This window comes from Heterodontus francisci, chromosome 19 (assembly GCF_036365525.1).
Source record: "Heterodontus francisci isolate sHetFra1 chromosome 19, sHetFra1.hap1, whole genome shotgun sequence".
Lineage (NCBI taxonomy): Eukaryota > Metazoa > Chordata > Chondrichthyes > Heterodontiformes > Heterodontidae > Heterodontus > Heterodontus francisci.
Genome location: NC_090389.1, coordinates 87,914,533 through 87,986,621, shown reverse-complemented (window position 1 = coordinate 87,986,621; position 72,089 = coordinate 87,914,533). Strand labels below are relative to the sequence as shown.

At 42.5% G+C, this 72,089-nt stretch overlaps 2 protein-coding genes across 2 annotated transcripts; both read right to left on the bottom strand.

Moving 5' to 3' along the window:
* Nucleotides 1-23: 23 nt before the first annotated feature.
* On the bottom strand, nucleotides 24-2,103 carry h1-10 (H1.10 linker histone). The gene has a single exon (XM_068052170.1). It carries the CDS (start codon nucleotides 1,897-1,899, stop codon nucleotides 1,381-1,383), a length of 519 nt encoding a protein of 172 aa, XP_067908271.1. The 5' UTR covers nucleotides 1,900-2,103; the 3' UTR covers nucleotides 24-1,380.
* A 21,621-nt stretch (nucleotides 2,104-23,724) lies between these two features.
* Nucleotides 23,725-67,376, bottom strand: rab7a (RAB7a, member RAS oncogene family). Its single transcript, XM_068052168.1, has 6 exons — nucleotides 67,239-67,376; nucleotides 36,990-37,051; nucleotides 31,139-31,265; nucleotides 30,292-30,510; nucleotides 28,869-28,997; nucleotides 23,725-24,760 (listed from the first exon to the last, which is right to left on the bottom strand). The coding sequence occupies exons 2-6, from the start codon at nucleotides 37,040-37,042 to the stop codon at nucleotides 24,665-24,667; spliced, it is 624 nt and encodes a 207-aa protein (XP_067908269.1). The 5' UTR covers nucleotides 37,043-37,051; nucleotides 67,239-67,376; the 3' UTR covers nucleotides 23,725-24,664.
* Nucleotides 67,377-72,089: the final 4,713 nt, after the last annotated feature.

The following is a 72,089-nucleotide window of genomic DNA, read 5'->3' as shown; positions in this document are numbered from 1 at the left end:
GGAGAAAAAAAAACAGTCCAGTGTTCTTGACTTTTGAAAACATTTATTTTGTATACTACACGGTTGTAGGTTTAGTTACAGCGTTAAACATCTCCACAGTTCTGACATTATATAAACTGCTCAATACTTGGTTCAAGAAATGCGCTTGGGAACATGAAAATCTCAAAACAAAGGACCGCCGCTTTCCCCTTGGATCCCCCTTGGCAGTGTAATGTCCAATATAAATCGTTCTGAACCCGAAACAAGAAAGGCACATGGCGAGATCCATGCAGTGCGCGGGTCACACTGGGTTACAAAGTCAAGACAACCTGAACTGAGTCGGACCAGGCTAAAACCGTCCAGTGATTATCGCCTTGCATTTAGCAAAGAACAGGAAAGCACTTTGCAAACAGCTCAGATGGTTTTCAAAAATATGCAAGGAATGGGGAAGCAAATGCATTCTCAGCTTTGGTCCCTTTTTTGCATTTCAGGTACAAACTCCTTTTATTTCCTGGCCCTGTTGTAATTTGTCTCGAAAGGAAAACTCAAGGGGTTTAAAAACATTTAAACCCGTGCAGATAAGAATTTAAAGCAGGACTTTACAGATTGAAGAGGGCATTTCAGCCGCCAATCAGCGCCGAGATCACACTCTCGCCTCGAGTGTAACTAACTGTTTTGGTTACATAGTGATTGGCTGACAGCATTACCATGGCAACAGAGGATCAGCAAATCAGCGGGTTCCTCTAAAATTTAAAACAGCAATAAAACGATCGGGTGGACCAGAAACAGCTGCGGGAACAAAAAAAAAAATTTGAAAATACCAGCCGAATTTTTTTGTCCAAAAAAAAAAAAAAAATCGAACTTCGAATTATTTATTCCTATCGCGGTTTTTTGTTTTAAAAATGAATGGGTCAAAAATCTAATAACCCATTTGAAAAAAAAAACCAAATTGCATCCCCGTGATCCAAAGTCAAATTATTAGGGTCCGAATTGAAGATACAGTTCAGTTTCATTCCCTAAAAGTTTTCCAAAATAAATTGTCAAAAAAATTTCCACCTACAGGAAATTAACTTTCTGTACCAGGTTCTTTTTACCCGAAAGGTTTGGTTATCATGATTCGTATTAACTCAGTTGTAAGCTTAGTTAATGGAAATAAAACAACAAAACTTCCAAAAACTGTCAGAATCCCGGGGTTAAAATATCATTAAACTTTGCAACAAAAAAAAAACCACAAAGAAAATCTTCCCGCGTTCTCAATAAACTCGGCGGCACATGATGGGACCACAAACTACAAAAAAATAACCTCCCTAAGGAGGTGATATACAATGACTCGAAAAAAAATGTTAATATAAAAAGTCAGCTGCTTTTTTTTTTAAATGTTGCAACAACACAAAGTCGGTTCTAAGCCTTCTTGGATTTCTTGCTGCTCCCTTTTCCTTTCTTACTCTTGCCCGAGCGACTCTTTGGGTTCTTTCTGCTCTCTGCTTTCTTGCTGCTGCCGCTTTTCTTACTGGATTTCTTGGTTGATCTGCTGCTACTGGCTGAGGATTTCTTCTTCTTGGCTGCCTGTCCAGCTTCTCCTTTCTTGGTGACCTTGAAGGAGCCGTTTGCCCCCTTGCCCTTCACCTGGTTCAGTGTACCATTGAGGACCAGGGCTCGCAAAGCATAGCGCAGGTAGGTGCGACCCTGCCGCTCGTTGAACCAAGGCACCATCTTCGCCTGCTTGTAGATGGTGGTGAGGGAGGAACCATTGCGAGCTCCCAGCCTCTGTACAATCTCCAGCAGCAGCGCGCTGTATTTGCCCTGCTGGTTTTTGCCCTTACCGGATTTTTTCTTCTTGGAGCCTGCCTTGGGAGCGGGGCATTTCTCCCCCTCCTCTTCGGCGGGAGCAACAGGCAGGGTTTCCACCTCTGCAGACATGGCCGGATGTTATTGCAATTGCAAAACCAAAATTGTTGCACAAAGCAAAAAAAAAACAAAACGCTAATTGCAAAGAGAAATATCGATTGCAAAAAAAATCAAAGTGAAAATTGGACTGCAGCGGCCAGCACAGACTGCTGCTGCTGCTCCTCCGCTCTTATATTCTCACTGTTCGCTCTCTGGCTGCGGAATATTTTTGCGCAGCCGCTTATTTGGGTGCTCGGAGCGAACGTAAATGAAATCATCAACAGCCCAGGCCAGGAACTGCATTAACTTGTGCTTCTTGCATCGCCTTTCCGCCGGCTTCTCGCCCGAACCCGGGGCCGGATTGCACCGGGGGTCAGGCAGGCTTGCAGCCCAGGCTGTTTTCTGCCGGATGCACGGGGCGGGCAGCGGATCCGCAAACTGCAAAGGTAAAATATCCTGCAACTAACACCGGCTCCCCATGCACACCAGGCGCCTAGAGATGGGGGTCGCCCCTTTAAGCGGGCTTTTGGAACCCACCCGGGGGTTGCATCCTGATCAAAGCAGCAGCCGGGTGTAAAAGAGAGGGTGCACCGGCTGTCCGGCTCACATTTACCCTCTTTAGGTGCAAAACATTACAATAAATTGCATTTTAATTTGTTGCAACTAACACAGTGCGCGCCCCCACGCGGCCGCTCACGGAAAGGCGGCTCTGATTTTTGGGTGAGTTACAATTTCTGCATGAAATCAGCATCTAAAAAGATACAGATAATCTGCATGCAAATCTCCCTCTCTCTCTCTCTCGATCAATCTGCTTTAGAAATGATTCCTGATCATTTAAAAATATTTTCTCCACTTTATTTCAAGTTGTGTTCTGCCAACTCATTTCTGCCAATCTTTAAAATATCAAGTTCCCTGGAAATCCGAGTTGATCGACAATAATGCAATTTCGAGATGTCACAATCTGCTGCATTTTTTTTCATCATGGAGATTCTGCGGGGATTTGTTCTGTGAAACTGGCCTTTAAGCTGCGCTGAGAATGTGTCTGTTTTTCAGAAGTTATTTTGTAAGAGCGGGCGTGGGGTTTTAAAATGAAACAAGTTGGAGGTGAAATGTGTGGAGACTGATATTTAACTCGTTCCTCGCCGTCTCCTTTCGGGAAATTTTTTTTGATTTTTCAGTACAAAAAATACCTAAATTGCAATCCCTTAAATCACGGAGTTATTCCCCATTTGTGGTTAATTGATGCCGGTACCGATGGTAACAGAAAGATTTGCTCTTTCACTGTCATTACGAAGTGGCACTTTTCTCTTTTGCACTATCTCTCGGCCACTGAGTGCCGCTGTTTGTGGATATTTTTGACAGTTTTTTACAGACCACCGCCCCCACATCACCCAGTGCCAGGGCTGTGTCAAATATAGAATCACAGAATGAGGCCATTTGGCCTATTGTGCCTGTACTGGCTGTTTGAAAGAGCTATTCGATTAGTCATACGCTCTCTGCTCTTTGCCCATAGCCCTGCAAAATCTTCCTGCCCAGTATTAATCCAGTTCCCTTTTGAAAGTTACTATTGAATCTTTCAGGCAGCACGTTCCAGATCACAACAACTCACTGTGTCAAAAACCTCAGCGCTCCTTTTTTTGGCAATTGTCTTGTCCTCTGTTTATCGACACACCCACAGTGAAAAATCGTTCCTTTATTTACTCCACAAAACCCCACATAATTTTAAACACCTTGATTAAACCACCCCCACCCCACTTAACCTTCTCAGCTCAAACTAAAAAGACTGATGGTGCTTCACAGGTGTGTTATAAAGCAAGATTATAAGAACAGAGAAGATGGTAAAAGAGGGGGGGGTGTGGCATTGTTAATCAAGGAGAGTATTACAGCGACAGAAAGGACTTTTGAGGACTCGTCTACTGAGGTAGTATGGGCCGAAGTTAGAAACAGGAGAGGTGAGGTCACCCTGTTGGGAGTCTTTTATAGACCTCCAAATAGTTCCAGAGATGTAGAGGAAAGGATAGCGAAGATGATTCTCGACAGGGGCGACAGTAACAGGGTAGTTGTTGTGGGGGACTTTAACTTTCCAAATATCGACTGGAAATACTATAGTTCGAGTACTTTAGATGGGTCAGTTTTTGTCCAGTGTGTGCAGGAGGGTTTTCTGACACAGTATGTAGACAGGCCAACCAGGGGCGATGCCACATTGGATTTGGTACTGGGTAATGAACCCGGCCAGGTGTTAGATTTAGATGTAGGTGAGCACTTTGGTGATAGTGATCACAATTCGGTTAGGTTTACCTTAGCGATGGGCAGGGACAGGTATATACAGCAGGGCAAGAATTATAGCTGGGGGAAAGGAAATTATGATGCGATTAGGCAAGATTTAGGATGCGTAGGATGGGGAAGGAAACTGCAGGGGATGGGAACAATCGAAATGTGGAGCTTATTCAAAGAGCAGCTACTGCGTGTCCTTGATAAGTATGTACCTGTGAGGCAGGGAGGAAGTTGTCGAGCGAGGGAGCCGTGGTTTACTAAAGAAGTTGAAGCGCTTGTCAAGAGGAAGAAGAAGGCTTATGTTAGGATGAGACATGAAGGCTCAGTTAGGGCGCTTGAGAGTTACAAGCTAGCCAGGAAGGATCTAAAGGGAGAGCTAAGAAGAGCAAGGAGAGGACACGAGAAGTCATTGGCGGATAGGATCAGGGAAAACCCTAAGGCTTTCTATAGGTATATCAGGAATAAAAGAATGACTAGAGTTAGATTAGGGCCAATCAAGGATAGTAGTGGGAAGTTGTGTGTGGAATCAGAGGAGATAGGGGAAGCGTTAAATGAATATTTTTCGTCAGTATTTACAGTAGAGAAAGAAAATGTTGTCGAGGAGAATACTGAGATTCAGGCTACTAGGCTAGATGGGATTGAGGTTCACAAGGAGGAGGTGTTATCAATTTTGGAAAGTGTGAAAATAGATAAGTCCCCTGGGCCAGATGGGATTTATCCTAGGATTCTCTGGGAAGCTAGGGAGGAGATTGCAGAGCCTTTGTCCTTGATCTTTATGTCGTCATTGTCGACAGGAATAGTGCCGGAAGACTGGAGGATAGCAAATGTTGTCCCCTTGTTCAAGAAGGGGAGTAGAGACAGCCCTGGTAATTATAGACCTGTGAGCCTTACTTCGGTTGTGGGTAAAATGTTGGAAAAGGTTATAAGAGACAGGATGTATAATCATCTTGAAAAGAATAAGTACATTAGAGATAGTCAGCACGGTTTTGTGACGGGTAGGTCGTGCCTCACAAACCTTATTGAGTTTTTCAAGAAGGTGACCAAACAGGTGGATGAGGGTAAAGCAGTGGATGTGGTGTATATGGATTTCAGTAAGGTGTTTGATAAGGTTCCCCATAGTAGGCTATTGCAGAAAATACGGAAGTATGGGGTTGAAGGTGATTTAGAGCTTTGGATCAGAAATTGGCTAGCTGAAAGAAGACAGAGGGTGGTGGTTGATGGCAAATGTTCATCCTGGAGTTTAGTTACTAGTGGTGTACCGCAAGGATCTGTTTTGGGGCCACTGCTGTTTGTCATTTTTATAAATGACCTGGAAGAGGGTGTAGAAGGGTGGGTTAGTAAATTTGCGGATGACACTAAGGTCGGTGGAGTTGTGGATAGTGCCGAAGGATGTTGTAGGGTACAGAGGGACATAGATAGGCTGCAGAGCTGGGCTGAGAGATGGCAAATGGAGTTTAATGCGGAAAAGTGCGAGGTGATTCACTTTGGAAGGAGTAACAGGAATGCAGAGTACTGGGCTAATGGGAAGATTCTTGGTAGTGTAGATGAACAGAGAGATCTTGGTGTCCAGGTGCATAAATCCCTGAAAGTTGCCACCCAGGTTAATAGGGCTGTTAAGAAGGCATATGGTGTGTTAGCTTTTATTAGTAGGGGGATCGAGTTTCGGAGCCACGATGTCATGCTGCAGCTGTACAAAACTCTGGTGAGACCGCACCTGGAGTATTGCGAGCAGTTCTGGTCACCGCATTATAGGAAGGATGTGGAAGCTATGGAAAGGGTGCAGAGGAGATTTACTAGGATGTTGCCTGGTATGGAGGGAAGGTCTTACGAGGAAAGGCTGAGGGACTTGAGGTTGTTTTCATTGGAGAGAAGGAGGAGGAGGAGAGGTGACTTAATAGAGACATATAAGATAATCAGAGGGTTAGATAGGGTGGATAGTGAGAGTCTTTTTCCTCGGATGGTGATGGCAAACACGAGGTGACATAGCTTTAAGTTGAGGGGTGATAGATATAGGACAGATGTCAGAGGTAGTTTCTTTACTCAGAAAGTAGTAGGGGCGTGGAACGCCCTGCCTGCAACAGTAGTAGACTCGCCAACTTTAAGGGCATTTAAGTGGTCATTGGATAGACATATGGATGAAAATGGAATAGTGTAGGTCAGATGGTTTCACAGGTTGGCGCAACATCGAGGGCCGAAGGGCCTGTACTGCGCTGTAATGTTCTAAAAAAAATTCTAATTCTAATTATAAAGCAAAATTTGACGCCAAACCACGTAAGGCGATATTAGGGCAGATGACCAAAAGCTTGGTAAAGGAGGTGGGTTTTAGGAAGCATCTTACAGGAGCAAAGAGAGATAGAGAGGCAGGGAGATTTAGGGAGAGAATTCCAGAGCTTAGGGCCCAGGCAGCTGAAGGCACGGCCACCAATGGTGGAGCGATGGGAATCAGGGATGCTCAAGAGGCCAGAATTGGAGAAGCGCGGATATCTTGGAGGGTTGTGGGGCTGGACGAGATTACAGAGATAGGGAGGAACAAGGCCATGGAGGATGTTGCTAGGAATGGAGAATTTTAGCTATGAGGAAAGATTGGATAGGCTGGGTTTGTTTTCTTCAGACGAGAGGAGGCTGAGGGGAGATTTAGTTGGAGTGTATAAAATTATGAGAAGCCAAGATAGAGTGGATAGGAAGGACCTATTGCCCTTAGCAGAGAGGTCAATTAATTGGTAGGATTAGAGGAGAGTTGAAGAGGAATTTTTCATCCAGAGGGTGGTGGGGATCTGAAGCTCACTGCATGAAAGGGTGGTAGAGACAGAAACCCTCATTGCATTTAAAAAATACTTGGATGTGCACTTGAGCTGCTGTAATTTACAGGGACATGGAGCAAGAGCTGGAAATTGGGATTAGGCTGGATAGTGCTTTTTCAGCAAGCAGAGACACAATGGGCTGAATGGCCTCCTTCTGTGTGATAAATTTTCTGTTTCTAATTTCTCCTTATTTGGCTTTTATTCTTCAAATATAGATGAGTTGCTGGGGGTTTATTACTTCCCTGGAGTTTTTGACTACGTCTAGAAGGGCACAGCACAGTAATTACCCACCTCGAAGCTATTATCAGGTAAAATTGTAAGATGAGCGTTATTTGATCGTTTGATGCTTTCATTCCTTGATTACTGAATAGTGGTGGATGGTAAATATTCACGTCTGAAGTATGTTTACCCAGATTGTGTGCAAGGCTTTGATTCCTAATGTTAATACATGTGGCTCTGCACGTGTCCTCACAGCTGCAGCTGCAGTCAGTCAACGGTTTCTATTGGAAAACACATCTAAACTTTTTTTAAAAATTATTTCACGGGGTGTCCATGTTATTGGCATTTATTGACTCTGTCTGCACTTGTCTTGAGAAGATGGTGGAAGTGGGTTATTTCCTGGAACCACTGCAGTCCACGTGGTGAGAGGACTCGCACAGTGCTGCTAACACCTTTCAAGATTCAGGATATTCCAAAACGATTTGTAATCAATGAAGCCCTTTTAAAATGGAGATGCAGTTGTACTGAAGGACTTTAGCACAATTCAATTTAGCACCACACGGTGAACTCGCATGTAACCGAAGGCAGGCAATTCATTGCATCTTAGACTGACGATTAGGAGCAGGGGGAAGAATGGCCAACGACCAAAAGGTCTGGAAATTAGTAGCCAAAGACAAAAAAGTCTGACATTTTTTTTTGCCAAGAAATCACGTAATTATAGGACAGTTAATGGTCTGTAATGAATGCAAATGCTTCCAGGTCATTTCAAATGTGTAGAAACATTAATTTCCCCTTTGTTTAGCTTTGATTACCGTCAAGACAGTAGCCCAATGCATTTGTATAAACTCACCAAAATGACCTCAGCATTCCAACATTTCAACGTTGAATACAGTTTAATACATCAGGTAACTATGAAGGATGAAATAAATTTTAACATCAGTACATGACCTTGAAAACTTATTGGTAAATCTGTGCTCGTTTGTTCTTTGTTACCATGGCCTTTAATGGTGCCTTTGGCAACGTCCTGCTTCTTCTCTGGCTTCCTTCAAACCTCCCTCAGTCCACGTCTCAATGTCATCCATCCATCCATTTTTTCCTCTTCTGTTTTTTTCTCTCAATTTCTCCTTCAATTGTTGCCCAGACAAAGCTGTCAGGTCTTTGTTTCCAATGTCCACACTTGGCTATCTTTCTCTCTCTAACTGTACTTAGCGACCCTTTTGATTCCTGAATTACTCTTTGTCTAACCCACTCATTTGTCTTTCTGTCTATCCAGCTAATTCTGAACAACCTCTGCCATACCCACATTTCATGAACTGTTATCTTCCTCTCATCCTCTTTCTTCAGAGTCCAACACTCACATCCATAGAGTGCAACACTCCACGCTAGTGACTGTACCAGATGTTTTTTCAAGTTCATGCTGATGCTTTTGGACTTCCAACACTACTTACGTCACTGGTCAGACCTCTTGCCGTAGCTAATCTAACCTGGAATTCATTTTTGGATGTAACTTTGGTGTTTATCATTGGGCCAAGGTACTTGAAATGGTCCACTGCCTCTATCTCGGTGCATCTAGAGCCATAACATTGATCTTTGCCTCATTTATGTTCAGTCCAAAAAACTCACTGTGTCTTTTGACTAGGTCTGCCATAGTCTCTAGCTCTTCCTTTGTTCGGGCTATAAGTGTGGTGTCGTCTGCATACTTGAGATTCCATATGCTACAGCCTCCTATGATGCAGCCACATTTCTCCAGTAAATCTCTTCCTGCGCCAACCTCATTATCTACTCTCCCTTGGCATTAAACAGCATGGGTGACTGTCATGCAGGCCCCCACCTGCCAAGGATGAGGAACATTAATTTCGCCACATGGACATTAAATTTCAAATTGTTGCTGGGCCTATTACAAGGAATTGCCAGACCCCGAGCCGGAAAGACATTTTTGCATACTGGCACACAGTGTTGGAACAAAGGAACCAGTCCCTTCTCCCAATACACAGAACAGACGTGGTCAGACCAGTTTAGTCACATAACTAAACTGTCTGTTGCAGAATTTTGAACTGGGAGTTTTAAATTAGAGAAACAGTGTTTGAAGTCAGAAAGCTCCTGGATTGAGAACATCTCTGTCCTGTCTGCTCCTATCTCTTTCTCACCAGCTTTGGAATCTATTGAAGACACATGAACCACAAGAGAGAAAGGTCTCCTGCAGTGAACAAGGTTTAAGATGAATACTGGGCCCCAACGAAAAGCAAGAATTACCTACAAGCAAGAACCACCTACAAAAGGACTCTACAGTGAGCTTGAAACACAGTAATAAGAAACTCTTCAGATATTGCCTCAAACCTCTCCACTTTATTTTTCTTCTGCTCTTTTCTGTCCCTATCTGCATGTGTGTATCACGCATGCATGCTGGTGTGGGCACGTAGTGTATCCGTAGGCGTTAACCGAATTAGAGTTTAAGTTTTAATAAGTTTCACTTTTCTTCTTTAAACCTAAGAAAGTCTGTTTGTGCTCATTTCTTTGCCTTATAATTGGAAAGTGGTGAACAAGGATTCACCAAAGGGGAGCTAAAAACACAGTGTGTTTAAAATAAAACCCTGTTACAGTAAGACCAAGTGAAGGCTGAAAGGGAACCCGAGACATCTTCCTCATCTGGTCGTAACAGAAATTATGTGCCAGCTTCTGGAATTTTACCCACAGACAAACGAGAGAAATTGGAAGTGGGAAGTCATATTGTTCCCAAACAAAAAAGAGGAAGATTTCAGTCCAGGTTTTCTTGTGGTTGTGTGTGATTGAATACTAACATGTCTGCAACTGAAGCTAGTAGCTCCTCAAGCCAGGGTGAAGTAACTTGGGATAAGTTAAAAGCACTGTCTATGGAGGAGTTGAGGAAAATGGCTGAGCAGTGTGGAATCACTGTACGTGGCAAGGCTAGGAAGTCTGAACTCCTAAGGCTAGTGGCCAACCATTTTTCCCTTGAATCTGAAGAAGCAGAAACAGGCTTAGAAGCAGAATCCGACAGGGTACTGTTAGCAAAGATACAATTGGAATAGAGGAAACTTGAATTGAAAGACAGGGAAAGAGAAAGAGAGAGAGGCAGGAGAGGGAGAAAGAGAGAGCCTTCCAGAAGGAACGTGAAAAAAATGAAAGGAAGGAGAGAGAAAGAATATTCCGGAAAGAATGCGAAGAAAGAGAGTTGAAGTGGCTTGAGTTAACAAGGGGCGACAGAGTAACCCCAGTAAAAGCATGGCCAATATGGAGGAGCGTAATTCAGGGCTGGGTACAAAACTACTAAAACTCGCACAACTAATTCTAAAATTCAATGAGGAAGATGTAGAGGTATTTTTGTGTCCTTTGAGAAACTGGCAAGGCAGCTAAAATGGCCAGCTGAGACCTGGTCTCTTTTACTACAAAGCAAGCTAACTGGAAAAGCCCATGAGGTTTATTCGCTGTTGCCAGATGAGAGTTCATCAAATTATAAACTGACCAAAAAGTGTTATCCTCGGGGCATATGATTTAGTACCCGAAGCCTATCACCAAAAGTTTAGAACTCTCAAAAAGCAAGCTAATCAAACTTATCTGGAGTTTGAAAGAAGTAAGCAGCTGGCTTTTGAACAGTGGCTGAGGGCTCTTAAAATACAGCTCAGCTATGAGACTCTCAGGGAAGTTGTTCTGTTAGAGGAATTTAAAAACTCTCTCCCACTCTCAATAAAGACCCATGTAGAGGAGTAGAGGGTCCAGAGAGCCCGGCAAGCAGTCGTTCTGGCTGATAAGTTTGCTTTTATTTATAAGTTGGTTTCCTAATTACCATCACAAACCGAAAAGGACAAAGGGTGGGAAGGTGATAGAAGCCCAAGCAGTCCTGGGAGAGAAAGGAAAGCAGGAGACACAGGGGGCCCTCCTCTAGACAAAAAAGGTGCGATGAGCAGGAGCGAGACCCGGAGACCTGTGTACATTCCATTGTAATAAAGCAGGGCATTTAAAATCTGACTGCTGGAAACTAAAGGGAAAACCGGTAGGGTTAATCAGGGCACACCCGCTCCGTGAAGACGGGACCCTGATGGAAAACATAGAGCAAGCTGTGGCGTTAACTGCAGTAAGAGTGAGACCCAGGAAGCTTACTACGGCCAGTGCAGGAAAAGCTAATAGGATTCCTGAAGGCTATCAGGGTTTGTGTTTGAAAGGAAAGTAACCCCATACCTTTCGAGTGGGGCAAGCAAGCCCATAGTAATTCTCAGGGACACAGGGGCCACTAGATCCCTTTTACTGGGTAAAATGCCTGACCTTTCCCCCAGAGAGTGCAGTGAACACCAGAATGGTGGTGAATGGTATTGGAGGGCAGTGTATGCCTGCACCTGTACATCAGGTGCACCTGGAGTGCGACCTAGTTTTGGGATCGGGAACCGTACGGATTGTCCCTGGTTTGCCTGTGGACGGGGTTGACCTGCTCCTAGGTAATGATCTGCGGGGGTGAAGGTGGTAGCACCCCCAGTAGTGAAAGAAAGATCGCAGGAGGTCAGAGAGACAGGGCAGTGGCAGGAGACGGTCCCCGGCAGTTTCCCTGAATGTGTAGTGGATCAGGCCATGATCAAACCAGCTCCCCCAGAGGAGACTGCATTGGCACTGCAGGCAGATGACCAGGTCTGTCTGTCTGAGACTTTCTTTGGAAAGTTAGGAGACCCAGGGAATGAATTATATGGATTTTCCCTAGCTGAGGCTCAGCGAGCTGACCCAGTATTGTGAGAGTTAGCAGAGGCTGCCCAGTCTGAAAGTGAAGCGGAGGGAGTCCCTGATTGTTACTATTTAAAGAATGTGGTACTGATGAGAAAATGGAGTTCTCCTCACCAGTTAGTGGTGTCACTGACGTTCCGGAGAGAAATATTAAGAAGGGCCCACGAGACTACAGTGGCTGTACATGCCGATATACAAAAGACCAAAGTCCGCATAAGACAGCAGTTTGACTGGCCAAAACTCCACAAAGATGTGGTGGAGTACTGCAGGAGTTGCCACATGTGCCAGGTTGAGAGGAAACCCCCAACCTACAGTGAAACCTGCACCCCTAAGTCCTGTACCGGTGTTAGGAGGACCCTCCAGCAGAGGGCTGGTGAACTGTAAGGGACCCCCGCTGAGAACAAAAAGGGACAGGCTGGCACACGGCTAGCAAAAGTTTAGAAAGAGGAGGGGAAAAAGTGACAAGAGGACAGGTTAAAGGAACTCCGGGAGGAATCCCGGATGAAAATCCCAACTGTCCAGTCAGCCAACCCCGAAAAATGTGAAGAGTCGGACCCCACATCCTCCTATGTAAATGCAGACACGAGAAGCACCCCACCAGATTTGCGAACAGCATTTACTGGAACCTGCAGAGACAAAGAAAGATCTGTAGGGGGCAGAGAAACTGTGAGGGTGATGCCTCACCTAGTCGAAGTGCCCCAGGGGAGTTCAGCAAAGCGCGCACAAATACCTGCAGGCAGGAGTGTCCCAGAGAACAAAGGAGAGATTAACAAAGAATCCTCCCCCACAGTCAGACAAAAAGGGAACCACCCATCCCCTGGTCAAAAGCCGTTGCATGACTCAGCAAAGCACTAAATGAGAGTTCGGAATAGACCCGCCCACTACTGACTCCTGAAAAAAAATATTACCCCAGCAGGAACAAAGACCCTAGACAGCCATGGGAATGAGCAAACTGAAGAAAAACTTCCCCAAAGAACCACCTGGTAATTGGGATGCCAAAAAGGAGAAATTAAAACAACACTGGCACCCAGAAAAGACAATTTTAATAAACTTTAGGATTCATGAATGAATGGAAATTAATTAGGTAAATGCATAGTTTTCTGTATCTTATATATGTTGCTCTCAACCTTTTTAATGAAATGCGCTTTTTTCAAATCACATTTCATTCTTCTGGGTGTGGAGGTTCTCATACAGGCCCCAACCTGCCAAGGATGAGGAACATTAATTTCGCCACATGGACATTAAACATCAAATTGTTGCTGGGAAGAAAAGAGGGCCTATTACAAGGAATTGCCAGACCCATCGCCGGAAAGACCTTTTTGCATACTGGCAGACAGTGTTGGAACAAAGGAACCCTGCTCCCAATACACAGAACGGATGTGGTCAGACCAGTTTAGTCACATGACTAACTGGTTGTTGCAGAGTTTTGAACTGAAGATGCACTGCAGCAATGCACCAAGGCTCCTTAGACAGCACCTTCCAAACCCACGACCTCTACCAACTAGAAAGACAAGGGCAGCAGATGCATGGGAACACCACCACCTGCAAGTTCCCCTCCAAGTCACACACCATCCTGACTTGGAACTATATCACCATTCCTTCACTGTCGCTGGGTCAAAAACCTGGAATTTCCTTCCTAACAGCACTGAGGGTGTACCTACCCCACATGGACTGCAGCGGTTCAAGAAGGCAGCTCACCACCACCTTCTCAGGGGCAATGAGGCATGGGCAATAAATGTTGGCCTAGCCAGCGACGCCCACATCCCATGAATGAATAAAAAAAAGTTTTAAATTGGAGAAACAGTGTTTGAAGACAGAAAGCTCCTGGACTGGGAACATCTCTCTCCTGTCTGCTCTCATCTCGCTCTCACCAGCTTTGGAAACCATTGAAGACACAGGAACCCCAAGAGAGAAAAGTCTCCTACAGTGAACAAGGTTTAAGAAGAATACTGGGCCCCAACGAGAAGCGAGAATTACCTACAAGCAAGAACTACCTACAAAAGGACTCTACAGTGAGCTCGAAGCACAGTAACAAGAAACTCTTCAGATATTGCCTCAAATCTCTCCACTTTATTTTTCTTCTGCTCTTTTCTGTCCCTATCTGCATGTGTGTATCACGTATGCATGCTGGTGTGGGCACGTAGTGTATCCGTAGGCGTTAACGAATTAGAATTTAAGTTTAAGTTTTAATAAATTTCACTTTTCTTCTTTAAACCTAAGAAAACCTGTTTGTGCTCATTTCTTTGCCTTATAATTGGGAAGCAGTGAGCAAGGATTCACCAAGGGGGAACTAAAACACAGTGTGTTTAAAATTAAATCCTGTTACAGTAAGACCAAGTGAAGGCTGAGAGGGACCCCTAGACACCTTTCTCACCTGGTCATAACAGTGACAGAAGACACACCTGCCTGACTCCCTTCTCAAACCGGAATTGGTTTGTATGCTCGTCACCAATTCTGATGACTCATGAAGCATTTCTGTATAGCTCTTGCATTAGCTACACAAGATGTTTGGGAACACCAAAGTCTTTAAGTGTCTTCCATAGAGCATCATGCTGGACAGTGTCAAAAGCTTTGGTATAGTCTATGAACATGAGTCAAAGCTGGGCTTCCTGCTTGTTTTCACATCTCTCCATGGGATTTCTCAGCATAGTGTCAGTTGTAACATTTCTGGAAATAAAGCCAAACTGCTCCTCTGCCACTTCTCTGTTCACACAGCGGGGTGACTCTGCCTGATGACATCAAGTAGTACTTTAGCTGCATGACTGATGGATTTAGTGTACGATGTGTGGACAGTCCTGTGTGCCTGCTATCATGGGCATTGTGACCATCTCAGATAGAGTCCACTTGCAAGCCCATTCACCTGCTGTCCATATATAGAATCATAGAAAGTTTAAGGCACAGAAAGAGGCCACTTGGCCTATCGAATCTGTGCCAGCCAAAAAATGATCCACCCATTCTCATCCCACCTTCCAGCATTTGGTCTGGAGCCCTGCAGATTACAGCACTTGAGGTGCATATCCAGACTTCTTTTGAATGAGTTGAGGGTTTCTGCCTCAACTACCCTTTCAGGCAGTGAGTTCCAGACCCCCACCACCCTCCAGGTGCAAAAACCTTTCCTCATATCCCCTCTAATTTTTCTACCAACCACTTTAAATCTATGCCCCCTAGTCACTGACCTCTCTGCTAAGGTGAATAGACCCTTCACCTCCACTGTATCCAGGTCCCTCACAATTTTGTACATCTCAATCAAATCTCCCCTCAGCCTTCTCTGTTCCAAGGAGAACAACCCCATCCTATCCAATCTTTCCTCATAGCTGCATTTTTCCAGTCCTGGCAACATCCTCGTAAATCTCCTCTGTACCCTCTCTAGTGCAATTACATCCTTTCTGTAATGAGGTGACCAGAACTGCACACAGTACTCAAGTTGTGGCCTAACCAATGAGTTATACAGTTCCAGCATAACCTCCCTGCTCCTATATTCTATACCTCGGCAAATAAAGGAAAGGATTCTATATGCCTTCTTAACCACCTTATCGACCTGTCCTGCTACCTTCAGGGATCTGTGGACATTTACTCCCAGGTCCCTCACTTCCTCTACACTTCTCAGTATTTTCCCATTAATCGTGTATTCCTTTGTCTTGTTTGACCTCCCCAAAGGCATCACCTCACACTTCTCCGGGTTGAATTCCATTTGCCACTTTTTTGCCCACCTGACCAGTCCGTCAATATCTTCCTGCAGACTACAGCTATCCTCCTCGTTATCTACCACACAGCCAATCTTTGTGTCGTCTGCAAACTTCTTGATCATGCCCCCCACATTTACGTCCAAATCATCAATATATACCACAAAAAATAATTTATTTCATTGCATCTACCTCTGTTTCACGTCCTGGTTATTCGTGCTTCCACTAGTATCTGATCTTGTCCTTCTGCGTTTGCACTCGATGTTCTTTATAGCTTTTCTTATCTCATCATTCAGTACCTCAGGTTCTAGTTGAGAGTGAGGTGAGAGTGACTGCCCTTGACATCAAGGCAGCATTTGACCGAGTATGGCATCAAGGAGCCCGAGCAAAACTGGAGTCAATGGGAATCAGGGGGAAAACTCTCTGCTGGTTGGAGTCATATCTAGCACAAAGGAGGTTGTTGGAGGTCAATCATCTCAGTCCCAGAACATCACTGCAGGAGTTCCTCAAGGTAGTGTCCAAGGCCCAACCATCTTCAGCTGCTTCATCAATAAACTTCCCTCCATCATAAAGTCAGAAGTGGGGATGTTCGCTGATGATTGTACAACGTTCAGCACCATTCGCGACTCCTCAGGGATGCCGTTTCCAGATGCAGCAAGACTTGGACAATATCCAGGCTTGGGCTGATAACTGGCAAGTAACATTCGCACCACACAAGTGCCAGGCAATGACCGTCTCCTCTTGATGTTCAACGGCATTACCATCACTGAATACCCACTATCAACATCCTGGGGGTTACCATTGACCAAAAACTGAACTCGACCAGCCACATAAATACTGTGACTACAAGAGCAGGTCAGAGGCTGGGAATTTTGCAGCGAGTAACCCACCTCCTGACTCCCCAAAGTCTGTCCACCATCTACAAGGCACAAGTCAGGAATGTGAGGGAATATCCTCCACTTGCCTGGATGGGTGCAGCTCCAACAACACTCAAGAAGCTCAACACCATCCAGGACAAAGCAACCCACTTGATTGGCACCACATCCACAAACATTCACTCCCTCCACCACCGACGCACAGTGGCAGCAGTGTTGTACCATCTACAAGATGCACTGCAGCAATGCACCAAGGCTCCTTTGACAGCACTTTCCAAACCCATGACCTCTACCACCTAGAAGGACAAGGGCAGCAGATGCATGGGAACACCACCAGCTACAAGTTCACCTCCAAGCCTCACAGCATTCTGACTTGGAACTATATCGCCGTTCCTTCACTGTCGCTGGGTCAAAATCCTGGAACTCCCTTCCTAACAGCACTGTGGGTGTACCTACACCACATGGACTGCAGCGGTTCAAGAAGCCAGCTCACCACCACCTTCTCAAGGGCAATTAGGGATGGGCAATAAATGCTGTCCTAGCCAGCGACGCCCACATCCCCTGAACGAAGAAAAAGTTTTTCTTTTAACTTCCAATCTTTGTTGTTTATCTTTTCAGGTTCTTCTACAAACAGTTTTCTGTAGTAATTTTCCCATTTCAGTCTGATCTTGTCCTTATCATATAACAAGTCTCTGTTTTCGTTCTTGATACCTATTCCCAGGTTTACATATTTCTTTCAAGCTTTGATCTTGACTAGTGAATATACTTTCATGGAGTTTCCATCTTTGAAAGCTTCCTCAGCTCTTTTGCTCAGCCAGTTGTTTTTGGCTTTTGTACGGGTTTTATTCACAATTTGAGGTATTCTCTGCTTTGTACACAGATCTGCAAATCGACTGTTTGTTTTTCCCTTTAGCTGATGAATGCCGACTGCTTTAACAGAGCGTTTTGTGGACAGTTTCTGGTGTGTGATTTCTAGACTTTTCCTTTGTTCCTTTTTCTTTTCTCCCCTGATGTTTCTCCTCAGCAGACATCGTGTGGGCCACTTGCATACACTTCACCAGCTTGCCACTGACAGGATCACTCATCTTCCCTCTTCTTGCGAAGTAGTTCAAACTTGACTTATCCTCTGCTCTCAGTGCATATTTCAGTTTGCATGGCACAGTATGTGCAAACGTTCTTCCGGGTAGACTCTTAGTTAATATTAGCCATGGTGCTGAAAGAACCTTCAACCACAGGTCCATGGAAGCAGCTCATCAAAAATATGAGTCTGCAGAGAATGTTATACTACCTGTGTACTTCATTCCACCATAAGACTAAACCTTCCTTTTTGTTTGGAGGCAAATGTTTGTCTGAATGGAATTGTCTGACCTCCAGATTGAAGTTTTATTATTTATTTAGAGATACAGCACTGAAACAGGCCCTTCGGCCCACCGAGTCTGTGCCGACCAACAACCACCCATTTATACTAATCCTACATTAATCCCATATTCCCTACCACAGTGGCGCAGTGGTTAGCACCGCAGCCTCACAGCTCCAGGGACCCGGGTTCGATTCTGGGTACTGCCTGTGCGGAGTTTGCAAGTTCTCCCTGTGTCTGCGTGGGTTTCCTCCGAGTGCTCCGGTTTCCTCCCACATGCCAAAGACTTGCAGGTTGATAGGTAAATTGGCCATTATAAATTGCCCCTAGTATAGGTAGGTGGTAGGGAAATATAGGAACAGGTGGGGATATGATAGGAATATGGGATTACTGTAGGATTAGTATAAATGGGTGGTTGATGATCAGCACAGACTCGGTGGGCCGAAGGGCGTTTCAGTGCTGTATCTCTAAACATCCCCACCATTCTCCTACCACCTACCTACACTAGGGGCAATTTACAATGGCCAATTTACCTATCAACCTGCAAGTCTCTGGCTGTGGGAAGAAACAGGAGCACCCAGCGGAAACCCACGCGGTCACAGGGGAGAACTTGCAAACTCCGCACAGGCAGGACCCAGAACTGAACCCGGGTCGCTGGAGCTGTGAGGCTGCGAAGCTAACCACTGCGCCACTGTGAAGTTTTCCTTCAGTGTCCCCCTCCCACTCCTCCCCACATACACTGTACCCCCCCCCCCCACAACAGTACCCTCTGCCTCCCCCCCATCCAACTTTGGCAGCTTTGTGATTGCCCAGCTTATTAAAAAAAAAACGGTCAGTGAGCTGATTTTTATTTTTTTTTAAACGCCTGTCTTTTGAGGTCAGAAAGGGAGAAGCCAGTGGTGGATTTCCAAAACCCCAAATTTGTTAGTTCTTTGAAGATATAGCAAGCAGAGTGGATAAATGGGAACTGGTAGATGTAGCGTATTTGGATTTTCAGAGGGTGCCACATAAAAGGTTATTGCACAAAGAGCACAATGAAAGTGTGAAAATAGATAAGTCCCCTGGGCCAGATGGGATTTATCCTAGGATTCTCTGGGAAGCTAGGGAGGAGATTGCAGAGCCTTTGTCCTTGATCTTTATGTTGTCATTGTCGACAGGAATAGTACCGGAAGACTGGAGGATTGCAAATGTTGTCCCCTTGTTCAAGAAGGGGAGTAGAGACAGCCCTGGTAATTATAGACCTGTGAGCCTTACTTCGGTTGTGGGTAAAATGTTGGAAAAGGTTATAAGAGACAGGATTTATAATCATCTTGAAAAGAATAAGTACATTCGAGATAGTCAGCACGGTTTTGTGACGGGTAGGTCGTGCCTCACAAACCTTATTGAGTTTTTCGAGAAGGTGACCAAACAGGTGGATGAGGGTAAAGCAGTGGATGTGGTGTATATGGATTTCAGTAAGGCGTTTGATAAGGTTCCCCACGGTAGGCTATTGCAGAAAATACGCAAGTATGGGGTTGAAGGTGATTTAGAGCTTTGGATCAGAAATTGGCTAGCTGAAAGAAGACAGAGGGTGGTGGTTGATGGCAAATGTTCATCCTGGAGTTTAGTTACTAGTGGTGTACCGCAAGGATCTGTTTTAGGGCCACTGCTGTTTGTCATTTTTATAAATGACCTGGAAGAGGGTGTAGAAGGGTGGGTTAGTAAATTTGCAGATGACACTAAGGTCGGTGGAGTTGTGGATAGTGCCGAAGGATGTTGTCGGGTACAGAGAGACATAGATAGGCTGCAGAGCTGGGCTGAGAGATGGCAAATGGAGTTTAATGCGGAAAAGTGTGAGGTGATTCACTTTGGAAGGAGTAACAGGAATGCAGAGTACTGGGCTAATGGGAGGATTCTTGGTACTGTAGATGAACAGAGAGATCTTGGTGTCCAGGTGCATAAATCCCTGAAGGTTGCTAACCAGGTTAATAGGGCTGTTAAGAAGGCATATGGTGTGTTAGCTTTTATTAGTAGGGGGGTCGAGTTTCGGAGCCACGAGGTCATGCTGCAGCTGTACAAAACTCTGGTGAGACCGCACCTGGAGTATTGCGTGCAGTTCTGGTCACTGCATTATAGGAAGGATGTGGAAGCTATGGAAAGGGTGCAGAGGAGATTTACTAGGATGTTGCCTGGTATGGAGGGAAGGTCTTACGAGGAAAGGCTGAGGGACTTGAGGTTGTTTTCGTTGGAGAGAAGGAGGAGGAGAGGTGACTTAATAGAGACATATAAGATAATCAGAGAGTTAGATAGGGTGGATAGTGAGCGTCTTTTTCCTCGGATGGTGATGGCAAACACGAGGGGACATAGCTTCAAATTGAGGGGTGATAGATATCGGACAGATGTGAGAGGTAGTTTCTTTACTCAGAGAGTAGTAAGGGCGTGGAACGCCCTGCCTGCAGCAGTAGTAGATTCGCCAACTTTAAGGGCATTTAAGTGGACATTGGATAGACACATGGATGAAAATGGAATAGTGTAGGTCAGATGGTTTCACAGGGCGGCGCAACATCGAGGGCCGAAGGGCCTGTACTGCGCTGTAATGTTCTAAATTCTAAATAGCTCAGGGTATTGGGGGTAATGTGTTGGCATGGATTGAGGATTGGCTAACACACAGAAGGCAGAGAGTCAGGATCAATGGGTCTTTTTCAGGTTGGAAAACCCTAACTAGTGGGGTGCTACAAGGATCGGTCCTAGGGCCCCAGTTATTTACTATCTACATTGATGACTTAGAGGAAGGGACAGAGTGTAGTGTATTCAAATTTGCTGACGATACAAAAATAGGCTGGAAGGCATGTTGTGGACACAAAGAATCTGCAAAGGGGTATAGATATGTTAAGTGAGTGGGCAAAAATTAGGCAGATGGAGTTCAATGTGGGAAAGCGTGAGGTCATCCACTTTGGTAGGAAGAATAAAAAAGGCAGATTATAATTTAAATGGAGAAAGACTACAAAATACTGCAGTACAGAGGGATCTGGGTGTTCTTGTGCATGAAATACAAAAGGTTAGCATGCAGGTGCAGCAATTAGGAAGGCAAATGGAATTTTGGCCTTTATTGCTAAGGGGTTAAGAGTTTAAAAATAGGGAAGTCCTGTTAAAACTGTACTGGGTGTTGGTGAGGCCACATTTGGAGTACTGTGTACAGTTTTGGTCCCCGTATTTAAGGAAGGATATACTGGCATTAGAGGCAGTTCAGAAAAGGTTCACTTGGCTGATTCCTGGGATGAAAGGATTGTCTTATCAAGAACGGCTAAACAGGTTACACCTTTATTCATTGGAATTTAGAAGAACAAGGTGATATTATAGAAACATATAAGATTCTAAGGGGGCTTGACAGGGTAGATGTTGAGAAAATGTTTCCACTAGTGGGGGAATCTCAAACTAGGGGGACGTAGTTACAGAATAAGGGGGCACACATTTAAAACGGAGATGCGAAGGAATTTCTTCTGAGGTTGGTGAATCTCTGGAATTCTCTACCTCAGAGTTGTGGAGGCTAGGTCACTAACTGTATTTGAGGAGGAAGTAGATAGATTTTTGAAATCTCGGAGTCGAGGGTTATGTGGAGCAGGCCCGAAAGAAGAGTTAAGGCCCAGGACAGATCAGCCATGATCTTATTGAATGGCGGGGCAGGCTTGAGTGACTGAATGGCCTACTCCTGTTCCTTGTTCTTATGTTGGAAATCTGCTGTTTAGCAGAAATTTCTCATTCCTATTGGAAGATGCAGCCGAGGTGAACCAGTCATAAATATAATGGCAGAGCAGGTTTAGGGGCCAAATGTTCTACACCTGCTCCTGTTTATGTTAAGTGAATAGATAGCATGGGGCATTAGAAATAGTCAGCAAAAGGTGGAAAGTTGACTTAATTTGAGGGGGGGACTTGAGTCAATAACAGAGTGCAATCATCCAAAAAAGGCAATGTTATTGTGGAATAGATTATACAGTGCATTATAGAGGCCTTGCCTGGTAAATAGATTAGAGCCAATTAAGCACAAGCAAGACCACAGGGATTGAAAAGGCTGGAATTGTTCTACAAAAGCTTGTGGGACCCTGTGGACTTTTCTTTTAGAAAAAGGAGTTTAACCTAAACTTGTTGTTGTGACCAGGTGAGAAAGGGGTCTAGGTGTTCCCTTTCAGCCTTTGCCTGGTTTAACAGTAACAGGGCTTAATTTTAAAAAACCACCATGTTTTAGCTCCCCCTTGATGAAACCTTTCCAATTGTAAGGCAAAGAAATCAATTCAAACAGGTTTAATTTTTTTTTTTTTTAAAAAAGAGGGTTAATTTTAAACTCTAACCCAGTTACAAATATATGATGCAACTATGCTAGTGTGCATACATGCTAAACACACATGCAGATATAGGCAGAAAAGTAGAAGGAATAAAGGGGAAAATTTTGAGGCAATATCTGGTAGCTAGTCCTTGAAATTCAATGTGGAGTCTTTGGTTGCTGGTCAGTCCTGTTCATTGGGGCCCAGTTCACACTTCAACTTGTTTTGATGGAGTCTTTTCTCTCAAGGCTTACCTGTCTGCTGTGGGTTTGGTGGCTTGGGCAAAGAGGGAGGGGGGGGGGGGGGGGGGTGGGGGAAGAAAAGGAGAAGAGGGAAGAGCAAGAGTGAGGCTTCCTTGTTCCAGGTCAAACAGCCTTCAAAGTCTCTAAAAACCCAAGTTGTGCAGGTTAGTCATGTGACTAGATGGTTTGACCACCGGTTTGTGGATTCTGCCATCTTAGTCATCCTGGAAAGTGCTTCCTTACATCTTCAATGTCTGGTCAGAATTCATTGATTAATTGGAGTAGGGAATAGTCCCTTGTCTCCATAAGCAGTGTCATTGCATGCAATGTTTTCCAGCCAAGTGTCTGGTGATTTGAAAAAAAAAAAAAAAGTCCTTTCTTCACTCCAGAAGTTTAAAATCAATGTTCATAACAAAATTGATGTGCATCATTCTTGGCAGGGGGGGGGTTCTGCATGACAATGCTCCCTGACTATCTGCTCCAGACCAAAGTGAAATGATTGGCCACAGAACCGCTAACCAACAAGTCAAGTGATTGAGAAACAGATGTTTGGCCATTAACCTGTATTAGCTTTCTCGAGAAATGCTGCCTGACAAGTGTTGCCAGCAATTGCTGTTTAAGTTAGGTTTTCAGCATCTGCAGTATTTTTTTTTTTGGGAGCTGTATTGAAAGCACAAATTGTCCCAGTTCTGTTTTCTGGGCTCGAGAAGGCTAATTGGTGGTTTATAGTGTAGCAGAGCTTCCCTCTATTTTAACAGGAAAATGCTCCCATTTGTGTAGGAGACAATAAACCAAGTCCTAGGGGCCAGACTCAGTTATTTTGTTGGACTTAAGCATCTTGCTGTAGAAGCAACTTCTCGCTCAGGTAGAATCCTTGAGCACAAGGTTAACAAAGGTCATGAGCACAAACTCCCCACACACCTTCAGTGGAGAGACAGTCTGAGTAAATGGTCATTGTAGTAATGAACCTCACTATATTCATTGCTCAAATTACCTTTTTGTATAACCTGCAATGTCCTGGAACTTGCTTGATTTAAGGAATTCTCATCTTCCTGATTTTTAATCTATGGAAACATGGCTAATTTATTTCTCCCATGAGATTGGCCAGATGGGATTGGTTAATTGTATGCATGGCTGTATAATGTTCCCCATACCTTTACCAAGCTCAGAACAGGAAAGGTGTACAGAGGGTGACTAATGTGAACAGACAACAGGGTAGTAATGGGAAAGGAATTAAAGACTGGAGATAGGCAAAACTGTCAAATTGAGGGAAGAGTGCAGGAGTTTTTCTGGCTGAGCCAGATGGACAAAAAGTTTTTAGGCTCAAAACATGTGGGAAAAAAGGTGGTATGCAAAACTTGCACAAGAATGAAACCACAGCAAATATCACTCCTGTTCTATTTATTGGCAATATCCTCATGATTACAGAAATTTGTCCCACTTACTAGAATGAATCTTTTAGGAAGTACAGTGAAGTGTTGTAATCTTACGCAAAGAAGCAAGACTAGTAACTTTGGCAAGTTGTCACTAGTACCAGACATGCTATGGCAAGTCTGTTCAGAAGTAACATGTTACTAATCTACAGGCAAAACAAGTGGATTTCTAATTAACTTAATACTGATTTTTGCATACAGTACTTCAAGCATGTTAAGTAAATCAATTTAAGAACACTTATAAACTGAAAAATCCAGATGCAAAGATTAAGTAGTTTTGATAAACCTGGTTATAGAATATTAGACCAAACTTACTATAATTTACATTTGCCAGTAAAAGTATTGGCCTGGTCATGCACTCTCCCAAGTATAGTTGGTGGCCATTTAGCACTTCATTCCCCTTATTCCAAGACTGAATCAATTCAAAGTACAATTCGTGGGTTTAAAATGGGTATAACTCAGCTGGGAGGCACTGTACAATAGGGAGCAGATAAAAGGAACAGGATGAACAATCCACATAAAGATGGCTTTTTTCAGGTCATCTCCAAGAACCAGGTTCAGAAAAATGGGCTTCAAAGAGGATTGAGAGAACATTGGCCATTTCCAGTTCTCACCTTCAGACAGAACAGACCTTAAAAATCTATTATCCATTTTACAATACAATTGTAAAACATGGGTCTTCAGACAATAAACTTCAGTATACATTAGTTTTTCCTTCCAATGTTACTACCAGTTATACAACAGCTCTGCTAATTAGATGCAGCTCTTCCTTGTGCATACAGGCACTATGTAAGGTGCATGAAGGAATCTTTGCTTGTGGTCAGAGGAAGGGGAAGGACAGGATGAAGACTGGTATCAAAGGCCTGGGTTTGTGGAAACTCCCTCCCACACTCAGCAGCTGCAGCTTTCTGCTGAAGTCTTTGCCCGGTCATTCTTGTCTAGTTTGATTGGTTCTGGGAATTCGTTGTAGAGTTCCACTTCAGTTTCCTAGAAAATAGATGAGATTACGTCTTAGCCTACAAATTAAAGGTTACATAGAGTAGCCAGTTGGCAGAACTAGTACCTTACTATAAAAGCACATTTGGCCATCAGTGGTTAGCATGTGTATGAACCTTCACCATACCTGCTGGGAACAGAGCCAAATAGCTACACAGCTGAAATGGATTTTGGCAGCAGTGATGAAGGAAATTGATTCATCCAAGACAGCCAAAAAAAGGACTGATGTTTACAGCAGTGACAGCATTTGGCAGGATTTAATTCAGACCTGATGTTACTAGGAGCCCACCCAAAGAGGGAGGAACAGAGTAGGCCAATGGCATGGTATTAACTAGATTAGTGATTGTGTTGATAGGTGGAGCCACAATGAATAGAAGAGTCATTAACCATGGCAGACTTTTATCTCAGTCATAATCCAAATAGGTGGATGCCCAACAGATGAACATGTAGTTGGGTGGTGATGACTTAAGACTCACTAGAAATGAGAACACAGCTAGGGAGGTTAATGTTGGGAAATTGAGCAATTAGGAGCTGGACAGGCTTCATGAATTGACTTTGAGGGCTGAGTGGGAAAGATTTTAAAAAAGGGGAAGGCAGAGATTTGGGAGCAGATTTGAGGGGTAGTTGAGCACCTGGCCTGATGTTTGGAAGCAAGGTTGTCCACATGCTCACCTTTAGTTACTGAAGGAGGAAAAAGGACAGGATGCTATTTGCAAGTTAAGTAATCAAAAAACTGAGATTAACAGGTACACTGGAATTTTATTCAAATTAGATTGAAAGCTACTTGAAGTGCAGAGCTCACAGGGAAGGGAAGAGAACAGGCTGACCATTTGGAAACTGGTAGTTAGGGGAGTTGAGTCAGGAACGATCAAGATAGGAGATCAAACACTTAAATTTGAATTGATGACTGTCAATCTTATCCTGCCTCACCTTCCACCAACATCTGAACATAAACCTTCAATGTGCAAATTAAGGAAGAGGTGCTCGAGGGGAGGTCCAAACAGCAAAGGGACAGTGAATGTTTATATTTACACATGTGCAAAGGACAAGGGATAAAAATGAGAATTGGAAGCATTACTGAAGTAGAATGCCACAACTGAAATTTTATCCTCAGCCGGGGTATGAACTGAATATTCTTAACTAGCTTTAGACAAAAGGCAAAGGTTATAATCACTGTATGGTGAGATGCCAGCAGAGCATGGGGCTCAGCACTTATTAAACTAAGTAGGAAGAAAAGTACATCGACAATTCAAACAGCTTCATAGATGAAGACTGCCAGCAAAAACCTGCCTCCCTGAACAATGGCAGATACTGGGTGAGGTTTAAGATAATGCTGAATGTATTCCAAGTCAGTACAAGTTCAACAATGTAAAGAGTGCTAAATCAGATCTGCTTGATAAACTAGGGGGAAAGTGACTTGAAGGTTGATTCTTCAGGTTGTTAGAAGGGGAAAAAAAAAAAGTGGTGAAAGGGGATCTGAAAGAGGACCCAACCTACATTAAATAGAATAGCTGGTAGTTTATTCCACAAGTTGGTCTGCAAGTACAATAGGCTGGCTACACATTGATCAGGCATGGGGCAAAAAAATTCTATGGATAAAATTAGATCAAAAGCAGATTTAGACAGCCAAAAATACAGAAGCAAAATAAGGGACAAGCAGTCAAAGTAGTATTAACAATTTAAATACCAAAAATGATGAATACAGTGAACACTGGGTGAAGGAGTGCATGGGAAAGGCAACCACTGCTATGTCCAGACTGGCCAAGAGTGTGGGAAAATGGCACACTGACAAACACAAAGACTGTATCAAGCCTGTGTCCTCAGTACCTTGCTCTACAGCAACGAGGCCTGGACAATGTAAGTCAGCCAAGAGTGATGTCTCAACTCATTCCATCTTCGCTGCCTCCAGAGAATCCTTGGCATCAGGTGGCAAGACTATCTCAAATGCAGAAGTCTGAGGTGGCCAACATTAGCATATACACCGAGCCAGCTGTGCTGGAGATGGCTTGGCCACGTGAGCTGCATGGAAGATGGCAGGATCCCCAAGGATGCATTATACAACAAACTAGTCACTAGTAGCAGACCCACTGGCTGTCCATGTCCCTGCTTTAAAGACATCTGCAAATGTTACATTGACCACAAGTCATGGGAGTCAGTTGCCAGAGCTGGCAGATGGCCATAAAGACAGGGTTAAAGAGTGGTGAGTCAGAGACTTAGCAGCTGGCAGGAAAAAAAAGTGCAAGGAGGGAGCCAGTGTAACAGTCCCGACGACCAATTTTATCTGCAGCGCCTGCGGAAGAGTCACTCTAGAATTAGCCTTTATAGCCACTCCAGGCACTGCTTCACAAACCACTGACCTTTAGGCACTTACCCATTGTCTTGACACAAGGCCAAAGAAGGAAAAGTGGATTTAAAGCAACACGGCAGTCTACAGTCCAGAACAGATTAATGACACTACAGAAGCACAAAATCAAAAATTTTTGCAGACAGGAAATGTTCTGAGGCCTGAAAAGGTGACAAGTATCACCCTGGTTTTAAAAAAAAAAGAGAAATACCAGAGATAACAGACCAGTTATCCACTATTGTCTGCAGTTGGGGCTAAGTGAACTGAGAAGGTATAAGATAAAGCAGATAGTTGTACAGGGAAAGTAGTTTTGGGCTTGTTTAAAGCAAATTAGGAAAGTTTACTGAAGCAGAAGGCAAATGGAATTTAGTAAACATGGAATATTTAGACTATATAGTGCCATGAGAACAGCCCATAGTATGAAAAAAGTGGCATACATGGAGGGATTGGTAAATGATAATTTGATTACTTTAAGATTAGTCAATGTCCCCAGAATTTGGAAAGGATCTACAAAGTAGAGATAGAGTATCAAATGTCTACAGATGACAAATTGGACTAGGGCAGAGTGGAGAACAGAGTCCAAAAAGGGAAAGATATTTTTAAAAGATTAGAACAGGCCACCCAGATTTGGAGCAACTGTGGACATTGAATGAGTCCCCTTTTGCACAGAAAACATGATTCCAGGCAGTGGAGACTACAGCATGGAAGTACCAAAACCCAGAGGTAAGCAACAGGAGGCACTGCAGGTGGACAATGTGCCAAAGAGAATCTGTATAAGCCAATAGAAACCAGGTAGTGAGTGCCATACTATCCTTACTGGTTTAAAAAAAAGTGAAGCTGTGCAACCTCAGCAAGAAGGAAAATAGTCAAAGTCCTGCCCACTGGGGAGTAGTACTGAATGGTATATTCAAATATTGGACAGGAGGTGTTTTTTTTTTTTTTTAAAAAGCAACTTGGATAATTTATCATATGCAGCAAACCATTTGAGACAAGGGACACTGATGAGTTTGTTAGTAAAAAAAATCAAATTGTATTATAAAAAGGTATATAGTGATCTATTGAACTCCCATCTCATGAAAAGGAAAAAGGCAGGAGCATTTAAAAAATATGGCAAGGGGGAAAGAGTAGTTAGATAAAACAGAAGGATGTGATCAGAGATGGCTCACAGCCCAATTCCTTCCCTTTTCTGGAGTTTGTTGCATTCAGGGCAGACAGATGGATGAGTTCTATTCAAAGCCCTAAAGGAAACTGAATAGTTAAATGACTTGTAATTTAGCTCCAATTAGTCAAGCTCTCCCAGATGCTACTAGGGCAGATGGTATGAAAGTTTTTTAAAAAAGCAGGGAATCAGTAGTAAGGATGGAAGGAAAGGGGAGAATCTAACTTGCCATATATCTATTCCTTCAAAGATCCACACAAGCTAGTTACTACAGAGTAGACTTGAATTTCACAAGACCCAAAAATTGAACAAAGCAGAAAACAGCTGACCAATTGAAGGATTAAGTTCCTATGCTGTGTTTTTGGTGCCCCTCATGAATGAAACACAAGATAAGCTTGGACAGAGAGCACCAAATAAACTCAGTTCTCTAGGTTAGGATCACATCTCCATCTGCTTCCTTAAACCTGGAGGGAAAACTGCTTGTGTAAATATCACAACTCAATTATGGTGGTATTGAACAGGTTAGAACCACCTACTAGTTTCAAAAGTTGGAACAATGATTTATACAGAAATCAGTAGAGTGCAGCTGATTGTACCTGTTTAAGTGCATTCCGTGCAATTGTTTGAAAAGCCTGTTCCACATTTATTGCCTCCTTTGCACTGGTTTCAAAGTATGGGATATTATTTTTGCTCTGACACCATGCCTGTGCTCTTTTTGCAGTGACCTGGAGGGAGAAAGGAGACATTTTAATAAGTCAGTAGTACAAGAAATGCAAGTTTCTTTAGTGCCATTTGAGGTCAGGGGTTGTAGCCTCAGTCCCTCATTACTGAGATTTACTTTTATTTCTTTGGATTTAAGCTCATCTGTTACCCATATTTATTGATCATCCCTAGTTGCCCTAAAGGAGTACCGATGGAGATTATCCTAGAGTTGCTGCAGCCCTTGTGGTATTAGTGTTAGCTAGGAGATTCCAGCATTTGAACCCATGGCAATATATCCAGATCAGATAATGTGCAATTAAGAGAAAACTTGGAAATGATAGTGTTCAAATTGCTAACTTTGTTCTCAGGGGTACAGGTGATAAGATGCTGCAGCACATCCTGTAAATTGTATATACTGCAGCCAGTGGCAGGGCACCAAGTGAACATTTGTCCTGGAAGGCATCAAGCATTGCTGTACCTGCACTTATCCAGGCAAGTGGTGAGTGTTCTATTACACTGGAAACTTCAGCAGTGTAGATTGTAGAGGGGATCAGAGGGTCAGGTAAGTCAGAGCACCCAGCCTCTGCCCTGTTGTAACCACATGTGGTTGGTCCAGTTCAGCTTCTCAAATGGTAACCTCCCAGGATGTTAATGGGGACCTGTGGAGAGCCTGCCATTGACAATCAAAAAGGGAGATGGCTGGGTTCTCTTGTTCAAGATGTTAATTATCTGGCATGATACCAGTCACTGGTCAGCCCATCATTTTTCCAATTTGAGTACTGGTAGTGTAGTGTACTTGCTGTATTGATAGAGAATGTAAATTCAAATCCTACCATGGCTGTTTAAGAATTTTAATGGTTAAAAATCTGGTCATCAGTAGAAGGCACCATGAAGCCAGATTGGAAAAAACTCAACTGGTTCAACATTCTTAGGAATGAAAGCGGTCGTCCTTAACCAGTCTGGCCTATGATTCCAGTTCCACAGCAATATGGTTCATTAACTGCCCTCTGAAGCAGCAGAGGGATGGTGATAAATGCCAGCATCAAGATCCCAAAAGTGAACACTTGCAGACAGAAATGGGTAAAAGTGCAAAACTTTCCACTTCAAAAAGCATTCTCTCAGCAACAAGCAGAAATTCTGTACAGGTCACTATAGAAGGGAATGGTGTGGCGTAGTGTCCTGTTCAGATGGTGGCTAGCTGAGCAGCCTATTAGCTTAGACATGCTAAAGGCATCAAGATAACTATGGCAAGCTGAACCAACTTAGTTAGCAGTGTATTGTATACAACAGTCGTGTCAAAAAAGGGACTATGCATACTTGTCTGTTTTCCAAATCTATCTTGTTTCCAAGGACAACAAATGGGAAGTTTTCTGGATCTCGCGGACTAGCTTGAATGAGAAACTCATCCCTCCAGCTGTCGAGCGTTTTGAATGTGTTGGGCGCCGTTACATCAAAGACCAGCACACAGCAGTCAGCTCCTCTGTAGAACGCCACTCCCAATGACTGAAACCGCTCTTGTCCTGCTGTATCCCAGATCTGAAGACAAGCACCACAAGGTTTAAAAATCCCATCAAACTTTAAAGCCTTTAAAATGCTGAAGGAGCTGAGTAACACTGCATTTATACAACAGATTGCCTCGTCTAATAGACATTTCCAAGAGATAACCTAGGATAAATGGATTTAAACTTTCCATAAAGTTAATAATCTAAGTCTAACCGGAGGCATTACACATCTAAATGAGGGAAAGTGTGTTTTAAAAACATAGCTTCAACATATAGCCAAAGTTTTAAGCTGATTTCAAAAGCACAAAATTGATATTTAGCTTAAAATAGAATTCATGCAATATCTCCAGTTGAACCTCAGGATTGAAAGTTATCGGTATCAAATTTAAGCCAGTCACAAAACATCTAAACCTGAAGGCTTAAAAAACCCCTTTGGCCAAGAGCATCTTAAAGCACCTCAAAAAAAAAAGTTCAACACTAGCATTCAATATCCATCAGATTTGTAACCTGTTTAAGCCAAGTGTATTTTTTACAACTCTAGAAAGCGTATGTGCATAGAGTGTTTATTACCAGCTCCCCTTACCACATCCTCAAAAAAAGGAATGGATCAGGCACAATAAATTCTAGTTTGCACCATGGAGTAAATTTGGGTTTTGCATTACCTGCATGGTCACCAATCGATCATCCACCATCACTTCCTTTGTTAGAAAGTCTGCCCCTATTGTTGCCTTATATTGGTTACTGAACTTTTTGTTTACATACTGGTTCATCAATGAGGTTTTCCCTACCCTGAAAAAAGAAAGTTTGGTAAGTGAGGGGTGCTGTTGCAGTTTCACAAATACACAATGCCTCAAATTAGTGCAGAAGCTACTTGGAATAGGTACATATTATACAGCCCTTTCACCTCACACTGAGGTGAGGGCTCTGGCTACACGTTGGTCCACTGGCATTCAATTTACCAGGTTTGCACCAAGATACAAGTCAGGACCAGTATTACCCAGGTGCTACATGTAAATAGACTGATTCAATTAGAGGTATTGAATTCTCAATGTTTTCAATGTTAATTCTGGTTTTAGAGTTTGTGCAGTGGTAATGAGATAAGTAGTCAGGATGATAGATTGAATTAAGCTAGTAGCACACTGTTCAGGAAAGGATTGCATTACAAAATGTATTCCACAAGAAAATCAGACAAGCAAGTGTGGCCTGCAACTGAGCCACAACCAGAGATCAAATACTGGGCCTAATCAGGTTAACTGAAAACAGGTTGCATAGACTAGACCTATATTCCTCAGAGGCTGTAGTCTTTCCTTTGGACACCAGCTGACAAGGTAGAGGGGAGGTGCAGATGCTAGGCAAGTCTCCTAAAACCATGCTTAGGCTATGCAGCAAAATTCCCTTGAGTATGAGATTAAGGGTTAATCAAAGACCTTAGATTACAAGAACTGAAAGGTAGATAGAAACTAGTAGAGTTTAGAATAAAGGGGTGCAACCTTAAAATTAGAGGTAGGCCCTTCACAAGGAATGTCAGGAAGCACTTCACACAAAGGGTACTGGAAATCTGGAATTTTAAAGTTGAGGCTGGAGTCATTTGAAAATGTCAGAGTAATATGTTAGGCAAGGGTATTGAGGGATACGGAACAAAGACAGGGAAATGAATTTGATGCACAGATCAGCTAGGGTTTAATTGAATGGAATATGATTAGATTAGATTAGATTAGAGATACAGCACTGAAACAGGCCCTTCGGCCCACCGAGTCTGTGCCGAACATCAACCACCCATCTATACCAATCCTACACTAATCCCACACTCCTACCAAACATCCCCACCTGTCCCTACATTTCCCTACCACCTACCTATACTAGTGACAATTTATAATGGCCAATTTACCTATCAACCTGCAAGTCTTTTGGCTTGTGGGAGGAAACCGGAGCACCCGGAGAAAACCCACGCAGACACAGGGAGAACTTGCAAACTCCACACAGGCAGTACCCGGAATCGAACCCGGGACGCTGGAGCTGTGAGGCTGCGGTGCTAACCACTGCGCCACTGTGCCCCCCAATGCTTTTGAAAGCTAAAGAAAAAAAAAAGTGAGCAGGACTGCAGTAATTGGACTAGTGTGTAATGTTAGACATTAAAGTTGTTTGTGAAATGGATGTGAAACTAGCATACCAAGTCAGATAAATGAATGGTCTTCCCTTAAAACTAATATGGTCCAGGGCCTGAATTAACTTTGGCAAACGGAGCTAAAGGAGAGGAAAGAATAATGTAGGGAGACTGGTCCAGTCTTGGGTGAAATGCAGTCAAGTCAAATGGGGTGTTGACATTGCAAGTGGCAATTCTTCATGGACCCTAGACAGCTAGATACCAGAGGCTGCTGGTGCCTGTGGAACTGTACATTTGAATCAGCACCTGGAGAAAAAAAGAACTGGAGATAAAGGTGAAAATTGGAAGGAGATAGAAAATAAAGGCTGGCTACCCAGCTGATGACGTATCAGGGTCGGGTTGGACTTCTGGGTCAGGCACACCACCACCTCTGGTAAGTGACTCCAATGTTAATGTACTTTTTGGACAGGAAAGGTGTTATTTTAAGCTTGCGCAGATAAGCAAAGTGAAAAATGGAAGATAGGTTAACTAATGGTCAAGTTGGGCACAGGAAAAAAAACTCTGGCCAGTTCAGAGTCAGATGTGGTCCTGTTGGGCTTGGGTTTATTTTGCAGACCCAAGCCAGCCTTTAATAGAATATGTTTCAAACTTTTATAAATGGTGCTGCTCACAAGCGACTGCAGCATTTAACAAAATGGCAACGTGGATGTAGGTTAAAAAGGGGATGGGAAAGGGATGACAACCAAAGTTGCTTTCAAATTGTTTTTTTCCCCCAATGCTTTTGAAAGCTAAAGAAAAAAAAGTGAGCAGGACTGCAGTAATTGGACTAGTGTGTAATGTTAGACATTAAAGTTGTTTGTGAAATGGATGTGAAACTAGCATACCAAGTCAGATAAATGAATGGTCTTCCCTTAAAACTAAAATGGGGACAGTGTTTTGTAGTTCTGATTTCAGTGATCCTAAAACACATGTTTTGGTCTTTACACTTGTGGCTTTGCAGCAATCTTGAAGGTGATCAGAGGGCAGAGACAACTGGAGCAGAGGAAGTAGACAACTTAGTCCCAATGGTCATTCTTGCCCAAATCCCATGAGAACTACAAATACTACAATTTAAGCTGAACTGGTCACAGATGAATGTTTAGGTGGAGCCACAGTAATGGGTAGACTTACCCTCATCAACCCTGTGTTCTGCACTATAATCTTAAATCTTCAAGGTTTGAATAAGCCACCCAGAGCTCTTGTTTATGAAAACCCAATTGCCAGGGTTGCTATCCTTACAGTTGGCAGAAGTTCAAGATTTCAGTATCAAAAAATCAGACTGTAGAACTGGGGTGATGTGCAGTACAGAAGTAGAATACTGCTGAGTATTTCAGATATTAAACAGAGGTTCTCCTGTGCTTGTTCAAGTGGATATTAAATGGTCCCACAGTACTGCTCAAAAGAAAAGCAGCAAGTTGTCCTGGTATCGGGAATAATGTTAGTGGGGCATGTAAAAAGTAAACAAATCTAACAAGTCACTGAAGCAAGCACTATGGTGCTACAATCTTTTAACTCCAATTGGAAACTTCAGCTGGTTGATCAAACACCACTGTTGTGGTGGCATCAACTTCAGTTTTAATGTGGGATTTCATAGACTTGATTTTGCAATTCTGTCCATATTCTCTTCCACCTCAAATGAAAAGCCAACTGTGTATAGCAACCAACTGACATCACGTTCTACTGTGTATAGTGTATTAGTCTTGAAAACAAAATGGATCATTCTAAATGAAATTCATTGTCTTGTTTTCTTTCATGAACTTGCCACCTTAAGGTATGTTGCAACACAAGGCTGTTGCAAGAGATTATGCTGGAGTTTAGATCAGCATAGGACACTGGGGGCATGCAAGGGGAACAATCCATTTTGGCACTGATCAGACTCAATCCATTTTATTATGCACCACTTGTTTTGCTGGTTTGAAGGAATGATGTCAGATTTGTTTATGTGCAGGCTGTAGCTCCAGTCACAGCCATGAGTTAACAGATTATGGCAATGCCTTGCCTTCATAATCTGGTTTACACATCATAACAGAACAAAGATCAAGCCCATATCACTTGGTTTCTCCCAAAATGAAGAAAATGCCAGTTTCCTTACTGATGGGATAATTTTCCAGCAGCTATTACACAGGTCCCTTAAGCTGCAGCCAAACAAGTATTCCAGCAAATTTAAAATGTAATGAGCCCAGAGGGCTATACTAACATCCTGTATTATAGGTGATCAGAAGCTTCAATTCAGTGATCATACTAAACAACTCTACTCCATTAAACCCAACATCCTAGACTGAATTTCATACCAAACACTGCTCCAACCAATATTTCTCCTTCAACCACTAAAATCAGAAACAAAACAGATCATGGTGACTGACCAGTTTGTCTACAAAAAAAATTGCATTGCATTTGTTTCAAATGCATTTACAATGAACTTTGTGGCAGAAATTCAAGGGTTGCCAGGCCTCTGCCCCCACCTCCCCCAGTCAGCAGCAGGGAATCAGATAGCCATTAGTATTTCACCTTTTAGCTCCAGAAGCCACTTCAGTGGCTTTGTTTAACAGGGGGTGGGGGGGTGGAGAAAGGCAGCTAGACCAGGAAGGCTGGGACATTTAGTCTGTACAACCAAGTGGGATGCATACATTAACTCCAGGTAAACCATTTTTCCTGTCTAATCAAAACCAAAAAAAAACAAGTAACCTGATGGGGAAAATGTGCTGCCTGAAGGCCAGTGGCGACAGATTAAAAGCTTAAAAAAAAATGAAATTCCATAAATACTCAAACATTTGCAGGGCAATTTAGAAAGATCCTTTTTATAGTGCCTTTCATAAAGAAAAATACTTAATTGACTAAAGTGTTGCAGTGGAGAGAATATAAGTGAGCAGGGGTAGGCCATTCAGCCCTTTGCACCTGCTCTACCATTCAATAAGTTCATGGCTTAACTGATTACTCCACATTTCCACCTACCCCCAATAACCTTCCACCCCCTTATCAAGAATCTACTTACTTCTGCCTTAATATTCAAAGACTCTGCTTCCACTGCCTTTTGAGAGAGAATTCCAAAGACTCACTACACAATTTCTCATCTGTCTAAATGGGCAACTTTTTTTTTTTTTTTTAAAAAGTGACCTAGTTCTAGATTCTCCAAGGGGAAACATCCACCCTGTCAAGACCCCTCAGGATCTTGTATGTTTCAATCAAGTCACCTTACTCTTCCAGACCTCCACCACCCTCTGCACAAAGAGCTCAACTTGAGTTCTAGGATCAGGAGAGGGACTGACCAAGTGTTTGGTACCCAAAGTCCGTGCTGACCATTGACTAGATACAATATAGTACCCAGACTATACATCTCCCACAAAGCACCAACTTGAAGGATGACTTGTGATGGTGTTATGTAGCCTCATCCACTGGAAAATGCCAAAACCCAACCCTTCAAATAGATTTGAACCTGGGTTTTGAAAGGATAGATCCTTGACTTCAATCCTTCAAAAAGGCAGCTGGTGTAAAGGCAGAAGCCAGTCTAAGCATGCTCATCTGAAGATCAAGATTGGATAGTTAATATGTACTATTAGTATTAAATTCCTTAATGCTCCTATACTAAATTCATGTCAAACAACCCTTAAACTCATGCCTTTTATTTGACTCTACAAGCAAAGAACTTGCACAATTCAGTTAGGTGTACTGTATTTAAATTTTGATCTGATCCAACTCAACCAGTGATCAGATGTACCAATAGGTTAAGAGGTCTTAATTCTCTGCTGTGTTCAGGCTATGTTCCTTGTTCATGGACAGAAGTCAAGCTTACTCAAGTCATAAATTGACTAGAACTAGCTACATCACATTGGTACTTCAAATCTACCAAGAGAAGTCTTAATATGGAAAGCAATTAAGGACATTAATGGACATGGTAGGGTCTCGGCTTTAAGAATTTGAGCCTCCAATAATTACATTTACTTGGAGACCCAAACAGGCATTGCGTATTCAGGAAGCAGTCCTCCAAATACATTTTCCAATGGCCTCAGTTTATTTGTGGCCATTTCAAGTTTAAAGCAAAACAATAGATCAGCTCAAGAGCTAAATGTTGAGATTTACTTCCACAATCATGTAAATTTTTCCCTGGCTTAACACCCAAGTAAAAAGTGAAAAGCTAGGACAGAACTCTGCTGTGAATGGCTGACTTCATTCAACTGACAGGCAATGAGCAATAGAAACTTCATCTCTTCTTCCAAGATTTTCAGCTTGCATAGTGACAGTGAAACGAGAGAATTATAATTATTGGGCAGTGCCTCAATTACAGAAGTAAACAAGCCACCCACACCCAAAGCTGCAAAGCTGGTAATTTTTCTATTCATGTGGAAGTGACAATATAAAACTTCATGCCTTACCCTGAATCTCCCAAGATGATGACTTTCAGCAAAACTTTCTTCCTAGATGTCATCTTTTAAAGCTGGAAGAAAAAAATATTTACTTTAGACAAACATTTGTATACAGGGTTGCCACTGAGATGAGTCAAGCCATTCATTGCCCCATATTTCTCCACAACGGAATGATCTCATTGTTATGGCCTAGTTCATCAAGCCAGGTCAGTCAGCGTCACTATGGCAAGTTGCAAAGTTGACTTTAATAAATCTGTGGGCTGGTATCAGGCAAATACCATGAAAACTGAGTGTCAAAAAAAACCCCCAACATGTTTGATTACAAGAAAGGTCCCCCAGGGAAGGAAATGCAAACAGCTCAAAATTTAGACCAACCCTTGACTGAATTTCTCCAACATCCTTTTACTCTCACCTCCCATTAACTTCAACTGGTTGAAAACAAGTCACCCTGACCCTGGTAAAATGAATACTTCTGAAACCCAAGTAAAATTAGCTTCTATAAAGCAATGACTTGTCAGTGGATTCAAGAACTGTTTAAATGCACATTGCAGGCTGACTGTCACAGCAATCAAGCATACCAACATGGTTGAAAGTGCTGCTGCACACTTGCCTGCTCTGAAAGGCTACTGAGCAATACTTTAAAAAAAAAATTAAGGAATTCCCACCAGTACCTAAATGAACTTAGAAGGAAAGAATTCAGTTTAAAGGGGGTGGAGATAGGGCAAGCTGAAAGTCCATTTAAGATTGCTGAAAACTGATTCAGGAGTCTGACTGCCCATATTCAAATGCAAGACCAGGCTGGGTCACTTGTAATTTTCTGGAAAGTGAAATTCTAGTTTAAAAAAAAACTTACTGGTTGCAAAGAGTCAGTTGAAACAAGCATTGATTGCAGTGTTTCACACTCAAAAGCTCAATTACCCACTGTTTCAAAGACTTGCATTTATATAGTACCTCTCAACCACAGGCTGTCCCAAAGCACTTGACAGCCAAATTACACCATTGAAAAGTCAGTCATGACAGGCAGCCATTTAGTCTATGCCAGTTCTCTATAGAGCACCATTTCCCCAGCTCAATCCCTGCAAGTGCCAAATATTTAGTTTTGAAATCAGTTTCTGGTTCCAACATTGTAGACAGCAAATTCCAGTTACTGCAGGCAACACAGCAAGCTCCCACAAACAATGTAAATTATAGTAATGGTGCTGGAGGGATAAATATTAGCCAGGGCACCAGGGAGAACACCACTGCCCTTCAAATACTAAAGAACCCTTTACATTCACCAGACATGGCTTCATCTCAAATAGTGAGGCACTCCCCCAGTACTGCACTGGAATGTCAGCTTAGATAACTCAAGTCTCCAGTGAAACTTTAACCCAGAAGCTCCCAACTCAGTCGAGTGCTGCCAATTGAGCCACAGCTAACAACTGGCATCTAAATAGGGTCTCAAAACAGCCTTGATAAAGGACTCAGGGAATTAGTTGTGAATGCAATTTATCCCCAGGTTATAAAAAGCAGTATCCCTTCTACAAAAAGACAACCCTGGCTACTTTTCATGTAAAACACTGCATAAACTACAATACTTTAGGGGGAGCTTACTTCCATTCAAGCTTCTGCTGCCTGTGCTTTAGAATAGCACCTTAGGAGTACAAAACATCTGACAAGCTTACTACCTTGAAGCTAGATTAGAAAAATTACCTTTCAGTTTAATTTTTCTTTCCTTCAAATCTATGGTATATAGAGCAGTTGCACCCACATTATGTCATGATCCAGCTTTGCAAATTATGAAAGTGCTTCCATTTAATATTTTGTTTTTGGAGACTTGTTAAAACTGAAGATTCCATGGATTTTTTTTTTTAAAACCAAGTTCACTGAAAAGGACAAGATGTTGGTTACCAGCACAGGCAGTTTTCAAAAATGTGCTTTAAGTTCAAACAGAAACTTGGCGACCTGGGGAAGATGTTTACAGAGAAGCCACATGTCAAGGTTCAGGGAGGTCAGGAAGTTGACTGTTGGGGTGTGAACAGTTTTGAAGACAGTTGGTGTTTTGACTGCCAAGGAAATAGAAACTATCCAGCTCACCTTTCTCCACCTCTTTGAAGAAACCCTCCAAAGATCCAGTGTGGGAGCTAAAATCCTTGGTGCTGCATCTCAAACCAGATTAAATTCTCAATGCCACCTGAAAATAATTGCTTTAAGTGATCCTAGTGACATATACCCAGACACCAAACCAAAAGGGGCAACTGATTGCCTACCATATTTTTTCCTTCAAGAATTAGGAAGTATTTGGCCAAAGTGTTCTTTTGTAAGAGACCTCTGCAGAGAATTAGTTTGTGTACAGGGTATTTAAAAATGGAACTTTCATATTTCAGTGTTAATGCTTTGCTACTTGATAAGTCTTTTGATAAACTGAATGTTATTTAAAGAAACCTATTGGTGTATTTTATTCTGGGATAAACAGTAAAGATTGACTATTGGTAATTGGGTAAACATTTAATTTGTGACCTGTGGAGAAGTGAGACTAGGGAAAAAAAAAAAAGTACATTCCTCCTGCCTCAGTCAACATAATTGGGGGCTCTGCAGGATAACCCAAAAGCTGATTGTGCAATTACAAGTGGAGGAAAATTATTGAAAAAAGTTTCTTGCACATTAAATACTGGAGTGTCTTTCTGGGGAAGATGTATGAGTGATGAGAAACTTAACATAGTTTAGACTTATACCAATTTGTCAATTCCTTTAGAGTTGAAGCCAAGAGTTAAGAAAGCTGATATAATTGAGGTAATAGCACACCATTTGAAATTGGAAGGCAAACCAGATGGTAGTGCAGTCGAGTTACAATTCAGTTGGAATTGACAAAAAAAAAAAAAAAAAAAAAAAAACTTGACATAGGAAAGAGCAAAACAGAACATTTGAGAATTAGAAAGCTGGAACTCAGCCTGAAGAGTGGCCTTGGCTGCAAGGAAAGTTCTGGAAGAATCTGACTGCAGCCCAGGTCCAGTAGAGAGCAGTTTAAATTTGTAGAAGCCCACAAAGTTTGAAGATAGATGTCAAAGCATTTTTCATTTCCTTTGAAAAGATAGCTAGACAGATGAAGTGGTTGAAGGAAAGTCAGACACTACTTATGCAAAGCAGGTTGATAGACAGAGCTTAAAGCTTATGCTATGCTTCTGCAGATTGAGATGGCAAAAAGACTATTTTGCTGCTCAAGTGGGTTTCTGAAGCAGAGGTAGAAATTTTGGAACCTCTGCAGACAGCCTGGACAGAGGGTAAAGCAAATTAATTTGCTAGTTGGATGTGGACACTAAAGAGGTAGAGGCCACAAGAACTTTTAGGGAAAACTCAAATTTAAAAATTCCCTCCCTCCATTAGCAAGAATGTATCTAGAGAACCAGAAGGTTTCAGTCAGTGGAAAGTAATGAGCTTGTTTATAATCCCAAACCCAGTCACCCCCACAAACCCAAGGAGAATAGAAGGGGAGAAGGTGAAAGGAAGGCAAGTAGCTGGGAACACCCCAGGACCACCTCCTCAGGCCAGAAAGGAAGATGCTGAGGGTGGAAGTGAGATCTGCGAGCCTACGTGTTACCATTGCCACAAGGTGGGACACCTTAGTGCAGAATGCTGGAAGCTGCAGGGTAAACCCATGGGACTTATTGGGGTACACAAGGCTGATGCAGAGAAAGGAGTCTGACTGAGTATATGACAGATCAGGCTGTAGCTGACTGCAGCTGCAAGGTCAAGTACAAAAACTGCTGTGTGGGGGAAAAACATGATACCTGCAAGTTATAGGAATTCTCATCAAAAGGAAAGTATCTTTTTATCCAAGTGAAGCAGGTAAGCCTATAGGTTACACTTAATACAGGAGCCACTCAAACTCTTGCTGGGGAAAGGCATGACTTTTCCAGAGAGCACACTGAATGTCATTCACTGGAACCTTGCCACTGGCAGGTAGTTTGTACCCATATCTTTGTATTAGTGCACCTCGAGTGTGACCCAATGCCTGGAATGGTAACTGCAGTTGTTCATAGTTTGTCTGTAGATGGAGTGGACTTACTCCTAGAGAATAATTTGGCTAGAGAGTGAAGGTAGAAGCTTCTCCAATAAATCATGAAAAACCAAGTGAAGTCAAAGACAGAACATTACAGGAAAAAAAAAGTTCCTGGATTTTTTCCTTCATGAGCAACAGCTAAACAAGTGCCATTGTTACAGGTCAGATTGGTACCACAGACAGCTCAACATCTAACTTTGGGGATTTGGATAATCCAAAGGAAATGTTTAATAAGTCTTTTCTGATCAAGACTCAGCAAGCTAATCCAAAGTAAAGTGGCACAATCAGCTCTAACAGAAGCAGAGACAAAGGGAGTTCCAGAAGGCTACTATATTAAAAATGATGAAGTAGAGACCTCCTCAGACAAGAATGGATGGTTTAGATAGTGGTACTGAATATGTATTGGCAGGAAATATGAAGGATAGCCCATTAAATTCCTATGGTAGGACATGTGGGGGATCTGGAAGACCCAATCATGTATAGGTTGACATTTTTATTGTCTGGTCTTTCCAAGGACATTGTGTAGTTTTGTAAAATGTGCCAGATTGTAGGGAAACCACAGCCTGCAATGAAACTAGCACCTCTAATTCCAATACCAGTTTTTAGGAAACCTTTTAGTAGGGTGTTGGTAGACTGTGTAGGACCTTTACTGAAAGTAAAGTGGAACACCAGTATATACCCAATCATGGACATGGCTATTTGGCAGAGGCCATTCCCTTAATTTCTGCTAAGGTAGTGGTAGAGAAGTATACCCAGTTCTTCACTAGATGTGGATTACCGATTGAAAGTCAGATCAGGGTTCCAAATTTTGTTTAAAATTTTCCAGGAAGTTATGAATAATTTGGGTGCAACAGTCTTCTGCATACCACCCACAGCATTAGAAAAAGGTACCATATGGTCATGAATTTCCTCATGATTGGGATAAAGGGCTAGAATTTGTGTTGGCTGCTAGAGATTCACCTTATAACTACTGGTTTTAATCCTTTTGAAGGAGTTTTATGGGCATGAGATGAGGTCCTCTAAAACAAATCAAAAAAGTTTTACAACAGAGGGACAAATCCTCTGCTAGATTATGTATCCATGTTCTGGGAAGAGCTCATGAGCCTGGAAAGTGGCTCAGGTACACCTTAAAGATTACCAACCATGCCAAGACATGAACATTTCAACTAGGGAGATGTTAGTATTACTGCCTTTACAGGGTGAACTGCACTGAAAAGCATGGTTCAGTGGTCCATATAGAAAGATGGCCAAGAGAATTGGTAAAGTAAATTTGATTGACGCTTTGGATAGTTAGAAAAAATGAGCTGCGTCAATACATTGAATCATTGCTGGGAGGATGATAAACATGCAGATAGTAGGGACAGTGGAGAGGGGGACAGGGGAGGATGAGGCAGAATGAGGCATAGAAATTCTCAAATTGAACCTACTACCTGGTTAGCTTACTGAATTGTTAGAGATTGGACACTATGCTTTCTGATTTAAATGAAGATTGAACAAGGCTACTCAGCATTAAAAAAGTCTATAGGGACAAACTAGGATGTATAACCTTAGCCACACATGTGACTTTAGGGGAATCTTTTCCTATAAAAAAAACAGCATCCTTACTGCTCAAATCCAAAGAAACAGGCCAAGTAAAAGCAGACTTCAATACATGCTGGAAAACTACTTAATTGAACCTAAAGCAGGAGCTCCAGTGATTAGTGTCTAAACTTGACTGTTCAACTAGAGATTCTGCATAGACTACAGAAAGGTTAATGCATTAATAAAGGCAGACTCCTATCCAATTCCTCACATGGAAGTCCACTGACAAATGTGGCACTGCCCACTGAGCAAGAGATTTGTTCAAGGGTTACTGGCAGATTCCTTTAATGCCAAGAAATAAAAGTCAGCCTGTGTTATACCAGATTGTCTTTTCCAATGCTGAGTGATGCCATGCAAGCTAAAAATGCCCCAGAAACCTGAGACTAACAATGCAAATGGTAGCAGTCTTCCTAACTGTGGTTTACCTTTATGTGCTGGTATACAGTGACACTTAGAACTAGAAGCTATGTTTAAAAAATTTACAGTTAGCTGTGATAAACCTTACCAAATGTGAATTTGCAATAGCCAGAGTAACCTACCTTGGGTATACAGTAGGGCAAGGACAAGTGTTACCAGGAGCAGCAAAAGGAAAAGCACTGGTGGAACTTCCCACCCAGGACTAAGTGAGAAATCATGTTTTCTGGGGATGTGTAGTTGTTACTGCAAGTTTGTACCAAATTTTAGTAATAGCTGCTCCACAGATTTGCTACAGAAAATGAAAACCAAGGTAGTGTTGGTCAGGAGTGCCAAAAGCCATTTTGAATGAACCAGTGTTAACTGCTCCAAATTTCATTAAGCCCTTCAAGGTAGCAATTGATGCTAGTGACTTGGGAGTCAGTGCCGTCCTGTTACAGGACAAATCAGGCAGAGGCCAGTGGGATGCTTTTCCAAAGCTAAAAATTGGGAGACTCAGTTGAAAGAAACCCTGGGTTTATTACTAGCTCTTAAGCATTTTGAAGTCTACATCTGCCACTAGAGAAACACTGGTATATTAAAAGGCCTGCTCAAGGTCACAAAAAACCTCAACCTGACAGCCATATTGGGCCCAAGCATGACCAGAGTCCCTCCATTTTCCACCTCACCCACCCACCCCCAACCACCACAATGTTCTTTACTTTCAAAGTCAATCTGCCAGAAGCTGCAGCATGAGCTTGATGACATCATAGAGACGCTCACTGTGCAGACTCCGTTTCCCTGCTGGACATCCTGGACTCTCAGCTCAGGTAAGCTTTTAAACTAAAAAAAAAATTACCTTGCTCGTGTCCCTAACTTGGACCTGCCCCAATCTGGACCCAACACATCATTGGGGTCAGGTAGCAGGCCTTTATGGTATATACTGATCATAACCTCCTAGCCCTTGTGGGAAAATTTAAAAACCATAATTCCAGACTATTGAGAAGGTTGCAAGTAAACTCAAAGATTATCCATTGTGGGAATAATGCAATTGCAGATGCTGTCCAGAATCTAACTTTGCTTTGAATTACAGGTGCAAAGATGGTACAAAACCAAACTATTAACTACAGGTAAAGAATGAATGAGAATGTGTTAATATTTCATCTGTTTCATTTTGTAATGAAGCATTCAAAAATGGTGTTTCATTCCTCCAAGGATGGAGGGTTATGAAATGTGCTTCCATTTAATATTTTAAGGACTTGTGTTGAAACAAGGGATTCCATGAATGTGTTTTTTTTTAAAAAACCAAGTTTGCTGAAAGAACATGTTTGAGAACAACTTGTGCTGGAAATCATGTGCTTTAAGTTCAACAGAAACCTTGGTGACCTTTATTTTATTTTTTATTTATTTTCATTTAGAGATACAGCACTGAAACAGGCCCTTTGGCCCACTGAGTCTGTGCTGACCAGCAACCACCCATTTATACTAACCCTACAGTAATCCCATATTCCCTATCACCTACTTATACTAGGGGCAATTTACCCATCACCTGCAAGTCTTTGGCTGTGGGAGGAAACCGGAGCACCCGGCAAAAACCCAGTCATGGAGAACTTGCAAACTCCACACAGGTAGTACCCAGAATTGAACCCGGGTCCCTGGAGCTATGAGGCTGCGGTGCTAACCACTGCGCCAACCTGGGGAAGATAAGTTTACAGAGAAGCCACATGTTAAGGTTTAGAGAAGTCAGGAAGTTGACTTTGTTGGGGTGTGAATGGTTTTGGAGAGTTTTGCCTGCCAAGGAAAAAAGAAACCACCCAGTTCACCCCTCTACTTTTTTTTTTGAAGAAACCCTCCAAAGATCTACCAGAGCACTAAATCATTGTGCTAAATAGAGAAGCTGGAAAAACCTGGATTAAATTCTCAATGCCACCTGAAGAGAACTGCTTAATCTCAGACTCCATATACCTGGATGCCAGACCCAAAAAAGGCAACTGACTTCTTTCCACATCTTTCTTCAAGAATTAGCAAGTATTCTGCCTTTGTAAGAGACCCCTGAAGAAAATTTTTTCAAGAGTGTGTAGGAAATTAAGGGCACTTTCATATTTCAGTCTGTTGCTTCATTACTACACGTCTTGATTAACTTTTGTTGTTTAAGGAAACCGGGTTGGTGTATTTCATTTGGATAAAGGAGTATATGATTGACCACATCAGTAACTGGGTAAACATTATATTGTGACCTGCAGAGAAGGTGGGACTAGAAAAGTGTACACCTTCCACCTCTGTTGTATGATGACTATTCAAGTAGCTGACTGGAAGATGGCCACCTAGTCTTTATTTTTGGCCAAAATATGATTGAGGGTGAAAGCCAGCCTGGCATGGAAAGAGTTGACTAGGAACAGTAGGGATGAGGCCATTCAGTCCAACTAGCCCATTCTTCCATAAAGCTTTTGATCCCATTTATCAAGTTTTTCCCCTCTATTGCCTTAGAGTCATATACAGCACTGAAACAGGCCCTTCAGCCCACTGAGTCAGTGCTGACCAACCACCCATTTATACGAATACTACATTAACCCCATATTCCCTACCACATCCCCACCATTCTCCTACCACCTACCTAGACAAAGGTAAATTGGCCATTGGAAATTGCCCCATCAACCTGCAAGTCTTTGGCTGTGGGAGGAAACTGGAACACCTGGCAGAAACCCAGTCACAGAGAACTTGTAAACTCTACCAGCAGTATTCAGAACTGAACTTGGGTCGCTGGAGTGCTGAGGCTGAGGTGCTAACCACTGCACTGCCTCATCAGGAACAAACTAGGAAAGTATATAAATTGAGTTCTGGAGACAGGCGAGGGGAGCACAAGAGGGTTTTTTAAAAAAGATTAAAAAGGTAGTTTGCTGAAACTTAGTCTTCCTCCTCTCCAAAAATCTTCGACAATCCTAACTTACATCAATATTCCAGGTGTCACTGGTTGATTCTTCTCCATCCCCTTCAAGCTTTATTGGTAACTGCAAGAACCTAACTGCTGCCCCAATATGATCAAGCTAACTCATTAGATGGACACCTGGTCTCCACTATCTGACTGCAATACACTAGACTGGAGACATTTAAGTGATACTGGCAGTAGCAACCTCAAATCTGATAACTGGTAACTTTTTTTTGTTAAATACATTGATGGCAGTGCCTTCCTGTATACACACCCTGCATTCAAGGGGAATTCCAACAGCTTTTTGCATGATTGATGTGATTACAGTTCTCTACACTAGTTGTACTAGACTATTGACCCATGACAGATATTAAAATAGGTAGCAGTTACAAAATTCAGTGTACTAGAGATATTCCTCAAGGCCAGGGTCAGAATCACTAGTTGCAACAAAGCACCCTGCATTTCCAACCCCTTGTGCACCCCCTCTCTGCCCTGCCACAAATGACAAGTGTACTTCTGCCCAGTAACTAGTTATGCTCTAGTGGGATCTAGGGACCAGTGACTGTACTAATACAGTAATCTCAGCCTCCAGGTGTGTTATCTTTTCAGGGCAGACTTGGATGAGTGAATTCTAAACCAGACAGGCTTATTTTAATATGAAAAAGACCAGAAGTTTCCAATGTTCAATTAATTCCCTGCTCTTTGTTTTGATACAAGTTGCATAAACCTTTGATATGGCTCTGCTTCATAAATCAACTGAAAAACATCCCTCTGCCTGACTCAAAACATGCTAAAGATAGCAAGGACAAGATAAACAAGGTTCGACTTCTGCTTTACCAAGCCGTATATTCATGCAGCTGAGGCAGTAAGCAAATTAAACCTCCAATGGCAAGTTCTCTTCCCAGAGGGAAGATAGTTTGAAAGATTTCTGGAATAATGACAAAATGTGTTGTCAGGGAGAGAATTTAAGACTGATCAGGCTAGTTTCTCAATTCATGGTACCATTCAGGTAAATCTCCTCTGCACCCTAGAAATGCTCAAAATGTCCAGAATTGTACAATGGTTAGGCTTAGGTAGAGTACGATCTAAAGTTTCAGTATAACTTCATTTGTAGTCTATTAGAAAAAGGATCCTTTACACTTCAACAACTTGTCCTGCCACAATTATAAATGAACCCCCTATGTCTCAATACTACACTAATTTATTGTGACCCTCTGTCTAAAATTTCACTTCACACTTAAATATTAAATTCCATCTGCCCATTTCACCCATCTCAGTCCTCCTAAAAATTCTAACTGCCACCATTCCAAGGTCAGAAGTAACCAGCATCCAAAATTTGTTCCAGATGGAAAGCTGCAGGAGGTTTTGGCCGAGAATGTTGACTCACTCAGGTCAAAGTGCTGCTCAGCTGCTGGAGAGAACAAACCTACAAGTTGCCTTAAACTGTTCTGCGTGACACCCATGCTAGAATTCCAAAAACTTGACAAACTGCAAATTTTGCACTGGTGGCAGATGCTAGGTAAATATACACATGGAGTTAATTTCTGTATTATTTGCACAAGAGTTTTCTACTGAAATGCCTATGGCCTAGATTATGAATTCTCTGGAGTGGTACTTACTCAATCTTCTGATTCAAATATAACCTGAGCCAAGATACTATTCCCCATGCTCAGGCAAACAAAAAAATTGGTCAAAGCCATAAATCTAGTGGCTTTTTAGTACAATACTGGTTAGACCACAACTAGGGTGTTGCATTCAGTTCTGGTCACTACACTTAAGGATTTGAAAGGTCCTTGAGGATTTACAATAGTACCAGGGTTGAGGGATTTTAGCTAAAAAGGTTAGGTTGGAAAAGTTGGAACATAGGAAATAGGTGCAGGAATAGGCCATTTGGCCCCTTGAGCCTGCTCAGCCAACCAGATCATGCTGATCTACCTAAACACTATTCTCCTGCACTATTCCAGATCCCTCAATATGTTTTTAAAAACATATCACTGTCTTGAACAGTGAGATTGAACCTCCACAGCTGAGACTTCCAAAGATGCACCACCCTGAGTGAAGAAATTACTCATCTCAATCCTAAATGGCCCACCTCTTATTTGGAGACTGTGCCCCCTGGATCTAAACACCCCTGCCAGGGAAAGCATCCTTTTTACATCTACCTTGTCAAGCCATGCAAGACTTTTGTTTGCTTCAATGAGATCACCTCATTCTTCTGAACTGTAGGATAGAAGCCCAGTCTCCTCATAGGAGAATCTGGTCATCAGGGATCAGCCTGGAACTTTTATTGCACTCCCCCCATGATGTATATCCCAAGACCAAAACTGTACACAATACTCCAGGTGCAGTCCCACTAAGGCTCTAAACAGCAGCAACACTTTACTCCTGTCCTCAGAGGACAAGTAAAGCTATTCATTAGCTGTTGGCACAAGAACTAGGGAGCACATTTAAAAGTTTTAGGCAAGAGATGCTGGGGACAGAAGGAATTGTTTTTAATAAACCGAGTGGTAGTAACCTGGAACTCACTTTCTCCCACCTAGATGAAAGATTTCAAAAGGAAACTAGACAGACTTGATAAGCATACAGGGCTATGGGGATAGAGCCAGGGAAAGGGAAGAGTCTATGCTAGCTCTGTAGAGCAATCCAATTGGCCTCCTTCTGTGCCATTAGATATGAAAACTGGGAGGTAAAGCACATAGCTTAGTGAACCTGCAGTTCTGAGCAACAACTTTTATATAGTGCCCTGAACATAGTAAAGTGTCCCAAGCCACTTTACAGGAGCAGATTTGAGCAAAATTTGACAGCCAGGAAACATTAGGAAAGGTGACCAAAAACTTGGTCAAAGAGGTAGGTTGTAAGGGGATTAAGCAAAAGGTATAGAAGTTTAGGTAGAGAATTCCAGAGCTTCAGGCTTACAACAGCTGAGGACACTTAATGATGGTATGAAGGGAGTAGAGGATGGACCAGAAGCCAAAGTTAGAGGATTGCAGAGTTCTTGGGGATTAGAGATAGGACATGTAACTTCTCTAAACTCCAATAGCCAGCAAGGCTCAATGTTTATTCAGCCCTTCATGGTCTCTTCTAGTAATGCTTTAAAAATCCAAAGTGTCCTTCTACTACCTTTTAAAAAGACTAAATTCAGGCATCTGTCTTACAAATGAAAAGCATTTTCAATCTTAAATCTTCAAAAAAAGGAAGCACCTTCATGATAGTGAACAAACAAGGCATTACTGTACTAGTAGGTAATGTAGGTCAGCAAACAGTGGTAATGGTACTGTAGAATAGATACAAAAGCAATGAGAAATGTGCAGCAGAGATTCACTAGAATCCTACAGAGCGAGTTAGAGGGTCAAAGTCAAGACTTTAATATACAAAATACAGTACTGAGAAAGCTAGTCCTTCAGATGACATCCTGGTACTTGTTCAGGTGGATGCAAGGGATTTATTGTACATTTGAAAAACAGTGAACTTCCATATTTACCCCACCAAAACAGATTGACTATTTGACTTTGGTGTGCAAATTGATTCATTTAAAGGTAATCATGTAGGTAAGAAAAACAATTTATTGGTTGTGAAGAGCTTTGAAATGCCTTCAGTCTGTTATGTAAATTCAATTTTTCATTGAATGCTTCTATGGAAGCAATGGCAATACAGCTTTGATGGGCCAAATGGCCTTTTTTGCAGTACATGCAATGATGTTAATTTTAGTTGAGAGTCAGCATGGCACAGGCAGCTATTTGGTCCACTGACTCCATACTGGCTCTCCAGAATAATCTTGTCAGACCCATACCCCAGCTCTACCTCCATAGCCTTACAAGTTTCTCAAGTGCCCATCCAATTTGTTTGAAATAATTAAATTGTCTGCCTCCACCACCCTCATAGGCAGGTCATTACAATGTCCTTTGTGAAAAGTTTCTTGCATCTTACTGAAGACCTTAAATCTGTGTCCTCTAGACCTTGCACTTTTTTTTTTTTTAAAAACAGGTCAATCTTGAATGGATTGTAGATTTCCCCTCAATCTCCTTTGCTTCAAGGAGCACCCCAGCTTCACCAACCTAACCTTGTAACTAAAATCCTCCATCCCTGGAACCATTCTTGTAGATCTCCTCTGCACCCTCTCAAGGACCCTCATATCCTTCCTGAGGTGTGGGACTAGAACAGGATTAATACTCTAGTTGTAGCTAAACAAGAGCTTTATAAAAAAGGTCCATAACTTCCCTGCTTTAGTACTCTATGCCTCCATTTATGAAACTAAAGATCCCATATGCTTTGTTAACCAGTGTCCTGCCACCCTCAGATTATGCACATGCACCCCCAGGTCCCTTTTGTTCCTGCACACTTTAAAACTAGCTTCTCCCAATCCCTGCTGCCAAAATGCATTAAAATTCCATCTGCTGCTTCTCTGCCCATTCTGCTAGCCTATGTCCTGTTACAACAATTGGTATTGTCATACAGGCCCCCACCTGCCAAGAATGACTTAATTTCACCACATGAACATTAAAAAAAAATTACTGGGAAGAGGGCCTATCACAAGGAATTGGCAGGCCCCTCACCAGAAAGGGTTTTTTGGCATACTAGCAGAGAGTGTTAGAACAAAGGAACCAGTCCCTGCTCCCCAATACAGATGTAGTCAGTCCAGTTTAGTCACATGACTAACTGGCAGTTGGAGTTTTTTTGAATTTGAACTTGGAGTTTTAAAACACAAATCTCTGCTCCTGGACTGAAAACATCTGTCTGCTCCATCTCAGACCTGAAGATCCATTGAAAACACATGAACCCCAGGAGAGAGAAAAAAAAGTCTCCTGCAGTGAAGATTTAAGAATACTGGGCCCCAACAAAAAGACTCTACAAAAGAGAGTACAGTGTGCTCAAAGTACAGTACCTCTTCTGCTCTTGTCTATTTGCATACTAGTGTAGGGCATAGCATGTATCCATAGGTGTTAACAATTAAAAGTTAAATACATTTCACTTTAAACCTGAACGTGGTTGTGTTCATTCCTTGTTCATGGCTTTCCAATTATAAAAAAAAAAATCACTAAGGGGAGGAGCTCAAAACACTAAAAATTAACTCCTGATACAAGACCAGGTGAAGGGTGAAAGACTCCTAGACATCTTTCTCACCTGGTCATAACAGTATCCTGTTTGCCACACCAAGTTTGGAAATTCTTCCCTTAAAATTCCAACCTTAGTCATTTATTTCAAGAGCAGTTGCTCTTGAACCAACCCTTGGAACACCACTGTCTACAATCATGCATTCTGAAAAAACCCACCATTTCACACAGTCTGGTTATTCAGCTTTTTAAAAAAAAAATCCAAACTAACAACCCTCCCATCCCATTTGAAAGAATTTTAAAAAGTTATGGAAAAATTGAGGGATATGGGATCAGAAGACCCCAGAGGTGAAACAGGCTGAATTGCCTCCTTTTGCTTTCTGTAATTTCTATTAATATATTGGTGTTTGAAACCAGGATAGGATCAGTTGTTAAGTCCATTGCCTTAAACTAGCTCAGTCTAACCAGCTACCTTGACCCAGAACTATATGACATTACAAGTCAACCATGAAAGTAGCAGCTCAAGTAGAAAATTGCAGTATACTCAAGTGTAGCTTAAAATTCAAGTTTTGGTACTGTTCCACAATACATCTTTTATTCCAAGTGCTCTTCCTTTACAAGGACACAAGCTAGTCAAGTCTACTGAAAGCCATAAGAGCATATTAAAGCTGTTGGAGATAGGAGATAAATGTTGCAATGGAACATGAAGCTGGTTCCATTATGGATAGCAAATTTCAATTTCATAACCTGCTGGTTTTATTCTTTGCAGAATTAAAAATCTTCATTCAGTCAAATGTTAACACATTAGCAACCAGTGAACCATGTTCATTGCTTTAAATGCTGTTCAAAGATGCTACAGGAGGCAGAGGTGAGCAGATGCATTAATCAGACACTGAAGATACTATGAGGTTGATTAGTTTGGAAATTGAATCCAGCTGGTTTCTCATGACTCAGGATCTCCACAAAGAAAACTTCTCCTGGCTGGCAGGAGAGAGGCTTCATTTAATGGCCCAGTTAGCACAGGCCTGGTTGTATACCAGCCACCCGAATAAAAAAAAAAAAGGACAATCCTAGCCAGAGTGTAATTCCGACACAAATTCCTCAAGACAGTGTTCACAGCCCAACTATTTTCAGTTGCTTCAATAACCTTCCATCCACATCAGAACTAGGGCTACTTTGCAATTGCAGTGCCCAGCTCCATTCACAATTCCTCAGATAATTGTCCATGCCCACACAGCAAGACCTAAACATCCAGACATGGTGCCAAGTGACAATTCAGTCATGCTACACAAGTGCAATAATCTTTAAGAGCACCCAAGCTCAATAGCATTTGGTGCCCAGGATTACTACGACCTCCAAGTCTCAACCCCAAGATAGATTGCCATTCCTTCATAGTTCCAGGATTTTGACTGACCACCCAATAGCATTGTGGGAGCACTTTCACTACTGACTACTGTGCTTCAAATCAGTAGTGACAACCTTAGACTCAAGATGGTCAATAAATGCTAGTATTGCCAATACCCATATAAGAATGGTATTTATGCCAGTGATAATCAGTTCATCCATGGAGATTGGATCTTCAGCAAAATTGGAAGCCTGAAGGCATTTGCTGAGTTTGTACGCCCAAAAGCCTCACCATTAATTATGCCAGATGAATGTAGAATGGCAGTGGAAACTGCCGATTGTGTTAGAGTACAAAATCTTATGAATATTATGTGCCTGCTAATTTGAGCTAGTACAAAGTAGTTAGCATCTAAATAAATAAAGTCCCAGTATCTTTAAATTCCAATCAGGCTTGTCCCTGTAGGATAATACAAGAAATAGGAATAGACTATGGCCCATTGAGCCTGCTTGCCATTCAAATGATCATGGCTGATCTCAGGCTTCAACTCCACTTTCCTGCCTGCTCTCCATATCCCTCAATTTCTCTTCTCCACCCCCTGGAGACCAAAGGTCTATCCCAGCCTTAAATGTACTCAACAATGGAGCATCCACAACCCTCTGGGGTAGAGAATTCCAAAGATTCAATCTTTTGAGTGAAAGAATTTCTCAGTCCTAAATAATTGGCCCCTTATTCCGAGACTGTCCATGTTTTAGATTCCTGACCAGTGGAAACAGTCTACCCTATCTAGCTCCTCCAGAATCTAGTTTGAGATCACTCCTCATTCTCAATGAAAAACACAGGCTGAGTAAATTGGACCTACCATAGGGGAGGGAATTTAGTGAACCTTCATTACCACCTCCAATTCAAGTATATCCTTTAAATGTAGAGACCAAATTGCATACAGTACTCCAGATGTAGTCTCACCAAAACCCTTGACAACTGTAGCAAGACTTCATTCCTGTACATCAACCCTTACAATAAAGGCCAACATGCCATTTGTCTTCCTATACCTGTGTGCCAACATTCTGCATTCCTTGTACAAGCACACCCAAGTCTATTTGAACAGAGGTTTCACCCCCTTTAAAATTTCTTTTACACTATTCTTTGGATCAAAATAACCTCCCACTTCCCTACATTATACTCCATTTGCCATCTTGTTGCCCACTCACTCAACCTGACTTTGCAGCAATCCTCCCAGAGCTTACTTTTTCACCTACTTTTGTATCAGCAAACTTTGATACATTACTCTCCACCTCCAGCTAAAATCAATAGTTCCTGACCTACATGTTTTAGCAAGATGGTTCTAAAACAGTTAAAGTGGACACCAAGATAAATCTTAGTCACATTAGGACAACTGAAGGAACTGAGGAAGAGTCAATACTTAAGCTTTAATCATCTATATTTCTACCTCATGAGCAAAAGAAAAATGTAGACAAAGTAAACAGGAAAAAAAACCACAAACTATACACACCTTAACTTCCATTTGTACAGCACTTTAGATCAAGGTACTTCACAGTATTATGGAACAAAATTTGACAAGACATATGACATGAGGCTAGATGCATACCATATACACATGAACTACTCTTCCAAAGATGCACAGCAGGCTGACATGTGATACCATGACTCATTACTGGTAGGGGAATACCTACACTAACTGGAATCTGATTATACAAGAGCACCTTCACTGACAAGAGAATTTTCTTTTCTGAAAAGAGCATGTTTGCATCAGTTGTGCCCAAGGCACCCATCTCATCCTTGTAAAATGAAACATTTGAGTCAAGACAGCAGTACTGCAGGCTTTGACCCAATAATAGCATGGTGCAGCCAACTAATTCAAACTGGCCTAGAGGTTGTGTGTGCCATGAAAGCAAGACACATTGTCAAGAGTTGTTTTTGAAAGTTTAGAATGGTGTACTTTTAAAAGCCAGACTGATGGGGAGGCAGTGTAGTGCTGTCACTGGACTAGTAATCCTGAGCCCAGGCTAATGCTCTGGGGACATGGGTTTGAATCCCACTACAGCAGATGGTTTGAATTCAATTAATAAATCTGGAATTAAAACTAGTCATGAAACTATTGTTAATTGTCAAAAACCCATCTGGTTCACGAGTGTCCTTTATGGAAGGAAATCTGCTGTCCTTACCTGGTCTGGCCTACATGACTCCAGACCCACAAATGTGGCTGACTCAACTACCCTCTGAAGGACAATTAGGGATGGGCAATAAATGCTGCCCTAGCCAGTGATGCCCACATCCCACAAGTGAAAAAGGATTCTGTGAACATGGAATGCTGAAACTTGGTGTTAGAACAGAGTGGGACAGACTGCAAGATATCAGTTCCAAACAGCAGCAAGGGAAAAATGACAGGTCAGATGTGATTGTTAGTTTCATTTTTGCATTGTGGATACCAGTAAGCTGGATAGGCAGGAGGCAAAACAAACTGGCTGGGGCTGTTTTTTTGCATCCCAGATAACCAGACCCCTCCTTGAAAAAGTTTGCAAGGGAGGTAAAGAGAAATCCTATGTTTGAGGTTGTGGTCTGCCTGGAGGGAGGAAGAGACCCAGGGGAAAAAAAAAAAGTTGTTGCTTCTGTGGAGGAAGACTGCTTGGCTGAGAGGAAGCCCTGCATTTCTAAAGGAAGCAGATTCCTATTGCCTCCAGTCTGAGGAATCTGCACCTCCGGAGTGATTCCTGTTGCTTATGTTTGAGAGATCATGAAAGCTTCTAGTGCTAAACTGCTATTTCAAAACATGTAGACCTGTTGCTACTCCCTTTGCTGAAAGATCAGAGACATCTGCTGCAGACTAAGTGTTATGAATGCCACCCATCAACCTCACCTGGAGACTGAATGGCATCTGACCATTTGGGACAACACTGACCTGGAACTATTCTACCAGAATGTGACAACCTAATTACTTTATTATCCCTAAGAGTAAGCTGTAACCCAGAACATCCTTTTAAAATTGGTTAACATTTTTGAATGTGTGCATGAGGGTTAGGAAGAATAAGTTTAAGAATCCTTTGAGTTCTCATTAATAAACTAATTCGTAAGCAAGTTAGCTTTGTTGTTGAAAGCTGGTTTGGTGTGCTTTATTTTGGGGGGACAAAGTGTTCAGTTTGGCTACTTTCCAGTAGGTGGGAAAGTTTAATATGCTATAACTTGTAGAGTAGTGGGACTGAATTAAAGTGCATTACTCCTGCCTTGGTTGTAATATGCAATTTTGTAGTCAGTGCTCAGGGGACAAGTGCCAGCCAGCACCTGAATATTAGATATTCAGGAACGAGAGACACATCATGAAACAGAAAGTTACAGAAGCAGGATTAATCTGAAATGGAAGATTATATACCCTTGTATTTGGGATTAACAGATGGAAGGGAGACAGCTTTACATGTTTAGGATAATCTGAAAACAAGCTAATGGATCTTGAAGTGCTGTAAAACACTTCAGATGACCTCTTTCATTTTAATGTTTATACTAGCAAAGACCTGCAAAACATTTGTAATCAAATTGGTATCTTCATTGCAAGAGTACTGAAATAGAATTTCTAGTTATCTTTCAAAGGCTATCAAAACTTACTCTGGAAGAGGCTGCATAAATCTGTCCATGTGTGAAAGCAGGCTTAGGAATAAGTACAAATTGTCCAAAGTCTGGCCTTAACTGGTTTATAGTCACAAGGCTGTGGTTGCCAATAACTTTCATTTTCTGTCATGAAAATGTAGGTTTACATCTGATGGGCTCATTAAGCAAACTTTGAAATCTGCCTGTTATGATTTGAATCTAAATCAAGCAGCTTCCTAACTACCAAATTTGTTCCATGACAAAGTTCTTGTTTAGGATTCAAGTTTCATAGCATTATAACAGCTCCTTCCTAGAGTCAAAGTTTGTGGTGGCATGCCCTTTAGAGTTAGACTGCAGAAACTCCAGGGTATAGACTCGTAAATACATCAGCGTTGATTGTATAGACTTTGACCTGACAGCTTTTCTAAAACTTTTTCCCATTCAGATCTAGTGAATTTTCATTTTCACAACAGCTTTTGAACAAGTTGCATCAAATAATTGGCCCAAAATTCTCATTTTGCCACACTTCATTTCATTCACCCCTCCCATTCCATCCCCAATCTGCTCTTGCCACCCTCCTAAAGGAAAGAATCTCCAGCCAGGGTAACTGTTGGGCTTCCCTTATCTTCTGTTTACCAATAACACCCCATGCTGTACAGGCCTGCTTAAGGTCCAGAAAAAGAACCGACAAACTACAGCGGACCCGACCCCCTCCGATTTTGCCCTGAGCCCAACCCTGCCACTACTCGACCTGACCATCCCCTTACTTACCTTCCGTGCATGCACGACGACGTCATAGTGACAGTCACTCACTGCACAGACTCAGTTTCATCCCAGACTCCCAGCTCAGTTAAGTTTCTTTTTTAAAAATTCCAATACTTACCAGCAGAGCACTTACTGTGTCTGGCCCGACTTGACCAGAGCCTGAAAGCTGGCCCCAGAAGATGGGCCTAACCCAAACATGTCAGGTCCCGTCAGGTAGCAGGCCTCTACCTGACTGCCAATGGTAACCATTGGCAGACAAATGCCCATGTGCTTCAGTCCTCTACATCCCATGTGCCAGGCTCTGCCCAAAGAAACACATACACTCCTTAAACTGACCAAAGCAGTCTGGACAGGTGAAAAAAAATTACTTTGCAGTGACACTTAGTCAGATCTCTCTACACTGCCAGTGGAGATTAAGATTAAAATTTAATTTTAATCCTAATGACACCAAATCTGTCAATCCTCAAACAAGTGTTTATACAACTTTAATGTAGTAATACTACTTGTGTTTTCTTGGGCAAAGGTGCAGGTATATGTAGAGCTGTATGTTTGTATTTCAAACTGATTAGTTGGTGCCAATTATTAGGTACTATATTCCATTCTTAGAGACACAGTCAACCCTGGAGGACAGAAGGGCTGCTGCAGCTTTATAGCAGTTGGACAATTTTTGCTGTCAGGAGATTGAGAATTCAACTCTGGCTCCTGCCTCTGATTTAAGAGTGAGGGGCAAGGACATTTTAAGCCTGGTTGTAATTTCTCCCCCTCCACCTTGTCAAATAGCTGGTTTACTTCCCCAGTTATGATGCTCAGTGTTAATGAACATGCATTTATATGCAACCTTTCATGACCTGAAAACTACTGAAAGCACTTTACAGCCAATGAAGTGCTTTAAGTGTAGTCACTATTGTAAATGTAAAAAACAGCAGCCAACTTGCACACAGTAAGCTCCCATAAATAGCAATGTGGGAATGACCAGATCCTGTTTTATGGTGTCAGTGAAAATCAACTAGGGCACCAAACAGAATTTCTTTGAGCTTCAAAATTGTGCCATAGAATATTTTAAATCCACCTGAGTGGGCAGAGCACCTCCTGTTTAGCAGCTCATTGGAGACACAACACCACCAGTGCAGCACTGGGAGTCATCTTAGATTATGTGAAGTCTCTTGGAGTGGGGCTTGAACTCAAATGTTCTGACTCAGGTCAGAGCACAATCAACTTATGAAACAAGCTCCTACTCCAATATTCTACCTCCCTCAGCAAGTCACTATTTCCTCCAGGTGGAGCCCTAGCACCTCAACTAGATGAAGCTTCTGATGTTTAACTGCATGGGAGGGTTAACATCCAAGAAAATTGCTACAAAAAGTTTTAACATTAGCAGTCAGAGCATAGTGCCTCCAGAATGTGCTATCTAATGGAGTCTGTCCCATTTAGGACCAGTTCATCAGGAGATTACAAACTTGTTTGAAATTCAAAACATCGATGGCAGTTGACAAACATAATCACGTGTATTGTATACACAATGGCTGCTAGGACCAAAATCTAATGCCAAAAGGTAAAACATATTCTGCAGTCAAAGAGGTGAATTCATTTAAATGTCCAGCTATTTTATTGCTAAAATTGGCATGCACGAAGAGGAAGGAAGATAACCCAGGGAACTGGAGTAGAAACTTGCCATCTACTGTTGGTAAAGAAATAGAAAGCACCTTGAAAGGGGGTAAACAAAATTTATATAGATATTGTAGGGCAAGAGTCAATGGTATTAGGATTTTCCCCAACTAATTTACTGGATTTCTTTAAAAATGAGACTACAATAATAGATGCAATGGAAGCAACATTTTAGCAATGGTTGATGGCAAGCTATATGTGCAGTTGGTCCATAAAATAGGGAGGTGCGCAATAGGACACGAGTATTACTGGGATTGAAAGTTGTCTAAACTAGGGAAAGCAAACATAGTTGTAACATAGCAAGATCAGAAGGAGGAGACAAAGGTTCAGTACCCGATGGACTCAACTTGTATTTATATAGCATCTTCAATAATTACTCCTGTGAAGCACTGACATTTTAAGCAAAATCAGACACTGACCCTCATGAGAAAGGGCAGATGACCAAAAGTATGTTTTAAGCATTGTCTTAAAAAAGGAGCAAGATGTTCAGAGTTCAAGGCTTTGGCAGCTGAGGTATAGCCAATGGTAGTGAGATTAAAAAGGGAATGTGCAAGAGGCCAGAATAAGAGTGCAGATCTGAGGGTTATGGGGCTGGAGAGGAGATAGGGATTTGAAGACAAGGGAGAGAACGGACATTGAGGCATTGCTTAACCAGGATAGGTCAGCAATGACAAGGGTGATGGGTCAACAGGACTTGGTTAGGACACAGGCAGAGTTTTGAATGACTAAGTTTAGGGGTACAAAATGGGAGACTGACCAGAAGTTTAGAATAGGTCAAGACTATAGGCAACAAAGCATGGAAGGTTTCAGCAAGGCAGGGTCAAGCAATGTTAGAGGTGGAAAAGGGTAGTCTTGGTGACATATGACCCCAAGATGAGTTCCAACCACATCTCTGCCATCACTAAGATTGCAAAGTTTGGTTCAGCCTTAGTGGATATCAAAAGGAACAGTGTGCATCAAGGCTAAGCAGTCCCTCCAATATTTAATTGGAAGAATTCCTGCTCACCTAGTACTGGATGTTAAACAGTCTGAATTGAGTGGAGGGGTTGAGAGGGGTGGTGACAAGCTGAGTGTCAGTACATGTAGAAAGTGACTGATAAATGAGGCAGTCAAGGATAGATCCTTGGGGACACCTCAGGCAAGAGAGCAGGAAAGAAGCCATGACAGGTGATTCTCTGGTCATGATTAGATAAAGAATGAAACCAGCCATGCAGAAAAAGGTCACAGATCTGAAATGTTAACTGTTTCTCTCCACAGATGCTGCCAGACCCGAGTATTTCCAGCAAAGTATTTTGCTTTTATTTAAAAAGTCCCAGACAGCTGGACAATGGGAAGCATTGGAGAATGATGTGGTCAACCCATCATATGCAGCAGACAGATCAAAACAGAGGAGGGAGAGTTTACTCATCACATAGGATGTCATTTGTGACTTTGTTAAGGGCCTCAAGTATTTGGTCTGTCAAGTCAGCACTAATCTGTCCATTTTACAGTATTCTGGCTTCAAATTTCAGTTTCTCGGGAGAAGATGTCAATTTATGTTCCAGGATTAACAGGTTATACCAGTGGCGGGTTTGAATTCTATTAACTTGCTGCACTCAAACAACTGCAAGTTAACCAGCTAGATTTTTAAAAAAAACTCAAGTTACAAAATTTAGTCCAAGCAGCTCACAGGAACCAATTTCATCCAATTGGAACCTCGTGATCTGTTTTGAGACAAGCCACAATTTCACTCAATTTATATTACCTCACCTGACTAAATTTTAGTGTAGCAAAAATCAATACACTTTACAGCTGGGATCAAACTGAAAGCAAAAGGTAAACAGGTACTGTTAGATACATTTTAAGCAGACTTTTTTTTTTGTTTAAGTGGATATATGTTACAGGACAAAAGAAGTTTGATAGGCAATTCAAATGTGGTGGGCAAGATTGCAAACCAATGATAGGAGGGGAAGGGGGAAAAAAAAAAAAGAGGGGGAGAACAGTATACCAGAGATGGAATACTAAGTGCAAGCAGACAGAATTGGGGAGAAGGCAATAGGGGAATTTGAAAAACTACATGACAAAAAAAAGATGCAAAGGAGGCTGCAGCAAGGGAGATAGGCAAGAAGATTATGTGGACACATTCTACACAAACTGGAGTTTATAGATAGGAGACCAGTATGGGAGGGTGTTCAGAGATGACAAGGTTTTTAGTAGCAGTAGGGCAAGGCATGTGAGGTGATCTTTAAGGTAGCTGTAGTGATACATCTCAATGACCAATTTGCAGATGTTAAAAAAAACCTTTTCAGCCATAAAAGAAAATTACCTTATAGCAAAAGAAATTCCCCATCTGCTCTAAAGCAGAGCTTGTAGCTTTCAAGCCTAAAGTCTAATTTTAGATACATAAAGCCATGTTGCCCAGCCAAATTCATACTTCACAATTTTTTAAAAAAAGCATAACAGTTCAAGGCAACCTGCTAGTGGATTTTCCTTTCTATTTATCACAATCAATGCAACTGGCAACAAGCTGGCACAACAGGAATGCTCAATGCTTGAAATACTGAACACTAACAGGCTACAATTATCCACAATAGATGGTACTCACCCCTCCAAGTAATTAAGCTTCAAACTCATCTTGCCCTAATCAGATCCATCTGTGATTAGGACCATGTACCTTAAACCCAGCTCATCCCACACTGCTGACTTGATGGCAACAGCATTAGCCAAAAGACCAGCGTTGTCTAGTCCGAGACAATTCCTTTAAAAGGTGCAGCACTCCATTCTAAGCCTCTGTTAGTGAGCTTTACAGAATCAGAACAGATGGCCATTTGGTCCCTTGTGCCAGCTCCAAGAATCATCACTCATCCATTCTTCCCACCACTGCCCTCCCCAACCAAACAGCCCTGCAATATATCCATAGACATTACCAAACATACTCAATTCCCTTTGAAAGGGATTTAATCTGCTTCCACTGTCCTTTCAGACAACACATTCCAGCTCAGTTAAACTCATCTCCCTTCTGGCTCTTGTCAATTATATTCATCTCCTTTGGTTACTGATCCTCCTGCAAGTGGAAACAGTTTCTTATTTTTCAAATCCTTCATAATCACCTCTTAAATAGCCCATTAATCTTTTCACCAAGGAAAACAACCCCAAGCTTCCCTTGTCTATATGTTTAAGTCCCTAATTCCAGGTAAGATTCTGCAATGCTCCTCTACACCCTCCAAGATCTCATGTTTCCTGTGCTGCCCAGAATTGTACACAATACTCTTGCTGAGGCCAGAGATTTATAAACTGGGTTGCTTACTTGCTTTTGTACTCCGCACTTTTTCCAAGAGCACTTTTTTTTCAAATGGCACAATCAACTTGCCCTGCTACCTTTGCAGAATCATGTCTGTTCTTAGGACCCCTTTGGTTTATACTGCCTCAAAATGAATCATGTCATTATAGTTTGCTGTGGCCTCCCACCACCATCCAAGAGCCTTTACCCAGTCACTGGTAATTTCACCATAGAGTAACCCAAAAGGACCCATATTGTTGCCATCTAATAGAACTTGACTGCTACAAAACTTGAACCAAGGCTCCTTTGACAGCACCTTCCAAACTCATGACCTCTTCTACCTAGAAGGATAGCAGATGCATGGGACCACCACCACCTGCAAGTTCTCCTCCAAAACACTATCCTGACTTGGAACTAGATCACAGTTCTTTCACTGTAGCTGGGTCAAAATCCTGGAACTCTTCCCAACAGCACAGTTGGTGTAATTACCCTACATGGTCTGCAGCAGTTCAAGGCAGCAGCTCACCAGCACCTCAATTAGGGATAGACAATAAATGCTGGCCCAGCCAGTGACATCCACATCCCATGAATGAATAAAACTGAAGGAGTGTGTGTCTGACCAGGCTCTATATACAATAGGATAGATAAAACCATTTAATCTTACAGATGGTCCAGTTAAGGGTGTATGTTTGCCCAGAGGGCTATTACAAGTGGAAAGTGCTTACATATACAATGGGGTTCTTTAAAAAACTATAGCTGCCTATTAAGTGAAAAAACTGGATATCAAATTGCCAGAGACCAGCTGACTTTCTGGAAAGTGTGCACTCTGCAGCAACACGTCTTTGGGCAGCACCTGAAATGTGTCCTTTAGCCTAACATGTCTGATGAACTGCATTGTCTCACAGCAACACCTGACTGAATATACAAGTGCAGGGATGTGTCTGTACTTGCTACAGGCAATCCCAAACAGCTTCAATGCAGGGTTCTCAATTTCCCCCTAGTTTTAGCAAGCTCAATACTAAAATGCAGAAGCATTATAATTGGTGCTATTTTTGCAAACCATTTCAAACTCAGTTAATTCACATTAACTTCCTGTAAAGGGGGCATTTTATGCTGGTATGGAGCAAGGCCACTCTCCCAGACAAGTTCAAAAGCAAAATATGCATTAGTTTTGTGAACCATCTGGAAGCATAGTGTACAAATGCAAATTGCAGTTATAAAACATGTAATTCTACAAGAACACAGGAATAGATAATCCATCTGGAAAGTCCCAGCATTTAGAAATTCAAGACAAAAAATATGCTGGCAAATAGTTAAGGGAATCTCATCAGCATCTCAAACACAAAGATGCCAAGTCAATGCATACTGATGGCAGATACTGTTCAGACTCCCACACGCTGTAGCAACTTGTGCAAGTAAAGTTAGTGCAGAAACAAACCATTGGAATTCCCACAAATGCTGAAATTCACCATTTATGTTCATGACCACTTGAACGGAAAGCAAATTGGCACTTGTGGAACTGGGACCCAGTAAGTCAGCACATTCAAGAGGTGGAGGGACTCTGCCATGTTTAGAAGGCATAGGTGTTTTGTAATGACACCATGATGCTACCTGACTTTTGATGAACATGTGGGAGGGGCATTCCCCCGCGTTGGCTGTGGTGGGGAAGAGACGGTCGCCCACCTCCTCCTGGAATGTGCCTTTGCAAAGCAGGTGTGGAAAGAGATGCAGTGGTTTTTGTCAAGGTTCATCCCAAGCAGCTCTAACACAGGAGTCTGTGCTCTACGGGCTGTTCCCAGGGACGCACACCGAGACAAACATCAACTGCTGCTGGAGGACTATCAATTCGGTGAAAGACGCCCTTTGGTCTGCCCGAAACTTGCTGGTCTTCCAGCGCAAAGAGTTGTCCACCACCGAATGTTGCAGACTGGCACATTCCAAGGTCCAGGACTACGTGCTGAGGGACGCACTAAAGCTTGGGGCAGCCGCAGCAAAGGCTCAATGGGGAAAGACCACAGTGTAAGGTTCCCCCACCAAGCTGAACTGAGGGGCTGGATCCATGGGAAACCCCTCGAACTGTATCGTTAATATTCTGAATTGCTGTAAATGTAAAACTGTAATTGACATGACAATTGAGAAACGGAAGGGTTGGGAAGAAACTCATGACAGTATTGAAGGAAACTGATCTCCCTTGCAATGTTTGTATTTTTTGGTGCTGTTTGGAAACTGTTTGGCAATGTAATTTTTACAGATTTTTATGAATAAAGTATATTTTGGAAAAAAAAAGTGGGAGGGGCATTCACACCTGATGGTTAACAATTGATCAAAACATTAAAAACATTTACTTCAAAATTTCCAAAAACCTTGCACCCTGGAATGCATGCCTTGAAGACCAGCTTGTATTTATAAAATAGCTTTCATGACCTCAGGATGTCCCAAGGTACTTCACAACCAATGAAACTTTTGAAAGGATTTTGGTGCTTAAGGGATTTAAAAATCTTCCTCTGCTCTACAAATAGTGCCATGAGATCTTTAACATCCACTCAACAGCAGAGTGGGCCTCAGTTTAGCATCTCATCCAAAAGACAAATACCTCTACAACCAGTGGAACACATGGAGATGCAGACCATGGCCCATGGACTAAGACAAGTGTGCTACCATAGTCAAAGGCAGACGAGAGCAACCCTAAAATTTTAAAAATATGATTTAGAACTTGCCAGTGCAGGTTACAAGATTTAACTACAAAAACTTTGTAAAGTACATGCTGAAATATGATAGTGTATAACCAAGTCACCAACATATCCCAAAGCCAAGGACAGGAATTCCATGTGACATCCATTATTGCTTTTAAACTGTGGCATCAAACTAGAATATTTGAATTATTCACATTGAATGTGCAGCCCATCCCTGACTATTTGACTGACACTGCCTCTCCACAACAGCCATTGTGGGAACAGACTAAAGGCAATCCACCAGCAAAACAACTTTTGGAATTGCGCTTCAGCTGGCTTGGCAGAATCATGCAGTAACAAAGATGTTTCAATCCCCACTGTGCAAAGTTACTATTCGCACCCCCACACTGCTGTGGATAGGCAGTGAGCAAGAGGAAGAACACAAGTTCCAGGAAGTGAAACATCCAATACCTCTCAGCCATAATCAGCCTGGTTGCCACACTTCAAGAAAATAAAGATCTGAAGTCAGTTCTACACAGAACAGTTCATTACTGCTCAGCTGAATCACACTGGGTACTTAAGTGAGTGATTGTGTTGAAGTCCTGGCATCACTTAACACCACTTAAAATTCTCACCTGCAGCTGCTCCCAACATTACTGTATTTCACTTCACTGGAATCCAATGACATTAATGCCACATAACAAATTTGCTAGTAATTCACAAACAGCACTCTGCCCTTAAATTACTTAAGGATAAATCCTCATTAGCATAAACCAGAATTCTATACTCCAGCCATTTACTTCATGAACATAGCACAAGAGGCAGCCATTCAGCCCCTCAAGCCAGTCATTCAATATCATGGATGACCAATCCCACTTTCCTCCCCTATCCTTGTATCCCTTCATGTCAGATTAGTGATTGGAATTCTGTACCTCAGGACTGAAAGCTCAAAAAAAAAGTCAGAACCCTTTGAGGAAGAAATTTCTCAGTCTTAATACTCCCTAGTTCTAGACTAGAGAGTCAGGTATAGTATCTACCCTGCCAAGCCCTCTAAGAATATGTTTCAATGAGAACACCTCATTCTTCTAAACAAGAATATAGTCCATTCTACTCAATCTCCTCACATTACAGTCCTCTCAGGAAGACAAGAGAAGTGATAACCCAATCATAATGCACACACCCTTCAAACCACCCGATTCTGGATTGCTCCATTTCTTTTACATACAAGCAATTGTAATTGTTAAGTATTCTTTAAAGACACAAGTTAGAAATAGGAATAAAGAGCCCAACCAAAAGCAGATCAGTAATCTTACCATTAAAAAGTTAACAGCATGCTATTTAATCAGCCTGTGGTATCAAAAAAAAACTCATGCCACAATGAAATACTCTTAAACTTATCCAATACATATATGAATCCAGTGTTCAAGTCCTGCTATTCAGAGACTAATGACAAGTCATGTGTTTCATCAGCTGAAAGAATCACGAGCAGGTCTCAGACAGCCAAGCAGCACTACAATCTTAGTTACACAGGAACCACCCCCAATCTTTCCAATTGGGGAAAAGTTGCAACATGCATCCCATCTGACCAAAATGCAGATTCCAGTTGGTTCATTTAGCTGCCAATCACCTAGCCTGTATACAAAGCCAGTCAGTCAAGATCCAGAAAAAAGGCAGAGATCAAAACCACAAAGTGACAGCTAGCAAATAACAGGACAACTATACCAGGACTGAATTAGTGACAAAAGTTAAGATAACTAGGTTACAAGACACATGTTACAACAGAAGTCAACATAGATTTACAAGAACATTGCCAGGGCTTGAAAGTTACAGCTATGAGCAAAGATTGGATCAGCTAGGGTCATTTTGCTTAGGACAGAGGTGACTTAATTGAGATGTACAAAATTGAGGGGCCTAGATAGAGTAGACAGGAAGGACCAGTTTCCCCTAGCAGAGAAGTCAGTTACCAGGGGGCACAGATTTAAGGTGATCAGTAGAAGGAATAGATGGGACATGAGGAAAATCTTTTCCAGAGGGTGGCAGTTGCCCAGAATTCACTGCCAGGAACAGTGGTGGAGGCAAAAACCCTCAACTCATTTTGAAAAAAAAAGGTACCAGGACATAGACTTAAAGTGCTGTAACCTGCAAGGACTAGATGCTAGAAAGTGAATTTAGACTGGGCAGCTAGACACTTCAGCCCATTGTGTCTGTGCTGGCTGAATAGCCTGTGGTATAATTCTTCTATGGTTCAATTCTTTAAAAAAAAACTGCAATTTGATAAGCATTTAATTAAATCAAATTTCACCATCCTGTCACCATAAAAACTTCCTGATCAAGCCTTTTAAAAAAAAACTGGGCAACAGCAACTGATCAGATACAAATTATACCTAGAGTATAAACAAGCAAAAGGGCCTACAAATCTCTTTAAAAAAAAAAGTACAAAAACCTGTTTAAACAAAACAAGAGGCAGCTCAAATGCTTCAAGTAGCAAGACAAACATCCATAACATTACATAAACCTCAAACCAAAATACAAAAGGCCTAGAGAGAGAACTGCAGCGATAGATCACACAAAACATTTCCCACTAGGCGAAGTCATGGTTAAAACAAGAACTGAAGTCAATGCTGCAAAACAGAACCCAGTGTAGAGATTTGCAGCAAATGCATCGCTTGCATCACGCCATTGGGTAATATCTGACGGGTTTTTTTTTTGCCTCGAATGATCAGAAAGGAGGGAGAACCAGCTCCCCACCGAGAAGCAGATGCGGCTGTCCCCCGGGCTCCGGGACAGGGCGAGCTCCTGTCACGCACGGCCCGTTGCCAAGGGCCCCGGGGAGCGCAGCCGTTGGGTGGGCCCAGGCCTTCCGCCGTCTCCCGCTCGCCCCGTCACCCACAGGGCGCTTCCCCTCCACCCGAGGGAGGGAGGGCGGGACGGCTTCCTCCTCATCTCCCTCCGGTCGGAGACTCACCTGAGACGGGGGGGAGATAAGGGTGCTGAGTTCCTGGCTGCTGCTGCTGTCACCGCGATCCGCCTGCCTTCCTCTCGCTGTCGAAGCTGCGACTCCGACTCGTCGCTTATCACCCGGAGACTGCGTCACCGACCCGTCCGAAAACGTCACTGCGCGTGACGTCACGCGCAAACCCCCGCCCCTTGTTCGTCTCACCAAACAACTTCCGGGTAGGAAACTGGCTGGCACTGTGGGGTCCTAGCGCCCGGTTGCTCCATAGTGCTCTATTCAGGATGGGGCTCATATCGGGAGGAGGTGGGGGGGGGGCAGTAGGAAGGCGGGGGATAGTGGGGAGTTGATGGGGACAAAGTGGGTGAGGGGGTCAGGTGGGGGAAAGGTGGAAGGGGAGATGGAGGGAGATTTCCCTCCCCACCCACTCCTCTGCAATTCCTTACTGGTACTGGTATACCTTTCCATGGACCTCTTGTACCATCTGGAAATTCATCCATCTTTTTTATTCTTTGATGAGATGTGAGCGTCGCTGGTAAAGCCAGCATTTGTTACCCATCCCATCTTGCCCTAGAGAAGGTGGTGGTGGTAGATCTTGTCCATATATGAGCCGGCACAGGCTATTCAACCACAGGAGCATCACAGCAGTACCCAATCCTGAGCTCACTCAGTGTCCACACAAACACACACACCTTCTCAGAGAGACTCACTCAAATCAATCTTATGGGCGGCACAGTGGCGCAGAAGGTAGCACCGCAGCCTCACAGCTCCAGGGATCCGAGTTCAATTCTGGGTACTGCCTGTGTGGAGTTTGCAAGTTCTCCCTGTGACCGCGTGGATTTTCGCCGGGTGCTCCGGTTTCCTCCCACCGCCAAAGACTTGCAGGTGATAAGTAAATTGGCCATTGTAAATTGCCCCTAGTGTAGGTAGGTGGTAGGTAATATGGGATTACTGTAGGGTTAGTATAAATGGGTGGTTCTTGGTCGGCACAGACTCGGTAGGCCGAAGGGCCTGTTTCAGTGCTGTATCTTTAAAATCAAAAAAATAAATAACTTGCATTTACATAGCACCTTCAATGTAGTAATGCTTGGTTATGAAACATACAAAGTTGATGGGGATGAAAAGATCAACTGGTCTATCAAACCTGGCCCAAACTGCATGATGGCTGGAGGATTGTGACTAGATGCTTCTCCCTCTCTCCAACCACCCCCCACAGCCACGTAACCTCATGTGAGAGGCGACGAACATTCCAATAGCCTCTTTAATAGCTTTTGCGAGCTGCCTATTAGCTTTCAGTCATTTATATCCTTGGACTCTCAAATCTCTTTTCTTCTCTACAGTTTCTCATTATTTCTTAGGTCCAAAGTGGATGACTTTACATTTGCTTAAGTTAAGTAGAGAGGGATATGGTAGTATAGTGGTAATGTTATGGATTAGTAATCCATGAACCTAGATTACTCATCCAGAGGCAAGAGTTCAAATCCCACCACAACAGCTAGAGAATTTAAATTAAATTATTGGAATAAAAAGCAAGTGTCAACAAGGGTAACCATGAAACTACTGGATTGTTGTTAAAAACCCAACTGGTTCAGTAATGCCCTTAGGGAAGGACCTAAAAGGACAAGGGCAGCAGATGCATGGGAACACCACCACCTGCAAGTTCCCCTCCAAGCCACACACCATCCTGACTTGGAACTATATCGCTGTTCCTTCACCGTTGCTGGGTCAAAATCCTGGAACTCCCTTCCTAACAGCACTGTGGGTGTACCTACCCCAAATGGACTGCAGAGGTTCAAGAAGGCAGCTCACCACCACCTTCTCGAGGGCAATTAGGGATAGGTAACAAAAAATAAATAAAATCCCATGGGATCCAGGGAAATGCAGCAAGGCGGATACAAAATTGACTCAGTGGCAGGAAACAAAGGGTAATTGCTGACGGCTGTTTTAGCGACTGGAGGGCTGTTTCCAGTGGCATTCCACAGGGCTCAGTACTGGGTCCCCTACTTTTTGTGGTGTATATTAACGATTTGGATGTAAATGTGGGGGCATGATCAAGAAGTTTGCAGACGACACAAAAATTGGCTGTGTGGTAGGTTGTGAGGAGGATAGCTGTAGGCTGCAGGAAGATATTGATGGTCTGGTCAGATGGGCAGAAAAGTGGCAAATGGAATTCAACCTGGAGAAGTGTGAGGTGATGCATTTGGGGAGGTCAAACAAGGCAAAGGAATACATGATTGGTGGGAAAATACTGAGAAGTGTAGAGGAAGTGAGGGATCTTGGAGTGAATGTCCACAGATCCCTGAAGGTAGCAGGACAGGTCGATAAGGTGGTTAAGAAGGCATATGGAATCCTTTCCTTTATTAGCTGAGGTATAGAATATAAGAGCAGGGAGGATATGCTGGAACTGTATAACTCATTGGTTAGGCCACAACTTGAGTACTGTGTGCAGTTCTGGTCACCTCATTACAGAAAGGATGTAATTGCACTAGTGAGGGTACAGAGGAGATTTACAAGGATGTTGCCAGGACTGTAAAAAATGCAGCTATGAGGAAAGATTGGATAGGCTGGGGTTGTTCTCCTTGGAATAGAGAAGGCTGAGGGGAGATCTGATTGAAATGTACAAAATTTTGAGGGCCTTGGATAGAGTGGAGGTGAAGGGTCTATTCACCTTAGCAGAGAGATCAGTGAATAGTGGGCACAGATTTAGAGTGATTGGTAGAAAGATTAGAGGGGAGATGAGGAAAAGCTTTTTCACCCAGAGGGTGGTGGGGGTCTGGAACTCACTGCCTGAAAGGGTAGTTGAGGCAGAAACCCTCAACACATATAAAAGGAGTCTGGATATGCCCCTCAAGTGCTGTAATCTGCAGGGCTACGGAGCAAATGCTGGAAGGTGGGATTAGAATGGGTGGATCGTTTTTCGGCCGGCACAGACACGATGGGCCAAGTGGCCTCTTCCTATGCCGTAAACTTTCTATGATTCTATGACATGCTGGCATTACCAGTGTAAATAAATAAAATTGAAGGGGGGGTCTGGTGTGTATAGTGATGTTGCTGATTAATAAAAGCAGTCATCAAACTGGTGCTTATTTTCTATGTTGTAAAAGCAGGTTTACCAACACTCCTGCAGTCTCCAGGAATTAAAGATTAATTACCTGGACATTACTTCCAGCCTCCTAGGAGAAAACAATGTTGGGGCATTAAAAACATATTTTTTTCATTTTCTTTGAAAGATTTTGTTTATTAGTTATAAAAATATTGGAGGTGGGGCAAGGGCTGTTTGACTGACAGTCAAAAACCGTCCAATTGGGTAAAAGAGAGATTGTTTGCTTTTCAGTTGGTGTAAGAAGGCAGGACCATCGTGAGGATGGATGTGTCAATTGAACAATGATGGGCTTCTGGGGCATGGTGATTGGAGGTGGGACAGTCATGTGATGATACCTCCAGGATTAGGTCCTAACTGGAGTTGGTAACCTTATGGGAAAATGCTTTCATGTCACAAGCCTTGGAGGAGAGAGTTTTCCCATATCCAAGGTTCCATGCAAAGACTTCCTTTCTTGGGTCAAGTGCTGCCTTAAGCTGGTCCCATCATGGCAGCTACAAGGAATGAACTGTTGAATAATGAGGTGCAGTAAATCACGAATGAGCTGCACAGAGCAAGGGGATCCTATCCTGCTGAAATGTGTATGGCCATTGATGAAGGGAGCAGGTAGAGTCATGTGTGCACAATCTATGAATCATTCAAGCTTTGGAACACCAGCCACTCATGCTGCCTTGTTGGTGCTGGTGATGGATGTTTGTGGGGAATGAGATGAAATGTTTTCCTCCGATAAGCATCCATGGCTTGCCTAATGCATCTGTGCACAACCGATTGGCTAATGTCACTGATGACCCTATTGGCAGCCTGGAATGACCCCATGACTAGCGGTCGGCGTTATATGTTTGGTTCTGTATGCTGCCACGGTGTAGAGTCTAGCCAGAGAGGTTCTGAGACCATAGTATTTAAACATTAATATTTATTTCATAACAACTCTCTACACTCTACACGAGACTGTGAGTCCTTCAAAATCTACGCTGTAACTGTTCTTGAGTCTCTCCCACATGATCTCTTACATCATCATGGTGGGCAGTAATCTTTACACTGTCTCAAGATTAACCCTTTCAGACCCTTATACTCCATCTCCCCCCAAGTCTTAATCCAAATATATATTTACATACATTCACTTTTTTATTTATGTACTAACCCATCTCCACCCCCACCCCACCCCCCCCAAGTCTCTGACTTCATAGATTCAACCTGTCAGGAGACTTCGCAACTCTCCCTGATCTTGTTATCATCAGATGTGGAAGATTGGTAGTCAGTATAGTTAGGAGGATTGACACTGTTCTCTGCAGCAAAGAGCGAGAGTCCAGATGGCTGTTACCTGCCCGGTGCCAGGGTTCGGTACATCTGCTCAGGACTGGAGAGAAACTTACAGTGGGATGGGGAGGATCCAGTCTTCATGGTCCATGTAGGTACCAATGACATAGGCAGGACAAAGAAAGAGGTTCTGCATAGTCATTATGAGGAACTAGGTGCCAAATTAAGAAGCAAAACCTCAAAGGTAATAATCTCTGGATAAATAAGAGCAATTATGAGGGCATGAAAGCAGAGCTAGCTAAAGTAAACTGGCAAATTAGGTTAAGGGATAGGTCAATAGAGATGCAGTGGCAGACTTCCGTGGTTAACTAAAACAGTTAAAGATAGTATCAAACTTAAAGAAAAAGTCTATAATTGCGCAAAGATGGGAGGCAGGTCTGAAGATTGGACAGAATATAAAAAACAACAAAGAATGACTAAAAGATTGATAAAGAAGGTAAAATTAG

Bases quoted from the DNA above. Each gene is read 5' to 3' on its own strand.
- h1-10 (XM_068052170.1), bottom strand. From the start codon at position 1,899: ATGTCTGCAGAGGTGGAAACCCTGCCTGTTGCTCCCGCCGAAGAGGAG.
- rab7a (XM_068052168.1), bottom strand. From the start codon at position 37,042: ATGACATCTAGGAAGAAAGTTTTGCTGAAAGTCATCATCTTGGGAGAT. The intron at 28,998-30,291 runs GTATGCATAGTC...TTCTCCCTCCAG, and splicing joins TAGATTTGGAAAACAGACAA to GTCACTGCAAAAAGAGCACA. The intron at 24,761-28,868 runs GTACAATCAGCT...TCTATTTTCTAG, and splicing joins CACGGAATGCACTTAAACAG to GAAACTGAAGTGGAACTCTA.